At 38.3% G+C, this 54,022-nt stretch overlaps 12 protein-coding genes across 14 annotated transcripts; 6 read left to right on the forward strand and 6 right to left on the reverse strand.

Moving 5' to 3' along the window:
* Nucleotides 1-3,323: 3,323 nt before the first annotated feature.
* Nucleotides 3,324-7,808, reverse strand: LOC101308564 (histone-lysine N-methyltransferase ASHR2-like). Of its 2 annotated transcripts, XM_004296952.1 has the most exons (2): nt 6,598-7,808; nt 3,324-3,374 (listed from the first exon to the last, which is right to left on the reverse strand). In XM_004296952.1, the coding sequence occupies exon 1, from the start codon at nt 7,802-7,804 to the stop codon at nt 6,620-6,622; it is 1,185 nt and encodes a 394-aa protein (XP_004297000.1). In that variant the 5' UTR covers nt 7,805-7,808; the 3' UTR covers nt 3,324-3,374; nt 6,598-6,619. The 2 variants fall into 2 exon arrangements, with proteins under 2 accessions (XP_004297000.1, XP_004296999.1); XM_004296951.1 differs by lacking the exon at nt 3,324-3,374 and having other exon boundaries at nt 6,477-7,808.
* Nucleotides 7,809-8,641: 833 nt separating this feature from the next.
* Nucleotides 8,642-11,120, forward strand: LOC101307979 (eukaryotic peptide chain release factor subunit 1-3-like). The gene is made up of 2 exons (XM_004296949.1): nt 8,642-8,706; nt 9,454-11,120. The coding sequence occupies exon 2, from the start codon at nt 9,494-9,496 to the stop codon at nt 10,805-10,807; it is 1,314 nt and encodes a 437-aa protein (XP_004296997.1). The 5' UTR covers nt 8,642-8,706; nt 9,454-9,493; the 3' UTR covers nt 10,808-11,120.
* Nucleotides 11,121-12,815: 1,695 nt separating this feature from the next.
* Nucleotides 12,816-14,419, reverse strand: LOC101313209 (stAR-related lipid transfer protein 7, mitochondrial-like). The gene is made up of 5 exons (XM_004298193.1): nt 14,003-14,419; nt 13,754-13,930; nt 13,579-13,662; nt 13,240-13,321; nt 12,816-13,141 (listed from the first exon to the last, which is right to left on the reverse strand). The coding sequence occupies exons 1-5, from the start codon at nt 14,417-14,419 to the stop codon at nt 12,816-12,818; spliced, it is 1,086 nt and encodes a 361-aa protein (XP_004298241.1).
* A 466-nt stretch (nt 14,420-14,885) lies between these two features.
* On the reverse strand, nt 14,886-18,524 carry LOC101310792 (U2 small nuclear ribonucleoprotein A'-like). Its single transcript, XM_004296958.1, has 9 exons — nt 18,415-18,524; nt 18,259-18,380; nt 18,129-18,169; nt 17,900-18,029; nt 17,600-17,805; nt 17,135-17,299; nt 17,000-17,050; nt 16,719-16,892; nt 14,886-15,105 (listed from the first exon to the last, which is right to left on the reverse strand). The coding sequence occupies exons 2-9, from the start codon at nt 18,338-18,340 to the stop codon at nt 15,100-15,102; spliced, it is 855 nt and encodes a 284-aa protein (XP_004297006.1). The 5' UTR covers nt 18,341-18,380; nt 18,415-18,524; the 3' UTR covers nt 14,886-15,099.
* Nucleotides 18,525-22,289: 3,765 nt separating this feature from the next.
* LOC101305362 (hsp70 nucleotide exchange factor FES1-like) lies at nt 22,290-24,508 on the forward strand. The gene is made up of 6 exons (XM_004296942.1): nt 22,290-22,845; nt 22,959-23,086; nt 23,168-23,326; nt 23,410-23,595; nt 23,737-23,943; nt 24,043-24,508. Exons 1-6 carry the CDS (start codon nt 22,371-22,373, stop codon nt 24,061-24,063), a joined length of 1,176 nt encoding a protein of 391 aa, XP_004296990.1. The 5' UTR covers nt 22,290-22,370; the 3' UTR covers nt 24,064-24,508.
* Nucleotides 24,509-25,303: 795 nt separating this feature from the next.
* Nucleotides 25,304-28,914, forward strand: LOC101296279. Its single transcript, XM_004296994.1, has 4 exons — nt 25,304-25,897; nt 26,008-26,045; nt 26,684-26,775; nt 28,436-28,914. The coding sequence occupies exons 1-4, from the start codon at nt 25,569-25,571 to the stop codon at nt 28,571-28,573; spliced, it is 597 nt and encodes a 198-aa protein (XP_004297042.1). The 5' UTR covers nt 25,304-25,568; the 3' UTR covers nt 28,574-28,914.
* Nucleotides 28,915-29,093: 179 nt separating this feature from the next.
* Nucleotides 29,094-30,910, forward strand: LOC101308275 (n-(5'-phosphoribosyl)anthranilate isomerase 1, chloroplastic-like). The gene is made up of 5 exons (XM_004296950.1): nt 29,094-29,267; nt 29,559-29,624; nt 29,715-30,082; nt 30,181-30,344; nt 30,457-30,910. Exons 1-5 carry the CDS (start codon nt 29,258-29,260, stop codon nt 30,680-30,682), a joined length of 834 nt encoding a protein of 277 aa, XP_004296998.1. The 5' UTR covers nt 29,094-29,257; the 3' UTR covers nt 30,683-30,910.
* A 467-nt stretch (nt 30,911-31,377) lies between these two features.
* Nucleotides 31,378-33,263, forward strand: LOC101291813. Its single transcript, XM_004296978.1, has 2 exons — nt 31,378-32,555; nt 32,960-33,263. The coding sequence occupies exon 1, from the start codon at nt 31,546-31,548 to the stop codon at nt 32,500-32,502; it is 957 nt and encodes a 318-aa protein (XP_004297026.1). The 5' UTR covers nt 31,378-31,545; the 3' UTR covers nt 32,503-32,555; nt 32,960-33,263.
* Nucleotides 33,264-34,571: 1,308 nt separating this feature from the next.
* On the reverse strand, nt 34,572-36,669 carry LOC101294456. 2 transcript variants are annotated; one of them, XM_004296988.1, is made up of 2 exons: nt 35,931-36,617; nt 34,572-35,867 (listed from the first exon to the last, which is right to left on the reverse strand). In XM_004296988.1, exons 1-2 carry the CDS (start codon nt 36,005-36,007, stop codon nt 35,060-35,062), a joined length of 885 nt encoding a protein of 294 aa, XP_004297036.1. In that variant the 5' UTR covers nt 36,008-36,617; the 3' UTR covers nt 34,572-35,059. The 2 variants fall into 2 exon arrangements, with proteins under 2 accessions (XP_004297036.1, XP_004297035.1); XM_004296987.1 differs by having other exon boundaries at nt 34,572-36,669.
* Nucleotides 36,670-36,847: 178 nt separating this feature from the next.
* LOC101304763 lies at nt 36,848-40,930 on the reverse strand. Its single transcript, XM_004296940.1, has 10 exons — nt 40,615-40,930; nt 40,435-40,504; nt 40,217-40,341; nt 39,741-39,849; nt 39,589-39,652; nt 39,437-39,492; nt 39,161-39,268; nt 38,523-38,672; nt 37,516-37,686; nt 36,848-37,358 (listed from the first exon to the last, which is right to left on the reverse strand). Exons 1-10 carry the CDS (start codon nt 40,842-40,844, stop codon nt 37,122-37,124), a joined length of 1,320 nt encoding a protein of 439 aa, XP_004296988.1. The 5' UTR covers nt 40,845-40,930; the 3' UTR covers nt 36,848-37,121.
* Nucleotides 40,931-41,066: 136 nt separating this feature from the next.
* LOC101309629 (probable glycosyltransferase At5g03795-like) lies at nt 41,067-42,636 on the forward strand. Its single transcript, XM_004296954.1, has 2 exons — nt 41,067-41,855; nt 41,939-42,636. The coding sequence occupies exons 1-2, from the start codon at nt 41,083-41,085 to the stop codon at nt 42,423-42,425; spliced, it is 1,260 nt and encodes a 419-aa protein (XP_004297002.1). The 5' UTR covers nt 41,067-41,082; the 3' UTR covers nt 42,426-42,636.
* Nucleotides 42,637-42,906: 270 nt separating this feature from the next.
* LOC101294164 lies at nt 42,907-47,297 on the reverse strand. The gene is made up of 5 exons (XM_004296986.1): nt 47,041-47,297; nt 46,761-46,872; nt 43,615-43,686; nt 43,315-43,532; nt 42,907-43,212 (listed from the first exon to the last, which is right to left on the reverse strand). The coding sequence occupies exons 1-5, from the start codon at nt 47,148-47,150 to the stop codon at nt 43,110-43,112; spliced, it is 615 nt and encodes a 204-aa protein (XP_004297034.1). The 5' UTR covers nt 47,151-47,297; the 3' UTR covers nt 42,907-43,109.
* Between the last annotated feature and the right edge of the window lie 6,725 nt (nt 47,298-54,022).

Below are 54,022 nucleotides of genomic sequence, written 5' to 3' on the forward strand. Positions count from 1 at the left end.
ATTTTTCCTTAGAAATTAATTTGGGTAAACATAAATATTTTAATTATTAATTTATTTTGTCCACTCACTCTAACGTTATTAAATGTTTTCCCCTGGGCCTTCGTTTTAAATTGCCCAGTCTGCAGAGTTCGGGTTGGATCTAGTAGGAGACGAGGCATAGTCACCCGCTTTTCGGCCAGTTTTCATCAGTAGGTTACCTGTTCAACCTACTCGTATTTTCTTGCTTCCGCTTGTGTTTAGTAGCTCTGAATACTTTAGAATTTTTGTATATTATGTGATGTTCAGAAGTGTAATATGAAATTTTCGAGTTAGGGTTGTCCATCTACAAGGGAGATTTTCTTAATCTTTTCAGTAAATTTTCCTTGGAGGTGGTCCCCGCACGACTTACTCTGGGTTTCAGGGTGAAATTCGGGGTGGGTCGTGTTACCCGACGCCTTTGATCTGGCCATGGAGGCGGAGGTGGAGGCTGCCTATGAACCTACTTGTTGGCCCAGTCTATTGAGGAGAAGATCCAAGACGAGTACAGGCGGGACGTCTTCGATGTAGCCGGAGGGAGCTTCGCTACATCGTCACCGGAGAACACCGGAGAAGGACAACATTAGAGAACCTTGAGTCTTGGATCCGAAACAAACCCCGGATTCTTGAGGACGGTGGTGCTGTCGTCGGTGATGACAAAGTTTTAAGCGAAGGCTGATGCCTACGGCATTGGCGACAGTGCAGACGACGAGAAACGCGGCGCGGCTACTGTGGCTGTCATGGGAACCCTAGCTGACGGTGAGGAAGAGATTACACTTCAAAGTGGTGATGGAGGTCTAGAGAGAGAGAGAGAGAGAGAGAGAGAGAGAGAGAGAGAGAGAGATGATAAGTCTCATATTGATCGGGGTGAGATAGTGGTGAGAGATAAGTTAGTTGAATGACGGTTAGTTGAGTCTTTTTCATAAGAATCATTGGCATGGGCATGAGAATAAGATTATCATTCAAATGAGCTCTTATATCCTTATTTTTGACTAAATGGGCATTTTCCCTTCATGTAATTTGGTTCTCGGTTTTGTAATTGGGTGTTGTTTTTTGTATTGAGAAAATAATTACATTTTTCACAACGCTTTTACAAAGATAAGAACATTTGTTGAAACTTTTGTAATAAATGTCTATGTGTTGTAATTACGACGTCTGAGCCAAATTTAAGTGTTCTGAACGAATTTACTTATATTTGTGTAATTGTGTTGTTAAGTTTGTAAAATAAAAGAAATAAAGATACCACATGTCAGAATCTAAATGGGTAAATAAAAAGAAAAAAATGTATTATGTATTGGTGGTTATGCTAGCATGTCTCAATTTTAATTTAGATGATAATGTAAATTAGATAAACAAAATCTAAAGTTGAATAAAATAATGTTTCGCTTTAGTCTACAAACTTCATAAGCCAAATTTGACTTACCAAATTTGTTATCTTGAAAATTGTAATTTAGCCTATGGTGGGAGTAATTTTTAGCCAAATTTGCCTTTATAGCTTATGGTAGAGTTGAGCCTAATTTGGTATTGAGTTTTAGGGAATAAATTCACTTATAATCACCATTTTGAATATATTTTATATTTGGTAAAATGATTAAAATCTGGTAAGGTGCTTTTCTAAAACTTTTTAGTTCAAATAACCACAATTTTAAATAGTAGGTTGGGGATTGATTATTTAACACTGAGGTTTTTTTTTAATTTCTTTTAATTGAGTATTCTCACAATACCAAACTAAGCCTTGGTCTTACAAACCTAAACCAACAACTTTTGATTCATGCGCTCATGTTGATTTGTTCAACGGCACTCCAACATGAAATAGCCAAAATAGGAGTTTCACATCTTTTCCACGACTCGATTTTGTTCAGAAAAATATGTAGGAGTTTCACCCAATACTTTATCGAATTGGGTGGATGTAGGGTTTGACGGCTGCAAAATTTCTTCTTACAAAATTCTCCGTCATTAACAAGAAATAACCAAGACCATAGAGAGTAGAGACTGATCAAGAAGAAATAATTAAAGGGGTTAAGACCATATCAGACCATGGAGATAGACCTAGGCAATTACAATCACAGACCAGAGCATTTTTTCATGTTATACCAGAAAGAACTTGGGGACGTAATTGATCAATTGATTCAACTCTGTAGTCTTGGGTATCAATTGGGTCAATTTCTAATATTGACTATGTTTTTATTATAGAGGAGTGAGGGACAATGATGGATATAATCCCAAGTATATATTCTGAACCGAGTGTTAAAAATCAATATTTGATTTTGCGTCATACTTACCGACCGCAACTGATTATAAACCCAACATGACAACATCTTTAACATGCTCTCTATCTTTACTCCTTAGCCATTTTAGAGGGCAAGTTTAGTTTTTCATCAATTTTACCAGCTCCAACATACTAGTAAGTGTTTCACACCCCGGTCCCAGCGTCGACGGGTTTTATGCACCGGACGCCGATCCCGAGGCGTGAGCGAGTGTTATAAAGCGGAATAGTAAACAAAATATCTTTTACGCTCTTTTTTCTAGGCTCGTCGTCTACCCTTTTCCAGGTTCGGTACAACCTAAGTACTTTTCTGCAAAAAATATCAGAGATGAGTGGGTGAGCATAACCACGCGCTCAGTGGGTAAACCAATGTAATATGCCCGCAAAACATGTCATTTTACACACGCTACAAAATACGTATATCGTATACACATCACTTCACGCAATTCATCACATCGCATAATTAAGTCTTATTGGATATCCTTCAATTTAGTGATCCTCACGGAAACCTAATGACCTTCAAGTCCTATACCTCTGTGTGTCACATCCTTACTTCGACATAACCAATCAAGAAGTTCATATTTTCCATGACTAGTCAAACAGCAAATTCAACATATAATTATATATAAACACCACACATTTCGCAAATAGATATGCTTCACTTGAAATAGAGAGATATTTTTGTAATAGATCAAAATTATGCTTTTAGACTATTTTAATAGCAAATAAGAATATTTTAAAACATATTACACAAATCCACTCACCTCGATATCATCGAATCCCCACCAAGAACATCGATCGTAAACCGAGCCTCCTAAAACGAGTCATCTAGAAATCACCGTTGGATCCAACCCAAACTTCAAGGATAGAAAGAGGACATCAAGACGAACCCGTTGCCCTTTACGGATTCAAAATCGGAGTTCTCAAAACCATATCATAAACTGAAATTTTCATATAAGCTCGGAAAATAGAACGATAATTTCCAAAAGAATTCATGCAAGCATATTCCTTTAAAAACAAAGTGTCCACTCACAGATTTGGGCCTAAGCCTGACGAAACCCGAATCGCCACTCAAGTGAGGTCTCCTCGTATCCTGGTACAATAATTATGCTTAGAACCAAACTTCAATTCCGGAAAAAAATAAATACTTAAATATAAACACCCAAAACTCTTCCGCTTAACACACTACCCTTACTAGAGTTAAACTTACGGGATTCACACCAAACTCCACCACAACCTTAATTCATCGATTCTAATATTCTAGAATTGATAGAAAGGAAATCCAACAGTTGGATCTTCTTAAATTACATACTGATAAACCAACTTTAAAAATTCTTAAACTTCAACCAACTTCAACCCAAATTCACAAACTTAACATCAATGGACTCCTCCTATCATACTCTACATGATTAGCTTGAAAAACCTCCCAAAAGAGGCGGCTGGCCAACCACTACTCCAGCCACCTTGGCCGGCCACCTCCAATACTTACCAAATTTTTGCACAATCAACCTCTCAACATTTTAAACAACTTTCATAACTACCACATTGATCTATTTCAAGCGGAAACATGCCAATCGAATCAAAACATAAAAATCCCAAATTCAAAACCCTAGAATTTCAAAACTTCAAATCTCCTTACCAAGATCGAAATAGGTCAAATCCTTTAAAGGTTTTGTTGTACAAGATGAGAGCTTCCAAACGAGACAAGAAGCTCCGGCTATGGCGGCCGGAGAAATGAGTTCCTGTGAAACACCACCATGTTGCAGCCACGACTTCACGGCGAGCTTCCTCTCTCTCATGTCGGCACGACACTGTCTGTAACCTACCCAGATCGATAGAGGATGGTTCAAGCTTCGTTTTGATACCCACCTTGCTGCCCAACTCGACCGAATGGCAGCGAACGGAGGTGTGGAAGTTCGGCAGAGGAGAGAGACGCGGGGAGAGGAGAGAGAGAGAAATAAAATAATTTCTGATTTTCTACCTTACCCCATCCGGTAAGTTTCACTTTTTATACTCCCGACTAAAATAGTAACTTTACATTTTACACCATAACTTTTACATACGAACTCCGATTTTAACGAATAGCATTCATATTATCGTCTTCTACGACTTCCTTTAAGAAATTTTCCCAAAATAGTTTTCCTACAAAAAGTCAACTCTATGGTCCTTAAATAGTAAATGGTTACTCAAAACAGTAAAAGGTCAAAGTAACACAAAAGTAAATACCCGCAAATTAACTTAAGAACCAGGATGTGACACTTGCAACGGCTAGTTTTTGGAGGAGTTGATATGAATTTTAACTTTATGATACATCCATCAGGTGTAATGTTCTTGACAGCTTTATATATTATATCTGGGACATCATTCAAATCCTCATTAGTTTTTGTCTAAAGGTTATGAACAAAACCATTTTCCACAAACCACAACTTGTGTTTCTGAGGATGCTCTACTTGAACATCCGCCAAATATCTCTCATAATATGGGCCAAAAACTACTGATAACATCTTTAGAAGGACATCTTTATTTTCAAAACCTTCTAAGAGATCATGGAAGCTATACCATTCGGACTCCTTTAGCGCTAGAATAAGGACTTTAGCACTTTCAGGATTTTCAAGGTATGAAACCTTGGAGTTTTCAATTGGAACACATTTATCCTTTGTATGAAATCCATACAATTCTTTAGTTAATGCCTTAAGGGTTTGAAGCAAGTGAGCTTCATTTTCCTCGTAGAATGCATGTAGAATATTATCCGCAATAATCTTCTACTTAAAGGCCAATAGCCTATCTGTCCTGAATACTGGTTTTTGAAAAATCTTTAACGGTTAATCATGAATAACCTTCTTCCCAGTAACCACATGTAGTTTATTTGCCCTGAAATGGCTATTCTGCTTTTTGACAAAGCAACAGCCATAAACGGACTTGATATGCCTTTACCGTCCACCCTTTGAGAGGGGCTAGCCGATCTTTTACCCTGAGATCGGTCAGTTGAAGCTGTATCTTTAGGATACAACAAGAATTCTTTTGCAAGTTTTTCCTCGTTGGATGAACTAGATCGACCTTCATCTTGCAGTATGTGTTTAGAATTGTCTAAATGTTCATCCCAACCATAATTCGGTTTTGGCTTGACTCTTTCAGAATACTGACTTGACTCTGCAGCTCCATAAGACACAATGTATTGATAACTTGGTCCGTCATGGAGAGGTCCTACGGTTTTGTCACCGCTCTAATATATTTCCCAAAGACTCTTTTCTTCTGACTCTGATTTCCGGTTTCTCGAATTGCGACATTCTCTTTCAAACATCGCCATTTCTCTTGTAAGAGCATCAGGCAGATAATTCTTGTCACTTGCAACCATTTCAACATCATATTCATACTGAGTTAAAAACATCTGCCATCTTGAAACTTTTTCTCTATCAACAGCATCAGTTAATTTGTAGTTTTGAAATTTTTTACTCTTTTATTATCAGTTCTAACTACAAATTTGTTTCCTAAGAATGCCTCTGCACCCTTAATGCTTTTTATTAAGGCAATGACTTCCTTATCTCCAATAGAATAGTTTAACTCTGCTACGTTAAACTTTCTTGATAGAAATTTACAAATCTTTTCATGATTTGTATCTGGAGCAACGGCTAAAACAACTCCTGCCCAGTAATAATCAGTTGCATCAGTTTGCAAGATGATCAAATCTTCTTCTTCAGGTAATTGTAATGGAGGAAGATTTTTTGTTAATTCTTTAATCTTTCTGACAATATTACTGTCATCTTCTGTAAAATACCATTTCTTTTTAAAACTTGTTTTTGGAGAGAGAAGTGTAGTGAGGCCACTAACTTGATGAATAAAGTCTCTCGCAAAATTAACAACTTCTAAAAATCTTTGCAGAGATTTTGCATTTGGGATATAGTCTGAAAACTGACTGATTTTCTTGACAATGTGTTCTTGGAGACGAATCTCTCCATCCTTAACATAAATGCCAACGAAATAAATTTCTCCCTTTATGAGGTGAATCTTCTTCTGTCCAAGGATGATTCTCTTCTGGACAATAAGTTTACACACCTGTTCTAGGTGCTTTAGATATTTATTCATAGTTCTAGAGAAGATCTCGTTGAATTTAAATCTAGGAGCAATGCTTCTCGCACACTAAGTCTAAATCAGTACGTGCTATCCTAAGCCGTCAGAGAGTGCAAAATTCATAATTAAGGTCAAAACCATTCAGTTGAGTTCATAGCAAATGCATTTAAGATAGATCATATAACACATTCAGAGTTACCCTGAAGCAAAAATAGATGCCAATACAGAAATAAGATATGTCCACTCACATAAAGCAGCAAGAAAGAGCAGCTAGCCATCCAAAGAGATCCCATTTTGTCCATGACCACTAATCTCCTCATCTTGCTTAAGGCTTCCACACGCATTGCATTCCATAGCATCCGAAGAAGTTCCATCATCTTTCGGGGGCAAAGGGGCTAGCGTGCCCCAGCAATTGGTTCTACTACACATAAATCTCACAAAGAAATAGGCATGTGGAAAATCAGCCTCTCCTTGCGCTTCAGCTTCAATGTCACTCCCACTCCCACCTTCTGCTTCCAAATCTCCTCCCATTTCCTGGTCTTGGTCCTCATCCATCCCCTCAGCCGAACCACCTTTCTCCTCAGCCACCTCCTCATTGTCAGACCAATTCGCTTCAACCTTGCACCGATCACATTGGCACACAAATCCATAGTCCTCAGCCAAAGTCCTCTGCCGGCTCGAATAAGGCTCATTAACAGGGAAATAGCTCAAGCAAATCTCCCTCCCCTCCGGAACATCATGAATCATCCTCACAGTAATCTCCGTGCTCCCTTCATCGACGTAATCAAATCGGCACGCATTGGGGAGACAATCATGGTTGAAGAACGAGGCCTTGGGATAAATCCCATAAGCTCTGCTCGACCTCAGCCCAGTTTCCGAAGGAGGCTCCATCAATCCAAACGCATTGAGCTTATCCTTAGCCAGCAGCGCCGCCGTGAGCTCCACCGAGAACAGCTGCGGAGGAGGGCAGAGAGTCGAAATCAGCGAATGCAGGAACTGAGCTTCGGCGGAGTCCTGCGGTTCGCCCTGGAGAGTTAGCAGCAGCTGGAAACTCGACGGCGAGACGGCGGCGAGGTTGTAAGCAGCGATCAAGAAGCGAGCTTGGACTTGGCGATCGGCGGGGTGGGCGGAGAGAGGGGAGGGGCAGTTTCGTAATTTGGCGAGGGATTGGCAGACCCATGGAGTGTGGGAGGAGGAGAGGGCGGCGGAGAGGCAGTTGGGGCTGCAGAAGCGGTGGTGGGAGCAGGAGGGGCAGAGGGAGATTGGGGTTTGGGGGTTTAGGGTTTTGAAGCAGTGGTCGCAGTAAGGGGGAGGGGAGGGAGTGAGGAGAGGAAGAGCGGAGTAGAGGAGTATGGGAGAATCGCGGAGAACGATTTGGCCGCTCTTGAGTGGCTGCGCCGCCACTAATGACCTTCCTCTGCCTTGTAACTCCGTTAGCCTCAGCTCCTTTGTCATTGCCATTTTGCTTATTGCAATGTTCTCAGTGTCTCAGATTCGTAGGGTTTTGGTGAGGTTTTTCCCAAAGGTTACTCTTTTTCACCTTCCTGTATCACTCGGAAACTTTTATACTGTCTGTTTGTGGAGTAAATTAGCTATGAATTATTTGTGGTTTTATCATTTTATGCTACAAAATATTGGAATTTTCGAGCGTTACGGAAAACACTCTCAAGTCTAGTTAACTAATATTGTCATTTTTTTTGTACAAACCATTAAATAACCACGAAACCGTCATATTTTAAATGTTATATTTGTTAAATCATTTGTATTTCATATTTTTATATGTTGTTTTGTTGTCTGTGATTATTGCAAAAAACAAGACATTAATTTGCCACCGAATCCAAGATTCTCATATGTAATTTTGTCCATTGATGTCAGATGCATTTACAATCGTGGTGATAATTCTCGACTTCGTCTCTATATTTTAGACCTACAAATTCAACCCCGATTCACAATTATGTCCAATTTCAATATCGGAACAACCAATCCAAACTTGAATCGAATTCGTACTCGAAATGAATATGAGCCGAGCTTGATCATCGTCCCACTACTTTAGTAGAAGAACAAATTTAATTATCATTGGGCTTGGCTAATGACACAAAATGAAGACTAATCCAAAGTCTGACTAGATTCCTAGTCTCGGACTCTCAAATCGTATCGTAGCCGTTGAAGTAGAGTCGGTTTCACGGTAACCCGGGTTAATATCTAACCCGACCACGATTGAGAGGCCAGGTTAGGGTTAGGCTCAGCCCGCCACGCATATAAAAGCCGCGCCTTCCTCGTCTCTCCACCCCTAATACCAAAATATCATCTCTTCTTTCTCTTTCTCGACTCTCGAAGCTGCGTTCGTTCTCCATCAGGTGCCGATTCCCTTCCTCCTTTTTTCTATTTCGATTTCTCTGTTTCTATTCACGATTCTGTTTATTATGATCGAATAATCATTCTGTGTTGTAATCTCCTCTGAATTTTGTTGCGGATCTGTTATCTGATGCTTGGTTTCTGCTTGATTTGTGACCTGGTTTGTGGATTTGTGTTGTTTGATATCACTGCTGTGAATTTTTATAGCTCGATTATCATTTTTCGGCGAATCTGTACTGTTTGTTAGCTTTTCGGATTAGATTCGCTGCGGATTTTGATTTACTGTTTTGTAATTTGGTATCGAAAGAGAAAAATGAATCTTAGTAGTGTTAGATTTTTGTTATGAGGAGCTGAGCCTCGGTTTTTAATCTAAAACTTGTTATATAGGGGGAAAATTTGTGTTCTTGATGTTGATAGTGTGTTGATCGACTCCTGATGAGGAACTTCATCTATTAAAGTTTCAGCCTTGTCTGAATGTTTCATGTTGAAACTAGATTATCGTGTTCTGAAGGAGTTTTTTGTTTTTCTATCTACCTGAGTGTTGCTGTGGTGAATTCTGCTTCCGAGTGTTTGTTAGGGGTGACTTTTAAATTATCGCGAAGCTTTGCTGTAGTCTTATGTGGATACGCACAAGGTTGCTATGGGTTGTTATTTGGCTTGCTTACAGTTTGCTTTGTTATGTTTATTTGTGATCGCTCTCAATGCGGCATGGTGCTGAACTTAGGGCTGATATGTATGTTGTCTTGCAGGCATCTATTGTGGTTTCAGCTGTTGCTGTAATTCTTCAAAATGTCGGATGGTCAGGAGACTGATAAGAACATTGAGATATGGAAGATTAAGAAGCTGATTAAGGCTCTTGAAGCTGCAAGGGGTAATGGCACCAGCATGATTTCTCTCATCATGCCTCCCCGCGATCAGATATCTCGTGTTACTAAGATGCTCGGTGATGAGTTTGGAACTGCTTCAAATATCAAGAGTAGGGTGAATCGTCAGTCAGTTCTGGGGGCGATTACATCTGCTCAGCAGAGACTCAAGCTTTACAACAAGGTTCCTCCAAATGGGCTTGTTCTATATACCGGAACAATTGTTACCGACGATGGTAAGGAAAAGAAGGTGACAATTGATTTTGAGCCTTTCAGGCCTATCAATGCGTCTCTTTACCTCTGTGATAACAAGTTCCATATTGAAGCTCTGAATGAACTCTTGGAATCTGATGACAAATTTGGTTTCATTGTCATGGATGGTAATGGGACTCTTTTTGGGACACTAAGTGGCAACACAAGAGAGGTGCTGCATAAGTTTAGTGTTGACCTGCCAAAGAAACACGGAAGAGGAGGACAATCTGCTCTTCGTTTTGCTCGTCTTCGAATGGAGAAGCGTCACAACTATGTTAGGAAGACTGCAGAGCTTGCCACACAGTTTTATATTAATCCTGCCACCAGCCAGCCCAATGTTTCAGGATTGATACTTGCTGGATCTGCTGACTTCAAAACTGAGCTCAGTCAGTCAGATATGTTTGATCCCCGCCTGCAGGCCAAAATACTCAATGTGGTGGATGTTTCTTATGGAGGAGAGAATGGCTTTAATCAGGCTATCGAGTTGTCTGCAGAAATCCTGTCCAATGTGAAGTTCATACAGGAGAAGAAGTTGATCGGAAAATACTTCGAGGAGATCAGTCAGGATACTGGGAAGTATGTTTTTGGTGTAGATGACACACTTAAAGCTTTGGAGATGGGTGCTGTTGAGATACTAATTGTGTGGGAAAGTCTTGACATCAATAGGTATGTGCTAAAACATAGCAGTACTGGCGAGTTGATTGTGAAGCATTTGAACAAGGAGCAGGAAAACAATCAGAGCAACTTCCGGGATCCTGAGACCAATGCTGAGTTGGAGGTTCAGGAAAAGATCTCATTATTGGAGTGGTTTGCTAATGAGTACCGGCGGTTTGGGTGTTCTCTGGAGTTTGTGACCAACAAATCACAAGAGGGGTCACAGTTCTGCCGAGGTTTTGGAGGGATTGGAGGAATTCTCCGCTACCAGCTTGACATGAGGTCTTTTGATGAGTTTTCTGATGATGGTGAAGTGTATGATGATTCTGAATAGCAATCAATCATCTATTCCCCAGTGCTGGTGCAGGAAGTTGGGGGTAGAAAATCCTGCACCAGTGCGCGCGGAGTTGCTACTGCGGCTCCAGAGTTGGTGCTCAAAAGTTTATCAGGCTTGATCAAGGTATATACTTTCTTGTATCAAAATCTTATACTTCATATAACGATGATCAGTCCATTGACAAGTATTTTATTTCTCTTAGGAGGTTGCATTATCTGATCCTGAAAAGCTTGATGTGGTGATTTCATCTGGATCATCAAAGGGGCTTGACAGATCGGCTGCATGGAACGAGGACATTAAGCCACAAGCTGCTTCCTTTGGATCAAGACCTATCAAATGTACGCACCAATACCCCCAGAAGGATTGTGGATTTGCTGTTGGTTAAAGTATTACTTGGTGTATTTGTTTACTATCTCGGTCTGTTCTATCAAACTGTATGCCGTAGCATTCTACCCTTAGAATTGTGGCTACATCTACATCTTTGAGATGTAGCCGAGCTTAAATAACGGGTAGTGCTTTTGGTGTTCAAATGCTATGTATGGTTGCTTTTTAAGCATCAATTTACTTGTAGCTTAGCTCTTCTTCTTTTGAGGTGGGAGCTGGGCTGAATAATTATTTTCCAACTATGTATTTTTATGTAGTAGCTTTACACCTATTTTTGAATTGGTTTGTGTTTTCTTATGCATGACGGTAAGAGTATATCTAATATTGCACCGGTTAGGGGCTTGGGGTTGATTTTACTTTGTCCTATGATAACTTCTACTACAAATAATTACAGAGTCAGTTATGTATAACTGATATTAGTTTCAGAATCAATGATGAAAAAACTAATGATAATTATGTTTCAGTTGAATGTTTTAGCAATGTTTTATGAGTGCGGTTATTAGAACCTTTAAATTTGCTTATTAGATCTCACACTATTTTGAATTATTAATTAACATATACATTCTTATACACAATATATATTTGCAAGATGTATAAATATTTTAGTAATTTTTTTTTAATATCTATCAATTATAGAAAATATGTATTTATTGAAATTTATTGTAAGGTACAAAATAGAGATCAAATTATTCAAAAGAAAAAAAATGGAGAAAAAATAACACCTACAAGTGAGAAAAACAATTAAAAAGATATATAGAGTAGTTTCTGATAGAACATTTTCTTGCATAGAAAAAATAAATAAAAAATAGAAGGTAGGGATAATAGGTGTTGACAAACAAAAAGGAAAAAAGAAAAGAAAGAATGAGAGGTCTATTGATTAAATAAGAGGTAATTAATTAATTGAAATATATGTCAATAAATAACTAAGGTTATGTTAGGAATTTGAAATGAGGTCTAGTGAGCAAATATTTATATTGAAAAATAAAAAGGAGGTGTAGAGAGAATAAGAGATATAGTGAGTAAATTCAGAGGTCCCAATAGCCACACTCATTTTTTATACTTGGCTAACCAATATAATTAAATCGGAAAGTATCATCTTCTGATTTAGATATATAAAGGCCAGCTGTCACTCCTATAGGTAGATGTTAGGGTTAAAATGACCAGAGGTCCAGAGTTAGAAGGAGGTTTAGGGTTTTAGGTCTATATAAAGGTTGTACTGTTCATTTGGGAACAGGCATCTCTCAGTCGCCCTCATACTGAAAGTCTTAAGTTCTACAAAATTCTTTGCTTTGAAGCTTGATTCCTATATTTGCTTAGCTTCCAATCCATCTTTATTCCGATAGTTGGTTCATCTCTGTGCACAAAGTCTGATGCTTATTCCAACTAGTGTGGTGTAGCCGTGTAGTGTCTTTCGCCGGAAAAATTAATTCGATGTGTTTGTGCTTTCTCATAATGACCGGTCCAAGTCTATAATCATATGAATTTTGATACAAAGCTGCTGGCTCCCAATGATGAACGCTCTACAATATAAGTTTCAGCCTTGTCTGAAAAATATAATGTTGATTATAAGTGTTCTGAGCGAGCTAGCTACTTGTTATTTTCTGTGTTTGCCTACTCTAAACTATGAACTCTCTATTGCTTGTGCTTCTGGGTTTTGGTTCTGGCATGCATTTTCATCCGCTTCAACTTGAGGAATGTGATACATGATTGTCGATGGTGAAGCCGGAAGCTTTGTTGTAATGTGTGCCATAATTGCATAGTATGAAGGGGATTCATCATTTGCCTTTTCCATATTGTAGATCTGAACTCCCAGATGTAGTTTCTTTACCATGTTCCACATTCCTGCCCTGACGCCCATTTTGACAACCTCTTTTGGAAGACCTATGTCTTCATAGTGAAACAGAAGCACTTCTGATCCTGTTTGCTGATCTGCATTCCTGGATTTCACTGATAGATAGGTATTCGGTGAAATGCTAGAGGCATAGAGACTAATACTAGGTAGGGAACATAAATTGTGACAAAACTGAAGTGTAATTCACAAATACCTGGCCTTATACACCAACTTGAATGATACACATCTACTCGTTTCGGTCTTCTTAGCCTTGGTAGAGATGGATATGGTGTTCCCTGATATAATGACATCGAGACCAGATTTTAGCTCTCGACAGTCTTAAAACTATATTGGTGAAGCCACAATTTCGGTATCTCATTTAAACGGAACTGGAAACAAAGCTACTGCAGCATCTAGTGTGTTACAAGTTTACAAGCAACAACTTCTGCAAATAAACCTTCATCAATTGATGTTGGAGATATTGGAGATTGTTTTTTTTTTTATTTTTTTCTTTTGAGAAAGATATTGGACATGTTCATACATAGTTACATACCTTTGTTACACAATAATATCCTGTTGCAGACTCCCAAATGCGACGGATGATGATATATTCTCGAGCACTGCAGAAGAGTGGTAGCTGCGAATTTACAGAACACAATTGCAGTTAAAAGATCCAATCAAAGAGAAGCTCAATTATTCATGCAACTGAATAGACTAGGAATTGTCACCTTCCTAATCCAATGGACAATCATGGTACCAGTTTGGAGGCAAGTGCTTAGAACCTTGGAGTGAATGAGCATCTTATCCCACCTGGGTCTAAATTCATCATCCCAGAAGAAATCCCTCAATATCTCCGGTGATACGTTTTCAAAAACTGTTCTAGTACGGTACTGAGGGGGGCCTGTCTGAAATTTCAGATCAATATTAGAATTGAGTTTGCATTGTTTATGTGTAACTTTCATGCTTGTTAGGCTTACCGGTGGATCACGGTACCAAGCTTTGTATGTCAATGAAGGAATAGACTGCTCCATCATGAGTTTCCAAGGTGGACCGCCATCAGTCTCCTCAATATGAGAAATCAATACTCTCAAATCTTCTTCATTCAACTCACTAGGTTCTTGTTCCTGATCAGAAGAAGGATAAGTGTCGCTGACTAACTCCGATATTATTCTCTTTCTGTGGCTATTGAAGCAAGAGAGCAGTCTTCCCAGAGCAGAATCATGAAGGGAGAGAGTCGGAAACGGTAGGCGCCATGAACTCGACCATGTCCATGAGCATGAGGTCCATGACCATGTCCAAGAACATCCCTTGACAAGGCTTAAGCTCACAAGCGGTATCAGTGCTGTTGCTATAACATAGACTACCGTCAATACTAATTCAGCTATCATATTCATGGGATAGCTCTATACTAACCAGCTTTTCTGCTATATAAAAATCCAGTCTGGTTTGTTCTTCAACAAACCACAATATACACGAAGAGAATTGACCCCCAACTGGAGCAAAGAATTTCTTGCTTTCACTCCTTTGAGGGCAGCTTGTGGAGGAAACAACTTGTATTGTAGGTGAAGAATCAAACATGGGACCGTAGTTTCCGAACATTATGCCTTAGTTTAGCTGCAGAGTTGAGCCATACAAGGTCTTCAAGATGTAAACGCCATAGGTTGCCTCTTAGTTACTTCTGTACCGTTGTTTTCAGGAATAGTTTTACAATTCTGAAATCCTAAATGAATTATAAGAACATTATTTTCCCAAAACATTTGATGATAGAAATCATGTAAGAAAATCAACAGTAGACCTGTGTGATTGTTGATGTATGTTTCTGTTTTTATCTCTTCTTTGTATCAACTGAGCTCAGAGGATCTATAACACTCATAGCTAAAACGGGAAATTACAATCAGTTAATCAGGGCACAAGATTAGTTGTCATGTCTGATAACACGAGTCACAAAATTCCTCATATATTGAACAAAATAGTTCCGCGTACATCACAATATTGTAACAAAAAAATTTCCAGTTGCCACCAAGGTATTCAAATAGGACAAGCTTTAAGATACTGGAATTTGAATAGATCCCTTTTATTCCTGCAAGGAGAAAGGATCACATTACTAACAGTCCATTGGAGCTAAAAAAACCATAACAAAATTGCATAAAACATGCCAATACAATGCTGGCTTACAAGTAAAGATGAACCTCAAAATGCCTTAATAATTAAACAGAGTAGGAACTGACAATATCACAGAATTTGCACAACATTGTCAAATTAAACAATGCAATCCTCCTAACTGGATCAAGGAAAAGAACTACTTTAAAAAAATTGCTTAAAAATTATAAGTATGTCAGTAAGGAGCTACGCCAAAGCATAACTGACAAGTCGGCAGGAAGATACAGGGTGTTTTGGCTGTGGACAATCCAAGAACTAGATTTGTCAAAATTCATTAATAACATTCTAATGCGGAGCTCAATCCATTAAGTTTACGTAATTGCTATGCATTACTCTAATCTCCAGAAATGCTACAGAACTTTAGTATCATCAATGCAAAAGAACAAGGATGATGTACCGACATTTCTTGTTCAGTGGTTGGAGGTGTAGGAAAGAAAGGATACTGAACAAAAGGTAGGCCGGGTGAAATGAACTACAGGATCAGTTATTCTCCATTGTAAGGTGTAAACCGTGTAGTGGTAGTTTACTATACCATCTGTAATCTTACTTGACTTGTATACAAAACAACACCCGCACCCTTGCTGATATTTCTCTAAAAGATTGTGAGCTAATATAAGAGCAATGGAATGATCCTAAGACAACAGATGGATAAGCCTTAAATAAATTGAACTGACATACTATACTTCATACAGCATAGTTATGCTAAGAGCAGATGTACTACAATACTGAGAGAATTAATAATGGAAAATGAAAAAAAGAGGAAGCTCAAATAAAGAGAAATTAAACTTGCCCACATCTATCAAATAAGACGCATAACAGTTATAACAAAACCTTTAGAAATTCAGTTCCTTGAGAGTTGAGACGAACATGAACACTAATAATTAATACACTATGTAACAACTTAACCTGGTTTTACTAATGAATTAATAAGAACCCTAACTCAGTATAATTTGAGAAGCATTCTGTGTTCAGCTGTGCCACATATTGCGATTTGCTGACTGCTCAACAACTACCCCTAGATCTTAATGTTGTTGAAATTTTCAAGATACCACTGTAATGAAGCCAAAAAGTACCACAACCTAAGCTACACTCGAACCTGATGAGTGTAATATTCCTATAATTATACATCTAGGACAAGAGCGTTCTAACCACTACAAAATAGAGAGACAAAAGCTCAAAATTACTTAACCTACCTATGCCCATTCTCAAAGCTCTTGCTTAAATCACCACTTCCTAATCCAAGAACAACCTCCCTGCTATAGGGGTCTCTTTGTACAGGAAAAGTACGTGGCAGCAATACTAGAATTTGAATAAAAAAATGTTCTTTATTGATATTTGATAGAAATGAGTTGTTAAAGCCATCAAAGTGAATGCACTTTTTCTAGAGAAAACAAAACCTCTCTGAATACTCCATAGAGACGAACAATGAAATAAAGCAATAGGAGAAAAAGAAACCTCTCTGAATACTCCAGAGACAAACAATGAAATAAAGCAATAGGTAAAGTTCAGCAATTATAGGTAACGTAATAATACCTGATCCATTGGTTCTGATTCATTGTTCTTCTGTTCCTCCACATCTTTTACTTCAGCATTGGCCTCATTTTCGTTGGTAACAACCATTTCATCATCCTTGTCTTTACCAGTGTCGGTTGGAGTATCATCATCCATAATTTTCAAATCTGCAGGAAGCTGGCCTGACTTCAGTGCCTGTACATGCAAAACAAGTATATGTCAAAATCCAAAAAAAAAAATAACAAAAAAGAAGAGAAGACATCAAAATTTTATGAGGTTCTATCTGCAGCGAGCAAAAGCACCTGTTCAAGTCTTGCAACCTCTTCAAGAGTCTGGGAGTTCACAATAGCAGCCTGCATTGACAACATAATAAATATAAAGACAACATATAATCACCAATGGTTGAGAAAATGTAAAATCTTCGTACCCATGATTACCTTGATAGCATTAATTTGATCCTGAGTGGGCACAACCACTTTCGGAGTCTGTTGTTCCTCAGCCATTTCCGTATCCTCAGCTGGCACAAATTTCTTAGGGGATACCTTCCTAGTCTCCTCCTCAACTTCTTTTGATGAAAACAAAGTTTTTGCTTCCAGTCTCTCCTGCAATCCACGGAGAACAGTTTAATTTCCAGTTCAATTGGAAAAACAGTGTCAGGAAAATGACGGTTTGAACTATTGTAACAGTTTTACCATATTGCTCTGTAAAGCTAGCTGTTTAATCATACAGCTGATAATCAACTATAGCATCATTGAGGCACATGGTTGTGGTGTTTCATAAGTATGTTATACTTACTTTACTAGGCAATCTAAGCCAGTTCATTCTAGTAATTTGTAACTATAGAGAAAGGCAGAAACATGCCAAAAAAGACAAACATGAGGTTGGCACCTTCAAAAACTCACCTTATCTTTCACCTTCTTAAAATCCAGAACCCGAAGCGACTTTAATTTGTGAATCACGTACAGCCTATAATTGGGTTTCTTTGTGATGTTGTTATCCAACAGGCTAAGATACTGCAACTTCGAGAGTGACGCAAGAGGATCAATCTCAACCAAGTTGACTAGCCTGTTGTTAGTAAGCACTAAAGTATGTAACTTCGGCAAGAACTCTGCAACGAAAAAAAAACTACGCATTAAGCACACACAACAACAAACAGAGCACAAAAGATAACACTACATACAAAGTTTAATAATTGAATTTACCTCCAATGTTGGGATTGATGCGGGTAATTCTATTGTTATTGATAATCAAAGTACCCAATCGATTAAGATAGGGCAAATTTTCCAGCTTAACAATCTCATTGTCAGACAAATCAATGGTGTCAAATTGGTCCTGTTCAGATTTTTAAAACCAAAACACACTCAGTAACTTCAATCAGCTCAACATAAAACCCTAATAATCCAAACGCCCATTATTAAGTAATTCCCATACCTCTGTAGCTCCCAAGTTTTCGATTACCGGTATCTTATTACCTAAGAACAAAAACCCCAATTAGATAAATTCACCAAACCCTAAAACACAAATGCGGAATTGGAATTTCAGAATTTCGAATAGTGATTACCTCGAAGATCGAGCTCTCTCTCCTTAAGGGCATTGAAAAAGTGAGGGCTTTTCCATATCAAATCCGCAGTGAGCCTCACCATCTCCTTCTCTTTTCCTCCTCGCAGTTACCACCTTCCTTTACTCTCCCAAAACCCTAACCCTAAAACCCCAAAACCTCTCTACTACTCCACTGCCTCTGTAAGTTTTTAGTCGGAGCTCCAAGTTGAAAACCTAATTCTAATTTGCTACCGCCCTCAAGAGTTTGTTATTTGTGCGCCTATTCCTCCCACGACGTCGTTTCGACTATTCTCGAAACACCGTCATTTTGTATTTCTTTTACCAAGTTTTAAATTTTTACTTTTTATCGCGAACCGATATTCATAAGGGTATTTCTAGTAATTTTCACCGTAAGTGCACAAACACAAATGTTTATTTATGAGATATGAGGTAGTAACTAAAGATTAAAATCTCTGCGATATATCCGATATATCCTCCGATGTCTCCCTTTTTCAAAAGACCGATATATCTATAGAGGTAAATATCTTATATTCCATCGTATCTACGATATTTCCCCGATATTTAGGAAATATCATCAAATATCACCGATATTTATGAAATATCTCCGACATTTATGATATTTTCGATATATCACCGACATATTAAAAAAATATCTGTAAAAAAATTGAAATGATATCCGGAAGAGAAGTAATTCATCACCGATATTTAGGAAGAGAAGTAATTCATCACCGATATTTAGGAAATATCTCCGACATTTATGATATTTTCGATATATCACCGACATATTAAAAAAATATCTGTAAAAAAATTGAAATGATATCCGGAAGAGAAGTAATTCTCTCGAGGTGTATCCCAATGAAGAGTGGTGGTCTCGACTCTCGAGAAGAGCATGATTCCTTTCGAGATATATCTAGATGCAGATCGATCTATTACACAATTATCAAACTTGGAGATGAGTGGACAGTGGAGGAATATTTACACTTGAGAAAGAGAATAAATATATGGACAATCTTCTACAGTTTGTGGATTGAATAATTTTTCATCTGAAGAAAATTACGATCATGCCTCCCATGAACATGGCTATAGAAGTATTAGGTATGCAGCGCAAGAGGATACCATGTATGGAAGGAGGACTAAAGGTCCAAATGATGATCAAGATGTTGATTCAGTTGCGCTAAGTTTTGATTCTATCAGTTTAGGTAGTGGGATTGGAACCTCAAATGAATCCCAAGAAGGCAACAATCAATATGGCTATAATCAATGCGTGAAAGTCAGTGATCAGTCATCCAGTTAGATTCATCCTTACTATCCACTTATAGGGGAAACAGTTGGCAGCTCCAAAGACATATATAATTATCATATTCAACACTACAATTTGTACTTTATATGAGTCATATGTCTTGGTCTGATTATTGTATTTTTGTGGACCAACGTGTGTCTTATGACTCTTATCAACAACCTAGATTCTCATTCTAGATGTAGATGAAGTTGATGTTTGTAATATTTGTATATAAATCTAATAAATTAAATATTTCAGAAAAAAAAAATTCTTCCCAAAATACCGATATTTTTTCCCGAGTTTCCCCGATATATTCGAAATCTCCATTTTTCAAAGAACCGATATATCCACCGATACCGATATTTTAATCTTTGGTAGTAACTAGTAAGTCACTCTTGTTTAATTTAATAGTTAGTAACACAACCGCCCACAGTCGATACTTTAGTTTGTCCACAAGAGCATCTTGACAAAGTCGGTCTAATTTCTGTATTGTAAGTGCACGAATCTGAAAGCCCTTCAAACTAGCTGTCTACAAACTTGTGGGAGTTACAACTCGAACGCTTCTATTATATGCATTGTATGTCACTCAACCAATTTTACCGATCCACATATATTTTCAAATTACAACAACATTCAGAACTTCAAAACAAAAATTCTATTAACTCTCCTTCTTAGCTGATTTAAATGAAAGACATAAGACACACAAAAGATAATACAACGAAACCAAACTAGAGTTGAAGAAGCATAAAGCTCTAAGGTCCTGACGTCTATTTTGGTATAGTCTTATTTTTTTAAAAAAATTAGTTTTTATATAGACTTTCAGATTTAATAGTATTTGGTAAATTAAAAATCAGTTTTTTTTAAAAAATTACATGTTACTCTGTTAGAAGAAGCTGATGTCATTAAAACAATATAAATTAATATGTTGTCTTGACAGCAATTGGATTAGCAACAAAATTAGTATCGAAAACGTTTTTTCTTTAGCAAATCATATATACATCCTCCAAATAAACCCACTTGTGTTGTTGTTAAACAAATAAGGGCCGTTTTTAACAATTAAGGACAATCTTTTATCTACATGTCATGTGTCGTGATTTAATTTATCAAACTAACCCTACACTAATTAAATATACTTTTAGAAGAGAAAAGTCTCTCCTTTTGAAAATTTCAATAAATGAAATATAGTAGCACATTTTTAACAATTTAGTGTAGTAGCAGTTAATTTCAATAAAAGTAGTAGCATGGGTTAACATTCCAGTAGAAGTAGTAACAACAACACGTAGTAGCAACACATAGTAGCAACATGAATCAACAACACAAAGTAGTTGTACACAGTAGCAACATGAATCAATAACACGTAGAAGCAGCACGAAAAGCACGCAGTAGCAGCACACAACAACTCGACACAACAACACCACACAGTAGCAGCACATAGAAACAACATGAATCAACAACACGCAGTAGCAGCACATAGTAGCAACAAGTAGTAGCAGCAGCAGCAGCAGCACATAACAACAACAAGTAGTAGTACCAGCAGCAGCAGCAACACATAGCAGCAACTAGTAGTAGCAGCACATAACAATAACACACAATAGCAACACACAACAACAACACGTAGTAGCAGCACACAATAGCAGCATGAATCAACAACACACAGTAACAACACACAACAACAACACAAATTAGTTGTACATAATAGCAGCATGAATCAACAACACGTAGTAGCAGCACACAACAACAACACACAGTAGCAGCACACAGTAACACGAATTAAACATAATTCCCTCAAGATCACTAGGCAATTCAATCTTGCAGTACTCATCAAAACCACAGTTATCATAATACAGAGAGTAAAGGTCTTCCCTTTCACCTCTAACGAAATCTCTATCGAATAATCTGCAAAATCTTTTACTACAAACACTGTGGACTAGTAGGAGATGAGTTCCACTATGCTTATCACAACTGATTCTATGGCTATGATGCGAATCAATAAAGATAGGGTTTTGAATCAAAGATTACCGATGTGCATTCGATCAAAGATTTGATCTTGATGGGTAATCTAATCAGGATATTCAATATGATTTATTGAGGAAGTATTCAAATCTTGCCTCAGATTTCGATTCAATTGCAGCAATTTCCAGGTCGTTCATGGCGGAAGGAAATTCAGAGGCGGAGGCTGGGATTGAGAAGGGTGTGTACCTTCGTAAGATTCCGGCGACGTCGCGAGCGAGTGATGCAGATCGACGGCGGTGGCGGAGTGAGAAGGAGGCGTCGGAGTGGGAGGAAACCTAGAGAGAAGAAGAGGAAATTAATTTGGGATTTTTGGGGTGAAACTCTCTGAACTGAAGTGATGGAGTTGTTTAAAAAGGAAAAAGCTTCCCCCCAATTTGAGCGGTGAATATTGAGGGGAGAGAGAGAGGGGTCAGATCAAGGGTTTTGGGAGAGTGAAGCATATAATTCTGTTTATAAACTGGACATTTTGGTCATTTCATGATGAAAATTGCAGTCAACATCTGGTATTATTGACTTTGGGTCTATGTCCTTATTTGTTTAAATATTTTGAAATGTGAGTTTTTTATTTTTTGCAACTATTTAGGGCAGTGGAATATCATTTTCTATTTTTTCTTTGGGTATTATCCGAAATCCAACTTTGTTGACGTGTCGTTTCAGCCATAAAACTGAAAGAAAATATTGCCACGCGGTCAAGCTCATATCCGCCGTCGAATATTTGATCTGCGGTGCACAGTCCAGGAGGTGACGTATTATTTCTTTTCAGATTATAAGGGGAAAGAGAAGCAAGGTCTTCCTTCCACAGTCCACTGAAGAAGACGAAGATGGAGCTTCGGAGTTCATGGATGCTCATAGCGTTAACGGCGACGGCGATTATGCTTACGGCCGTTACGGCGGACCGTACTAACAACAAGTCGGGAGGTCTATACTGGTCAACGGCGGAGGAGGAGGCTCAGGCTCAGCTCCAGCCTAGGGTTGACGATTCCGCCGTGGACGCCGACTTCGACGCCGACGGAGGCTTCTCTTCGCTCGATTCGATGTTGCAGTGGGCCTTAGGTCACTCCGATCCCGATCAATTGAAAGAGGCGGCGAAAGAGGTGCAGGGATTGAGCCCTTCCGACCTGAACAAGAAGCGGCTGGAGATTAAGCAGCTCATGGAGGAGCTCAAGACGCCGTCGGATGCTCAGCTGATGAAGGTGGCCATACTCGACCTGAAGAACTCGTCGTTGTCGCTCGAAGATCGGCACCGGGCTCTGGAGGAGCTGCTGGAGCTTGTGGAGCCGATTGACAATGCCAACGGTGAGGTTTGGTTTGCGAGGTTTTGATTTGTGATTGGAATTTTAGGGTTTAGGTGTTTGAGATTTGTGTAGGGATTTGAGTTAGTGACATTGTTAATTTTGTGGTTGTGTTAGATTTGAACAAGCTTGGAGGATTAGCTGTGGTGATTGGAGAGCTTGATCATTCTGATTCCGAGACGAGGAAAATGGCTGCATGGATTATTGGGAAGGCTAGTCAGAACAATCCACTTGTTCAGAAGCAGGTATGGAAGTTTTTACATTTGGAGTATGTTAAGTTAGATGCTTGCGAATGCTAATGATTGACTGAATTGGAATCGTCTTAGGTTTTGGAACTTGGGGCACTGTCTAAGCTAATGGAGATGGTAAAATCGAACTCTGTGGAAGAGGCCATTAAGGCAATTTATGCTGTTTCGGCCTTGCTAAGGAACAATATGGCCGGTCAGGAAATGTTCTATGAGGAAGCTGGGGAAAAGCTGCTTCAGGTAACAGATTAAAATGAGTAAAGAAATGTATTTGAAGTTGATGTTGCTGTTTTTAGTGTGACTGAACTGGAAATTGTTTTTAGGACATTGTGAGTGATTCGAGCATTGGTAACAGACTGCGGATAAGAGCGGTGGTTCTTCTGGGAGATCTTGCAGAGTTTCAGTTAGGAAATACAGAGAAGGATGAGCTGCCCTTTTTCAGTAATCGCATTTTTTTGAAGTCTGTGATTGATCTAACATCAGCTGTTGACCTTCACCTACAGGAAAAGGTGAATCTTTAGCACTACTTGATGGCTAGAATATGCTTATGGTTTAAGAGATGCCTCAAGTATTATTTGGTGGGTGTGCTTATTGTATTGGTTTGGAAGTAGATCTCATTTCACTTCATTTTTGTTTGCAATGGTATGCAGGCCCTCATTGCCATTAAGAATCTACTGCGACTCAAGACAACTGAAGCTCTGGTGTTTAAGGACTTCTGTGGTTTGGATGTTGCATTGGAGAGAATGAGGCAGCAGCTGCAGGACCTAATGGTAGAGGAATACCACAAAGATTATGCAATGGATGTAGAGAGCCTCCGCAATGAAGTGCAGCTGATTTTCCAAAGAAAGCTAGAAAAGGTATTAACTGGACTTACGGGTTTCGGAGTGTAATCTATTCGCTAATTCTGATTTTGCTAGCATCCTGAAATTTTTTTTAATATCATTTGCAAATGACAGGTAACACGGATGACTGCATGATGTGAATGCAATCCACTCGATGAAGGGCACCTTAGTACACAAGTGCAAAGATTCACTACTGCTTAATCACAGCCATTACTCATCGACACACAAAGCTGGACTGCGATAGTTAGCGTGGTTTAGTTATTGTCATAGATAGTTAGATTACTTGGTTGATATGTCATTGATGAAGGTGTGGAAATATCAAATGTGTTAGTCAGCAAAAAATGAGAATACTTTGCATTACACATTTACACAGATCTGGTATTGCTCGACTTTGACGCATCTGGTGCTCTTGTAATTATGTGATGCTCTTGTCCATGTATCTGTACATGGCAAACCATTTGTTATGTTCCTAGTGGGAGTTGTGGACTAGGTTACGCTTTGCTTGTAGTCGTAGTTTGATCCATGAAACATTTCTCACACGCCAACTACTCGGGCGCGTAATACCGTAAATGTCTAAATCAGCTCAGCCTTGGTTTATGAGTTTGCTGAGTGATTGGCTTCGGGGTCAGATACTTTCTAGGTATCAATTTCGTACCTAATATGAAGTAGGTGGCGTCAGTGACTGATACATGTGCATTTAGTTGGAGATTTAGGTCAACAACCACGTTTATATTCTTGTTCCAACTGTTACTAGGCTAGGTAATATACTCGATTCTGTTCTTTGCGAAGGAACTGCAATCTGCTGCGCAAACTGTCCACCATGGAATTTGCAAGAACAAGGCTTCATATGCTTCATTTTTGAGATTTCTAAGAGCGGATTAAACTCTCGATCTTGTTTTCGGCGCATCCACCAATCACAATGTGAACTCTAATTTGATCTTTTCACTTGCAAATGTGAAACTTATGTCACTCATCACTATATTAATAGTTGAATGGTTGAGAATATACAACTAGTCATCCATGAATAAAAAAAATACATTTGAACAAGTCATTCAGATTCCACCATCTTCTACGTTATTAAGGGGGAGAGATAATAGCATTACTAAACAATACCGGACACTGACATCCGATAATGGCAGAGAATACACAACAACCGTCACATCTATATTGGTACATAGTACATAGAATACTAAATGCCACCTATCTATCAGTAACTCTTGCAATGAATACTGTCGTCCTCTTCAATTTTTGAACAGTTTGGAAATAAACACAATTCTAGGGTGAGAAATGGTGTGCACCAGTTAACCGTGGTTGGTGCGCAAAGGACATGGCGGGTAGGTAGGACTCGTTCCCTGAAGTTGACACCAAAAACGATTAATAACAATAAGAAATAAGAAGTAGGTGATCACATTCACATCCATTTCCGGGTCACTGTCACACACTCTGATCACATCTCCGGTCACACAGTACAACTAGTACTAATACTAAAACTTACCCCTTTAACCAAACCCAAAACCTCAAAAAAGCTCTCACCTTTGCCCACACGCCTCTCCCATTTTCGTCAAACCAAACCCTCCAATCAAAACCCACCTGAGTTTTTGATCGGAAAACCCACCAAAGGTCAAACCTTTTAACCCACAATGGCTCTCCACACCACCAATGCCCTGCTCCCAAAACCGCTTCTTTGCGTCAACTCGCCGAGGATCGAGGTAGGGAAAGTCGCCGGAGCCGCAATCTGGGGGAGAAATCGAGGTGGGTTGTGGGTGTGTAAGAGCAGCAGCGATGGTGGGAAGAAGGGAGGAGGGGTGCCCAACTCGAATTACGTGGTGCCCTTAGACAAGTCCTTCTCTTATTCCAACTCGTCGTGTATCACTCGCCCTCTGGCTGAGATTCTCAGGGATTTGAATAAGAGGATTCCTGATAACATTATCAGTATACCTCCAGGGAATCAGTCCACCTTCATTCCTTGGTGATTTTCTTTATCTATGTTTAAAGTTATGGTTTTTTTTTCTTTCGGGTTTTTGACTTTTGAGTTGCGATTTTGGGCTGATTTTGTGTGGATTTTGGGGGTTTTTGTAGGTACCATGCGAACCGGATGCTGAGTTTCTATGCTCCTGGTGTGTTTCTTTACTTCAATTTGCAATTCATAAGCACTGATCATGAGTTTATTGTTAGAGTTTTCGGCTAAGATTGTATTGCTGTCGAAAGGCTAGAGCTTGTTAGATAAATGGTGTCGATGTCTGATTTTAACAAAGCTATAGATACCTGAATTGTGATCATTCCAACAATACAATGCTGGTTGCAGGCTGTGTTTTTTTTTTTTGGCTTAGTATCTTTTTGTTTTTTACTTGTTCTGTTACTCTGGTATGTTGTTATCTTGACATGATGAGTACTCTGTCTGTGGACTGGGGTGTCATCTTAGCATCCACTTGTTTGCTTTCCTTTCACAACACACATGTTAAGTGTCTGCAACCACCAACCAGTTACAATTACATGTATGTCCTAATGCCTGGCCCCCTCTAGCGGCGGGTAGTGAGTCATTATGTAGTTATTGCACTCATTCAAAACTGGTTTTCAGTTTGCGAAACCCTGATCCGGCAATATGAATTGACCAACACTCTATTCAGATTTGTTAGCAGGCAGTTTTCAAACAATCATGTTTTCTACTTTTCTTTCAGCAATGCCATGTATTTACATCACTCTTAGATATTGTAAGCATCCACATTTTATTAGTTATTAACACTCTTCTTGGCAGGATGGTGTGGAGAAATCAGGGATGTAATATTTTCTGACAATGGAAGTGTGACTGTGGTATACCGTGTCACTGTACGAGGATCTGATGGAGAGGTCTGGTCTACTATCCTTTATGTAGTTATTTTTATATCGCAAAATCATGAGTTTCAACTAATAATAATATTCAACAATAGTCATACCTCTAACTGTAAGATCCTTCTTTCCTATCATATTCTAGCGTACATTCCCTTAGAAACATTTACTATTCTAGCTGGAAAGTCAATTTCATTTTATGTTCTGTCATTTGTTAGTTCTCTCTGCCAAACACTATATAGTCAGGGTCCATGTCACCCACTTTAGCTACTGTTCTCAACAGTCATATAGAACAATTAGATATTGAAGTCAGGGTCCTTGTCACCCACCTTAGCTACTGTTCTCAACAATCATATAGAACAATTAGATATTGAAGCACTGGCAAGACTGTAATTTGCTGGCCAGTTAAAAAATTGTGCATCTGGTATAACAGATTGGCGTCTTTACATTGAGAGTTTAGCCGTAATATAGGATGTCATTAAGTTAAAACGAACAGATTCCGACAGAAATTGTCATTTGCATTCTCCATGAGATTTTAGTTTATGCCTCCAACATTAGGTTGAAAGAAGTTGCTGTGTTACCACTGTCAAGTCATGGGGACTTGATCTGGAAAAAAAAAAACCAGAAGATTCAAGTACAAAAAAACTTTTGGAGCTTAAGCTAGTCACTATTAAATAATAGGGATGGCGTACTCGTCTGTGTCTATGTCTATTTGTTCTGTCAAGATGGAAACAGTTTTCAGGTGGTTGTTCAGTACTATGAATGTTTAATTTTATGAAACATCCGGTTGGCATATATTAGTTCTTATACAATACAAGTGGGAAGGATATTTGGTAGTAGACTGGTAGTGCAGGTTAGAGACCTATGAAGTTTAATTTGCTGCATGCCAGGATAGTGAAATCAAGTAGAGCTTGGGCTTGTGGAAGATGCTAAGCATGTTGAAAATGAGATTTTTAGTACATGTAGCCAACTAACTAGAGGGAGGCCTGGATAGTGAAGTCAAGTTGAGCTTGGGCTTGTGGAAGATGCTAAGCGTGTTGAAACTGAGATTTTTAGTTCATGTAGGCAACTAATGAGAGGGAGGACTCACACAAGTTGTGAACTTCCTGGATGTGAATCAAGTTGTGCTTGGGCTTGTGGAAGATGCTAAGTGTGTAACTAATATTTTTGGTTCATGTAGCCTACTGATTTGAGGGAGGCTCTCACACAAGTTGTGAACTTATATTTAATGAAGAGAATCTGTTTGCACTATTTGGTAGCTGAAGTGCTTTTTAGAATTTCATTGAGTCTGTTTAAGTCTTTAAGATGGTGACTTAGTGAATGGAATATGTTTTGCACGTTTGCATTAGCCTACTGATTTTTTGTTTTAGAAAGTTGAGTATTATGTGCTGGAGAGGCACAGGCCTTTTACAACAGACAACACACTATAGAAACAAAGAAACCAAATGAACCTAAATACTTAAAGTAGAAGCATCTCTTTCTCTCCTGTATACAAATAATGGTAGTGTGGAAACTACGTGTAATTATATCTTTGATACTCTATTATCAGTTACTGTACTGACAATATTAAATGTGATTCCTCAGCAATGGAATCTTTTCATATTCTTTAGATGCACAAGCTCATATTGTGTATCCTGTTAACTCAGGTTCTAATCTCTTATATGTTCATCTAACAATACAGGCACACCGTGAGTCAACCGGGACAGTATCACCGCGTGATGGCAACAATGTTGATCCAGTTGCTGCAGCAGAGGAAATAGCTTTCTGCAGGGCATGTGCCCGGTTTGGCCTCGGTCTGTATCTGTATCATGAGGATTAGAGATGCCAGATAGCAGGAGGCTGGACCTTGACCTTCCCTATGTGTCAACTTTTTTGTTAGTTCATTAAGTGGGTTAGATTGTGCTTTCTTCTGCAGTTCTGCCCGTTGATGTATATATCTGACAAAGCAGTTGTCGTATGGTCTCATATTTATATGGTTCGGATTGTGGCAAACAAATAATTGAACCTAATGATCATATACATGCAAAGACAGAATGTTCATGCCTTGTGCTATGAAATATAGATACTACATTGAGAGAATATGATCTTATTTATGTATCAAAGGGAACAGTGAACTAGTATGTACATTTACACTATAAAACATGTTGATTTGTATTGTACAAACCTTTTCTCTGTTTTTTATTTTCTTTCCCAATAAATACAAACTTCACATTCACAAGGATTCCTATACCAATCAACACTTAACTCGTGTTCCTATATGTAGGAAAGAAAGAACAAGAAACAATATTCCAACCCAAATAACAAAAAGCAAGACCAAACGAATGAAGGTCAAAAGTGACATCAAAGCCAAAAGTGCAAGTGAAACAGAGTAAAAGCCAACTGAAGTTAAGGTTGCTGCACAATCATCCTATGCACTCCAAGTTAAAAACACAGCGAACCAATCATTAGTTTGTCCAAATTGAACAGGAACCAATCATTAGTTTGTCCAAATTGAACAGGAACCATGCTTGCAGGTTTGTCCCTCTCTCTCTCTCTCCAAATTACGCGCTCAGCTCTCAGGTGCACTCCAACTGTTCGATGAAATGCTCCAAAGAGACGCTTTTGTAATTTGATTGTTACCTTTTATTCTTTGCTTCTAAGACACATTGTGAATGAGTTTGGTAGCCATGAAACCCAGTGTTTGCATCAAATGGCTGTTTCATTTCACTTCTCTAATTTCATGTGTTATTTGTAACGCACTTGACATATGCAAAGCTCTTGAAAATGGGATTGTTGGGTTTGATTATTGTTCGCTTTGTTGTCAGGATTCGCTACTGGAAGCCACTTTCAGCCTGGAGTTGTCAAAATCAGCGGCAGAAGACAAATTCTTGGTATCTCTACTAATGGCATCGTTGTCGAAACTTATATAAAATCATTAGTACAAGTTTGCAACATTGTCAGTCGTGTTATGTGTTTTTTAGGCTTGAAGCCGGGCTCATTGTACTTGTCAAGTGTCGAGTTTTCTAGAAAGAATAGAATTGCTTGCAAAGTTGTCAAAGAGGAAGATGATGTCTCGTATAAGCTTGAGGAAGTCAGAAAGAATCGGCCTTTGGTTAAGATGTGTGGCATTACTTCTGCAAGAGATGCGGCGATGGCTGCAGAAGCTGGTGCCGATTTTATTGGGATGATCATTTGGTCAAACTCTAAACGGTCCGTTTCACTTTCAGTTGCAAAAGAGATTTCGAGAGCTGCAAGGGAGTATGGGGCACAGCCTGTTGGGGTGTTTGTGGATGACGATGTGGACACAATACTAAGAGCCTCTGATGCAGCAGACCTTGAGTTTGTTCAGGTATACATCTTTTGGCCAAGAATTTGATTAACTTGCACATAGTTGGTAAAAAAAAAAAAAAAAAATACTTTGGAAGGTAATGTTTTGAGGTTCTGCAGCTTCTTGGAGATGGTTCTCGTGCTGCTTTTCCAGCATTAGTCCAAGAGAACCGTATAATATATGTCCTTCATGCTAATGAAGATGGAACTCTCTTGAACCAAATTTCTGCCGAAGAGTGTTCTCTAGTTGATTGGGTTCTTGTGGATAGTGCAAAGGGTGGCAGGTAATGAAACCTTTTCTACTTAATCTAGTCACAAAAATAAACTTCATCTTTTCATGGTTTACTTAATATGATCTTCTTTTGATTTATTCCACCATTGAATTGCCTGATGCAGTGGCAAGGGATTCAATTGGACTCGGTTTAAGCTACCAAGTATTAGAAGCAAGCACGGATGGCTTTTGGCGGGAGGAATAAAACCAGAGAATGCTTCTGAGGCTCTTTCTACTCTCAAACCCCAAGGAATTGATGTTAGTAGTGGCATTTGTGGCCAAGACGGCATCCAGAAAGACCCATTGCGAATATCTTCATTCATGAGTGCAGTTCATTCAGTAACATATTGATCCGTCAAGGTTAGACGGTGAGGAAACGATTTAAGATATCAAGTTATATCAACAATGTAGAACTTTTATGTTGTGACAACCATCGGACTAGGTATCTGGAGATCTGTCAAACGGACTTGGTACCTAGATTATGTTCAGGGGAGGGTCGATTTCTCGGCCACTGAAGAACCTGTTATGGTATACTTGTATTTGGTGATATCATAATAATGCTATTGTAAAATCAGTATCAAAAAAATTTGTGCCCCCATTTATATGCTTTCCTGCCTCCGCCACTGTAGAATTTAACAGACTGCAAATCATATACAGACTCCAAGCACTTGTCCTCTTGATATGATAAGGGCATGCAAACTTGACGACTTGATAGGCTTAGCCAGGCCAAATGGGGATAACGGATGCAGGGACAAACATAATCCTTTTGTTTTGCGACGTGGCAGATAGAGTTCTAGTTCACCATCACTAAACAGAGACATTATTGAGATGATATGAGAACAAACAGGTCATATATCCGCACTAGACAGCTATACATTGATTATGACTCTCGACCAATAATTGAATCAAATTCCGACCCACCAAGAAAAGATAATACATCTCATCCTGTTCTAGGTGATCATGATAATTATAGAAATATTAAGGCAGAAATATTATAGAAATATTAAGGTGGAGGTTTTATGTCCTCCTCGCGTCAACACAATTTTATAAATAATAACGGACGTGGGGCTGAGCCTCTCAGAGGGTTCCAAATCCCTTTTAAAAAAAAAAAAAAAGAAAAGAAAAAAAAAAAACAGTAATCAGTTAACTTTTAAGTTGCAACCTTTTCTGCTCTACTACCTGCTCCTCCATTCAAAGCCAGAAATCAAAGGAGAATGGGCACACACGTCTCCAAACAGGTCGAAAGGCGCAAGGCGATTTCGACTGAGAAGAAAACTCTGTGTGGTCTGCATGAAAAATGTGGCGTGGACTTTCCAGAATGTTCATACAAGCCTGCAGACAGGAAAAACTGGATGGCTGGGATCAACCCTGACAAGGTTCACATAAACCAGATTGTCTGGCCCGGAACTCATGACTCTGCAACTAACAGGATTGGAGTCCCTTGCATCACTAGGCCTTTTGCTCAGTGCCAGAACCTCTCCATCTACAAACAGCTAGTCAAAGGCACCAGAGTTCTTGACATTCGAGTTCAGGAGGATCGCCGAGTCTGTCATGGAATTCTCAAAGCTTACAACGTTGATGTTGTGATCAATGACGTCAAGAAGTTTTTATCCGAAACGGAGAAGGAGATCATCATCCTTGAAATTCGAACTGAGTTTGGACATGAAGACCCTGCTGAGTTTGACAAGTATCTGGTGGAGCAGTTTGGAGAGCTTTTGATCCACCAGGATGACAATGTGTTTCACAAGACCATTTCAGAACTGCTGCCGAAAAGGATCATATGTGTGTGGAAGCCAAGGAAGTCTCCTCAGGCCAAGGCAGGGAGTCCATTATGGAACTCCGGGCATTTGAAGGATAATTGGATTGATACGGATTTGCCATCCACAAAATTCGAGAGCAATATGAAACATTTGAGTGAGCAGCCACCGGTGACATCAAGGAAATACTTTTACAGGGTGGAGAACACTGTGACACCCCAGGCTGATAACCCTATCTTGTGTGTCAAGCCTGTGACAGGGCGGATTCATGGATATGCAAGGCTGTTTATAACTCAGTGCTTCTCTAGAGGATGTGCAGATAGGTTGCAGATCTTCTCCACAGATTTTATTGATGAGGATTTCGTTGATGCGTGCGTTGCAGTTACATATTCTAGAATTGAAGGGAAGGCATGACTTTTATTAATGGAATCAAGCTTGGAGTGCCATACTTTGTCCCCAGTTTGAAGGTAATTTGTTTAAAGGGATGAACTCTCTGTTTCCATCTAGTAAATAAATCTCTGTGTAGTGTGCCTTTACCTAGATTTTCCATAAAGGCTGATTGTTCTTAATATAGTTAATTTTAATCTTTTTAATAAGTTAACAGGCTGTGTCTGTAAGGAATTTTAAATGAAGAACAACTCCTTCTGGCTGCTATACTATGTGCCATAGTCATATAAACTGTCATCTGTGATCATATACTTGTCACAAGAAGTGATGCTAAGGAATAATATACAAAGGATACTCTAACTTACAAAATGCCTGCTCATCATAAGTCTGTCATTATTGTTTGTAGGTGCATGAGATACTAGTCTATTATAATTTCCTTTTCTTTTATAACAGATATGAATTCTAATAAGCTATTTGCTGGCAGATAGGCTCTATTGATTACAAGAACTGTAAATATTGTACCCAAGTGTGAAGATCTTCTGAAAGTTGCAGCAGCAGGACCTTTGGTTGGATTTATATTTATTCCTCAAGTTGATTGGGTTTAGACTTAAAGGAAAGACTTGTGTATTTGTGCAAGTCTTTCTGCAGATATGGATTGTATATTGATTTATTTTATGAATTTGAGTTTCTTGGAATACTGTTTTGGATGTTGTGTAATATGTTTTTCATGTTTTGAGTAGTCTATGAAGGGATCGAGTTCAAAATGCATGAGCCACTGTTATTGAGTAAAGAATATGGTTCAATTTGTGTTTTGTTTATACAAGTTTCTTTCCGGTCATTGTATTAGTTACTTTGGTTATTTTTCTTGGACATCATGCCTGAGAAAGATTTCCAAAAAATTTGAGCACAAACATGCTGTTTGTTCTCAGTATTTATATTGCTGCGCTCTTCTTGGCTCAACCAATGTTGTACATATAGATGGTTGTAATACTCCAAGGCCTTCTGGTAGGCTAGCTACTTAGGCTTATTACTGCTCCAAGTTTAATGCGAATTATCTCTTAAGGGTTTAAGGGATCACCACACTGATAGTTATACAACTTGGAGTCTGAGGAGGAATTAGATGACCTATAGCTAAACTGTGGAAAAAAAATGTTCTGGAATACTTATAATTCGGTACTGTTTTAGTGAGATTCAAGTTCTTATGTTGGTCGGTCTGAAGTTATAAATATCCATATCAAGGCAGTAGTTATATACATTGATTCCAAACATTCTGGCAATGGACTTGAACGACTATATATTGCGTTTTATGTACTGTAAATCACTTGTAGATTTGTATACCTCATGAAAGAAGTTGATTTAGACAGGTATGGTTCCTTAATTTATAGCCATGTAGAACTGGTTTATAGCAAAAGTTTATTTCTGGTCATTGTGTTTGTAACTTTGGTTACGGTTATGTTAAATCCTATTTGCACCTTTGACCTTGTCTGTTTATATTGTATGGAACTCAACTCCATTGTTCTCAGTTCCTGTGAAGTTTCGATTGATGCTTTATTTCTAATCTACTGCAATATAATAGTTGCTTTATTTCTAATCTACATGCTTTATTCCTAATCATACTGCAGAATGCAAATAGTGGAAGTCTTAGTAGTTGGAAGTTGGAACAAGTTGCAATGGGATGAGTTGGTCTCCCATAATTGCTGCTACTGCTCTTTCTGATTAGAGGATCATGTTTGTTTTTTCTTTCTTTCTGTAGTTGAGAAAATAATCAAAAATCTTCAATTGTATTCACCGGGTAAAGATTTACTTCAAATTGTATCAGTGCTTTTTTGTTTTGTTTTGTGCAGACTTTTGATATTATAATCTTAATGGAAGCTTTTAAGTGACGTCCAAAAATATGTATTCACAAGACTGCCAAACACAAACAAGTAGGGAGCTGACGCAGAATTGAACATGAAGAACTATGAACATGAAATCTGAGTTGCCGATGACTTCTCTTTTTTATCTTTTTAGGTGTTTGAGAGATTAAGCTGCTGTGCACTTGCAATTTACAAACACAATACCTACATGACAAGGCTATTGAGGAAACAAACTAAAATAACCATGTATTAATTCAGAACAAGTAATAGAGAAACTCCAAGTAGAGAAACTCCAAGCACAAGCAAAACAGTAGTTACTATTACAAGAACTCTTTCTAAAGAGTCTACATATGTAGTTTAAGTGTCCTACCTCCTTTCATGTTACAGCTCTGGGTTTCTGACTTTCATGTTACACTTTTGCTCCTGTCCAGTCTTCCAATTGCCTTGTTGATGATCTTCACTATATTCCTAAATTGAACTTGTTGAAAAATTTAAAAATAAAAAAAAGCAGCTGTTACAGGATTTAGGATAAAGCTGCAGAATGAGTGTCAAAGGATGAACAAAGTAAAAACAAATAAACACTAGAAGCGGCCGAAAGGACCTCTTACACTACCAGCATACACTACACTTTTCACAACAGAAGCTCTTACAAGAAGTAGATGAATCTACATAAAAAAACGAGCTCAGCAACAAGCATGGAAGCAAAATGCAAAACATTGTTGAGACTGCTATTGACCCCTCCATCGCGGACTTGAAATGGGAAAGAATCCGGAAGGAGATAAAGGATACAAAAATCCTGGAGAAGGTGGGCCTTGAGGCCCTGGACCTAAAATCCCTGATTGTGAAAACTGAAAATTGGGGGTCAGTGGAGGAAACTGTGTCCCAGGTGAAAGCAATGGATAAGGTGACCGTGGAGATAACATGTAGTTGTAACTGGTAGGGGATGGCAATAGGAACTGGGAAGTAGGAGAGGGTAAAAGTGGAGGACCATTCATTTGCGGGGATGGGAGATTAGGAGCAGGTGGTATAGGGCCATTCATTCTTGGAGGCGGCTGCGCAGGCATGGATGGGTGGGGAAGTAGACCAGTTGATGGTGGCTGCCCTTGAATTTGACCTGGACCTTGTGGTTGATGCTGAGGCTGGTTTCCCCTTGGAGTTGGATCTAGCATTGAAGTTTGAAGGTACCGCATATATGCTGAGATTGGAGACTCAGCGGTATTTGGCCACATTTCTCCAGGAGGAAATGGTGGCATCAGTGTTGGAGATGGTTGTCCGAAATGGGGAGGCCTAACAAAGCCATTGTTGTAAGGAACTGGTGGTGGGGCTGCCTGTACAGGGGCAGGAGATGGGACTACAGGTCTGTTGATAGGTGTCAATGGAGGAGGCCGAATCTTCTGCAGCCGCATACTTTGGGGTTTGGGCGGACCCTGCGGAGGCCTTGGCAAAGGATCTTGTGATGGGGAACCAGTAAGCTGCTGAACAATGTTCCTAAAGTCATTCTTGCTTATGTTGTACACCTGAGGCTGAGGCTGCTGCCTAGCAGCAGCATTCACAGCATTAGCAGCGCCAGCAGTACCATTACCGAAATTGGGTTGATGCAAAGGACTCTTCCTTATATTTTTCCCCATCTTATTCACCCCCAAATGATCAGTATGCCTATTTGTGGAATTATCCATCTTGTACAACAACACAAACAAACTTACACGCCAACCAATCTACCTTCTGTAAATGCCTCCACAAAGTCACAAACAAACTTACACGGCCAACCAATCTCCCTTCTGTGAATGCCTCCACAAAGTCAAACCACTCCTAAGCAGCTTCAACAACAATAGCACACAACTTGAAAGATTCAAACTTGAAGCCCAAAACTAGACAACTTCACCAAGCAAACCTTCAAGGAGCACAAAACCAAGCTCAAAAACCAAGCACAAGAGCTACCCTCTTCTCAGCTCAGTTCAACACACAAATCCCAGACACAATTAAAGCTTCAACAACCACCAAACAACAAATCTGACTTTCTTCCTTCCCTGTAGCTCTAACCCTCAAAACAGAAAAGACCTAAAACCCAAATCAGGCAGCAGAGAACAACCCAACCAAGATTCGAAACACAAAACACGAAACCCAATTGGGAAAACTCCCCAACACAACCAACCCTCTTAGGTTTGAAAACAAGAGAAAGCCAAGTTAAGTAAGAGACGGAATTGACAGAGAAAGAGAGGTAATAGAAAATTACGCTTGACTTGAGAGCAAGTGATACGGCAAAACATGAGACGGTCAACCCTCGATCTCAATCTCCGGGAGAAGAAGCAAAGGGGGTTTTGCTTGGTCTGGTTTGGTTTTGCAAAGACTTTTCAATATCTTCGTTTTGCGGACTTGTCTACTAGAAGAGAGTTTTTGCACGTGCTTTGCACGGGGCCTTGCAATGGACTATTTGAGGTTGCGTTTTATGTACTGTAAATCATGAAACAAGTTGATTTAGAGTTTTCATACAAATGCAAAGACAGCATGCTCATGCCTTGTGCTATGAAAAACAGATATTACATTACACTGAAGAGAGTACGATCTTATTCATGTATCAAAAGGAATAGTGAACTAGTATATACATTTACGCTACAACAAATGTGTATAAACACGTTTGATTTGTACATCCCTGAAACGACATCAAAGCGAAAAGTACAGCTGAGAGACAAAGTAAAAGCGATTCTTTTAGTCACGAAAAATACCATATTCCTGTAAACCTTGTATAAGGGAGTACTTTCTATCGTTTTTATGGTATTCTTTTTGGCTTTATCATGGCTTCAGAAGCCTTGGACCTGTATTGGAAGCCATCCAAGATGCAACAACATCCACAAGAAGGTCTAGGTCTTTGGCCACTTCTGCACGAAGGATCTTCGTTGAATCTACACCTAATGAGTTGCCTACTTCTTTAGCAACAGACTCCCATGGCGTTCCTACAGTAAGATTGGCCAACATCTCACTCCCGCGATTTACTGCATCTGCCATTGCTGGAGGCACATCTGGTATAGCCTGCAAGATATAAATGTCATCTACTGACTCTTATGGATCCAACTGGAAGTCTGGAACTTGCAAAGTTGCAATCACACAGTACAAACATGTATTTGAACTGTGAATAGTTTTAAGTCATAGATATCTATTTCAACCAAACAGTTAGTACAAGGATCACCTGTTGCAAAGGAAGCGCATGATCTCCAGGCAATAGGCGAGTTGACATGTCTAGCATAGAACTGATGGCTGAATCTGAACTCAGCACCTGTGCTAATATTGAAGTCTCGTCAATTGTATCATCCTTGAACCTCACTAGAAGATTCCTGGAAATACCGTAGTATGATTTTATCTGGAGAAAGCATCAATAGGTGGATATTATAAGTGAGAAACCTAAAGAAGTTGCAGTTGAAAAAGTCACTGTTTTCCACACACCAAAAAAAAAAGAAGGAAAACAGCTTTGTAAATTAAAGTCAAAAAGTACAAGAATGGTGAACGAACAGCCACTTATGTGATTTAAATGTCAAATACCAGTTAGCTACTAGACTAAAACAGCAATGTCAGCAGATAGACCATACATAAGCACAAAAAAATTAAGACACTGTTGCTCTCTTCCACATGAATGGAAAAAAAAAAAAAAGACATATCTGTAACCAACTGCCTGGAGTTAAAAACCGTATCTCTCCCAGAAGGTTGCTGCATGATCATCCTATGCACGTTGTCATCAATCAACGGAAAAATTCTTCACATTAAGCAGTTATAGTAACATGTATTCAACTCATAACAAAGGTCACCATGATGTAGCCTTACTAGCATCTCCTAATGGTCATTTCCCTCATTGGTGGCATAAAATCTGTTAAGTTGTGCGTAAATGGCCTCTCTTTTGATTACCATGAACATTTCCTGATGGAGTAAAACCTCATTTACAGACTTTGGTAAACAGGCTAACTTTTCGGCTTTCAGAGAGAATATGTATTTTCTAACAAGCTATATTCAAATTCTTACAGAAGCAGAATAGCTTTAGGTATGGATCATAAATGCAAACAAGTAAATAAAATGGCTAATTAAATACAATCATAAAATCTAAGCAAGTGGTTAAACGTCACCAATTGGTTAATCACTGTACAATATCATAAAGAGAAGCTATCCATGAATGTTTATACTGCTAACAGATAAAAGTTTGCTTACAAGTCGGCGAGTCTCTTCAGGTTTTGGGACAAAATCTTCTCTTCCATTGACTAGCTCCATATACAAGGGTGGAAGCTGCTCCACTAAAGGCAGAACTTGCTTCATGATCGGAGGGCTAAGGTTTTCAAAATTCCGCATAGTCATTTCAGCCTGCAGGCATTTCCATGAGAATTCATGAGACACTTGTTTAGGAGTCTTCAATGTGACTCAACAATTACTATCAATAGAGAAGAAAAAGACAAATATGAAAACACAGACCAGTGTCCACCTCTATGGAAGGGATGCTTTAGTAAAGTATTTAAATTCAGGGGCCAGAACAGAAATAAACGACTTACAGATTCACAGTATATGCTTCTGTAGTGCAATTGGTGGATTGGATTACAAGTATAGTGATATATCTTATTTATATTGAGTGTTTGACTCATCTATCACTATCTTTAAACTCATTTTGAAAAAGTTTGACATATATGTAGGGGTCTTGGAATACATATTATATGAACAGATTCATATGTTGGAGCTTCATGTTTACTAACAACGAATACATGCAATCACTTCATGAGAGGATAAGATGAAATCAATCTTTACGTAGTATACTTCAAAACCTTGTGTATATACCTATTAATAAATAATCATCTTACCCCAAGGCGAAATGTTGGTGATGATGCAATCTGTGATAAAATTGGTCCAAGGCGTTGGGCGACTGGAACAAGAACAGGTGAGAACAGAGGAACAGCATAGCTCGCCTCCTGTTAAATTGCAGAAGAACAATATTTGTGGATTAAAACTGTGTTATAGAAATAGTTTTACAAAACATATGTCTTGTTGTGATCTGTTTGTCTCTGTGTCCTTTCTGTTAGTTAGGTTCTTGTTGAGGAGTTCTGACATGTCCGCTAATGATTTCAGAAGGTAAATACCCTATTGTTGAATGCCATCAATACATTCCCGTTTCTTTGAACAGCATATCTTGAACCTGGCCAACCATTTGTGCAATGTAAGGAACTTCTAAATTACCAATCACATGCAACCTCAAAAGTAATTTGTCAGGAGAAAAAAAAAATGGCTGTACCAATCAAGAGGTGGATGACAGATCCCAAAGAATGCCCAAGGCCAAAGATAGGCAGATCTTCAATCTGCACAATCAAGCATCTTAGGTATTGTTCACCTCCGGAAGAAAATAAAGCTGGTAGAGATGAAGATCTTATTAACATAACAACTCACTGTGTCTTTAAAAAACCTATAACATCGATCAAATTTGAATTGAACTTGATCTGCAATGAAGAAGTGATCAAACCCACTAGGATATGGTGTTGCAATCACCAAAATTCCCCTACAGCAAACAAAAAAGAAACGCATTTCATATATCTGTACTCTTCTAAGAAGCAAAAAATTCAGCTTAGCAATAGCAGATTGACGAGCATCAATTAAAACAGGAGTATATTAGACAGCGGCATAGCCACATTGAACTTTCTAATCCCCACAATGACCACCACTACTCTCTGAACTAAAAAAAATGAAAAATCAGTCCACAATGACCACCACTACTCTCTGAACTAAAAAAAAAATGAAAAATCAGTTTACGTAATGCAACTGGGGATGTAAATCACTGACAAACACAAGAGTATAAGATCACACAAGTCATTAACAAATCAATCTATATATTAACAGTCAGCGCATCTACAAGCACTAAATCTCACTTCTCGGCCAGACGCTCAAGAAAGAACCGGTAGGTGAGCTGAGGGGCAGCTCCAACAAATATACCACCGATAAAATGTACAACTGCCGTCGGTTTCAAGGTTTTCGGTTTCAGAACCCATGCCCCCTGAAATACACAATGACACTATCCTTTACTAGAAGGAACAAACAAAAGTTCCATGTGAAGATCCATACAAGCTGAATGAAAGTGAAATGCTACCTCTACTTGACTCCAGTCACTGGAATCATTCCAACCACCCTGTGATTGCCTCACAGTCTCAGTAAGCAACCTGAAACAAAGCAACACGACAAGGATTGAATTAGAAAACACAACGCTATGGACCCACAATCAAACAAGACTTCAACACGAAACTAATCAGCCCAAAACAGAAACAAAAACCTCTCAATCTCAGAGTAGAGCTGAACCCCAGTTGGTTGTGGCTGCGATTCTTTCTTGGCAAGTTCATCATCAAAGTTACAGAAGACTCTCCCCCGGAGATGACCCCTATGAGAATTGGGTAACCTCAGAAACTGACCCTGCTGCTGAATCTCAATCCTCTTCTTCAAAGATTGATGATGATGAACACCAGGATAAGAATGAAGCTGTGCACTCCTAACCCAGCTAGCCATTCTTGAACAAAAGCTTCAATCTTTCTCTCCAAATTCAAATGGGGAATGTCATCATCAAGAGAATGAAGTTCCTTCTACGTATAGCTCAACCCCAAAACGCCGTCGTTTTGTTTCTTACCAAAAAGTCATACAAGCCAAAACAAGTAATAAACGCAAAACGAAGACGGCAGCTTTGTAACTTCGGTTCGTTTACATTAACTCCACTTCCTTTTTTCTCTCCACTATTCACTCTTCTCTTATGCATAGCTTGGATCTAAGAACAAGAAGAAGAAACCCCAAGATGAATGCTTTGTTCTTGTACCTGAAGAAAAGACCCAAATTGAAGCAATGGGTCTTCATCACAATCGTGTTCTTGGCTGCCTCATCTTTCTTATGGGTCGCAACCTCTCTCCTCCAAAACAGCCATTACACCTCAAACTTGGGTCTCTCAGCTCCATCCTCACTCTCTGATTCAACCCCTTATCACAACTTCAAGCTCTTCTCTGCCGACTTCAAAGACATGATCCAAACCTTCAAGATCTATGTCTACCCAACTAACTCATCTGACTTTGCTCAGATTTTCGATCCCCACCCAAACCCATTTGACCCCAAATTGGGTAACTACTTCAGTGAACACATGTTCAAGCTCTCTCTACTCCAAAGCTCATTCATTACCTCCAACCCTGAAGAAGCCCATCTCTATTTCTTGCCATTTTCGGTTAATCTTCTCCGAAACGACCCCAGGGTCCATTCAGAGGAAGCCATTTCCGACTTTGTGGCGCATTATACTGATGGGATTAGCCAGGAGTTTCCTTTCTGGAATGCCTCAATGGGTTTGGATCATTTCTATGCCTGCTGCCACTCTGTTTGCAGAGAAGCTATGTCGAAACACAATGACTTGCATAACAATGCCATTCAGCTCACTTGCTCGTCTAGCTACTTCCAGAGGTTTTATATTGCCCACAAAGATGTCTCCATGCCTCAAGTCTGGCCTCGGCCGCCTCAGCTGACACTGAATCCCCCGAAATCCAGGTACATTTGGTTTGTGCAATTGCGCTGTTGGGGTTTTGATATTGACAATGAGTGCATGATAATGTGACAATGTATGTGTGCAGGGATAAGCTTGTGTTCTTTGCCGGACGGGTTCAAAACTCGAATGTGAGGCAGCAGCTGGTGGATTTATGGGGCAATGATACTCGAATGGACATCTACTCTGAGAATCCGGGGTATCCTTATGAAGAAGGGTTTAAGAGGAGCAAGTATTGCCTCCATGTTAAGGGCTATGAGGTGAACACTGCCAGGGTCAGTGATGCCATACACTATGGGTGTGTGCCTGTTATAATGTCGAATTACTATGAGCTTCCTTTCGCTAATGTGTTGAACTGGACTACATTTTCGGTTATTATTAACCACAATGAGCCTGCTTCGTTGAAGAAGACGCTGCTGTCGATAACAAAGAAGAGTTACCTGAAGATGTACCGGAATTTGTTGGCAGTTAGGAGGCACTTCATTTGGCACAAGACTCCTAAGGGATATGACTCCTTCCATATGACTGCTTATCAGTTGTGGCTCAAAAGAGGGTCGCAGCGTCCATCTTTCTAGTTCGTGCTTTGTGATTCTGGGTTTTGGATGTGTGCAAATTGCCACTGTGTAAGAAAATGAAGAAGGTTTTTTATGGAGTTTACAATTCTGAAGCAGAAACTCACCCTTGTATTGTGTGCCATGTAAGGTTTGCAACCATATTTCGTTATACCTGGTGTGTATGTAACATGGATTTGAAAACACGTTCTATGTCCACAACACAAACTTGATCACTGCAGTCTTTAGAGGAGGATTACATGACATTGTGCACTGGAAAGAATAATTTACATTGTGCAATGCCCTGAACTGTTTGTCTCTTTCTGGAATTAGAAACCCATTTCTATATTTCACAAAAGCAATGGGAATCTTGACACCTTTGCTTTGGATCTGTGGAGAAAGCTACTCTCAACCCTTTGGCCTTACCCGTTATTGAATAGAAGCCAGTGAATAGAAGCTCAGAGTTGATAGCAAGGAGATGATAAATAGGCAACGGGATACAAACTTGAGCAGAAACAACCACGATGCAAATCCATCATAATAAACATTCAACACTTTTATCCAGAATATATCCGACTGTTAATACTTAATATACAAGTACAAACCTTCTTAGCATTATCAAGTATCTATCATATATAAATCCAAATACACAGCACACTTGTATGTGTTTCTCAAAACATGTACTTTTATTCACTATTCAATTCACATCTAGTGATTGGCAGCTTGTGGCTGATACGTACGCCGCCTCAGCTGAGACTCTGGAGTAGGCTGCTGCAAGAAGATCCTCGTTGGATCATTAGGATCAACATACCTGCAAAATTAGTAAAACATAAGTTAACCAACTATTCCTCTCTTCATCCACTTGCCTTCAAGCATACATAGCAAAGACGTTTAGGGCAAATATGTCACTTACGCATGTCTCATCATCTCATCAACTGGAGTTTGTGCTGCCTGTAAAGGATCCACATGAGCCTGTGGGGTATTGGCTTGTTGAAATTGCTGATTATATTGCCTCACTGAGGATATCAAGTTGAAAAACAGTGGAACAAAAGTCCCACAACCCCCATCTTTGAACAAAATCTTAAATGAGTGGACAGAATAAAGAGCCGCAGGCTGGTTTTCAGGAACCACCTGAGATTGTTCATAGAAACAATTAGGATCCCAAAAATCAGAAGGGGTTTACTGCTAATCATTGGATAACCGGTATACTTACAGGCTCCACCTGGCCAGCTATGTTGTTGCAGAAAAAGACCGGTTGATTAAATTTTTCTCCATGGACAAAAAGCTGCAAATGAAAAGATCAGTGACATGCAAGCACGTGAATACTTATAAGAACCACAATAGGTCAAAAATAAGTCTTAAACTGCCCTAGTACTCTGTGACCAAGCATACCATTCATAACACACCACAGCACCATTTAGCCTTACTATCTCAAAACAATTTAACAACATAAGAACCTTTAAGGAGAAATATTCTAGGAGTAAAACATTAGCAAAACAGGATTTACAACATAATGAAAAGGATTGGCACGTCTCCAAGAACTTAAACCTTCCCATAGATTCAATAATATATCATACTTAAGTGAACAATGTGTGGTGGCTTACCTTGGAACCAGGGCAGACAAATTAGCCGCCCTATATAAAATGCAAGAAAATGAAGATCAAAGCTTACCCCTAATATTTCTTATCTACATACAACATACATATGTGTGTGCACGGTGCACATGCATGTAAACAAGGAGGAGAGTAATATATGGGGTACTGGTATGGAGGAGACATTTAGATGTAAAATCAGCTAGTCCAAGATCTTCACCAGTGTCTGGTGATCGAAAATTTAGCTAAAAATCATATCCAGACATGGTCGCATGTAAAATGCCAGCAATGTGGAAGCAACTACACTACTCACAAGCGTATATTGCATCGAAATCAACAGTAAGTAATTCCTAGATATGTTAAATTTTTCCTGATAATAGGTTATGTATTTATGGCTGGCTCTAGTTGATCTATAACTCGCTTATGGGAAAAACCCGTATTTAATATGATTACTTCACCTGGGGATCCATACCCATATGGGTGCTATGGAGTTTTCTCCAAGAGTTATGCTCAAAGATGGAATATTCCAAATCATGAATGGTGTGACTCCGATGATGACCGGGACTTCCAATATGAACAAGACCGATGGTTCTCATACTTCTTCAGTCTCATGGAATGTGACGAGTGCAGGACCTGACACCTAGACCTCTGAAGTTGATGAACTTTTTGAAGGTAGAGTTCAGATTTCTGAAGGAATAGCTCAAGTCAAATAGATGGAGTTACGATCTGGCAGGCAATTACCTCCTGTTCCTAATGGTAATAGACAGATGTGTCGGGGGCACCCTCTCGAGCCAAAACACAGTTACCCAACAATGGAGACAACGAGAGATTGCAAGTCAAACATTAGCGCTATGACATATTAGCTCATCTCAAAAAGATTCCTGCACTCCTTAGCGTATAGGATGCATTGAAGATGTCTGCAGAACTAAGGATGTCCGTAGTATATGCATTAACGAACCCATAGGACTTATCTAATGATGTTAACCAAGTTGAGATGAGGATTAGCAAATCAACTTATGCTGAGTGTTTGGCTTTGATCACGTTTACAAACGATTATTTGCAACCATGACTCACTAAACATAACAGGCCTCTGTTCATTTCAGGATACCTTTATGGACTGGTGATAACAAGAATCACCATAGACGAGGGGTCGGCTGGCTGTTGATTCCACCTTTGAGGATGCTATAACGTCTCAGGGGCTCGCTATTCATCAATTGGCCCCAAGCAATGTACTTATCTAGAGTTACACATTACAGAAACTAATGGGAGGTAATTGCCATAAGCCAGAGGAAACTTTTTTCTTTTGGGACAGGGGCAATGAAGGTATGATTATACTACTCCTTTATGTTTTAGTAGGAAAAGAAGTCCTGTCTAACATCTACGGTATCAGCTAGACCTGTAACCCTAATCTACGATCGTCCCCCTTGTAAGATTATTCAGATAGGCAACTCTTTCATCCTAAATGTTTTTTTTTTTTTTTTTGTTCCAAAATACAAATATCATTGTGAGAAAAAAAAGGACTTTAAGATCTCTGAACCCGACTACTGGTGGGCTTATACCTGCCTGGACAGAACTTTCTAAATGAGTCGATTCCCAAAAATCCAGCCGAAGTGCTTTCTTCAGATTGATGTGGAAGCTACAGGGAAAAGATTGACTCAAATTATAGCTGCGCCTTGATTCCTAGTTTAAATTTGTCCTGAAAATAGATTATGTACTTACGGCTGGCTCTAGGTTGATCTATTGTGCAGCAGAAATTTGTGGCAAAGAAATTGATTAACTGGAACATAATATCAAATTCATTGCTGCTACTGTTTGTTAGATAAAGCAACCGTAGACGTAGGGTTGTCAAACAGAGGGCCCTTGAAATAAAGTCAAAAGAGCATATCAGGAATATAACAAAGAATGTTAATAGTCCAAAATAGCACACTCACCATAGGGACAGATGAAAGGGGGGAAAGTTCTTAAGAGTGAAATACATAAAAGAAAGTCTTAATGTTGTTGAATATTCTCATCCCGAACCTAAATAACCTTTCTTTCTGTTCCCATAATCAAAAGTACAACACAGGAAATGCACAACTGTCACAAATAGTTAACTCAGCAATGAAAGCATTCAGAGTTCAGTATGTGCATCAGACATTATACTTCTCAAACAGAAAAAGTCCAGCAAAAGGATGCAGGGAAGGGTAAACCCCATCGCCTAACGAAGGTTAAGTCTTTGGAACAGTCCTCCACAAGTACATGGATAATACAAGCACCAATTGAGAGGACTGGAAGGATACCTAATCTTTGAACCACCTTTATCTGAGTTTCTCTAAATTCTATATTTTCAAGTTAGTATTAGTCTCGTAATCCTCTTAACAGACTTTTGGTCAAAAATTTGAGTCTTGTAAACCTAATAATTTTATACAACGAATTTCTGCATAGATTCCTAGTTTCTCTGTCGTGTAAGGTTCTGTGTTTCAACATTATTTATCCAGGGAAAATGTATCTTAGTCTTGACTTGCTAACTAAAACTAAATGCAAGTCTGCAGAGTCACACCATAGAACAAAGAATGTAAAAGACTCCTTCTCAAAACGTTTATTTTTCCATCAAACAAAAGCTCAGAAGCTCCGGTCTACAATCTAAATACATTCCCAATACCGTGGCAACAAACATCAACCAATACCTAAACCGTTAACTACAAACATATCTCATAGACATTGCATAATCATCATATGTAGTTAAAAGCAAAGAACAATCGACATATCGAAAGCAGTAAAACCATACCAGGGGCATATCAAAAGCAACGAAATCACCAACAGGCTTCTTGGAAACAAATACCATGCGGATATTTGACAGGTAAATTGTCCCCTTTGCTTTGAGCCGACCTCCATCGGATCTGAAATTCGAAAACCAAGTCTCAGTTCAACACCAAATTCACAGAAAACCACTCAAGAATTGGATAACAACATCTTCACTTAGAAGTTGCAAAACACTTGAAATTATTAAACAATTTACTCATATTGCAATTCCAGCAAAAACCCTGGAAAAACAAACAAGGCAATACCCGGGAATCTTATCGACTTCGAACTCGACGCCGTCTCTGATCAAGACGAACATCTCGTTGACGAAAGGAACCGGCATGCCGTTTGGTAAGAGCTGAGGATTCAACGCCATTGCTCTCAGGGTTTCTCTTCGTTTCTTTGTGATGAGACCGACTGTGATCAAAAATCTCACCGCGTCGGGAACGAATCGGACACGTCGTTAAAATTTGTTGCCACGCTCTACCGGTTTCCAAAGCCTTCCAGAATATTACTATATTGATTTTTTTTTAAAATAATAATTAAAGAAATTTTATTAACACATTTAGGTACACATTTCTTTTTTTATACAAATTATATAAGAGTTTGTGGGTACGTAAAATTACCAAAAAAGACATTCATATTAAAAGTAAAGGAACTTGTTCAAATAAAATATTCGCTTAAAAATTTTATTCTTCTATACAAGAACAACGTATGTGAAGATATTAAGCCTTATAATTTAAACCTCTATAAATTAATAATGTCGGGACAGGAAAAAAATATTATTTAATCAAGATTTAATTTATCGACATCAATTTTGCTAATTCTTTATTTCGGAGATGGCAAAAAAATATTATTTAATCGAGGTTATTAATTTATCAAATATTAAATTATCAAGGTTTTACTATCGATAATACAAATTGAAGTTTGAAATTTAGATTAAACGGTTCACGCATGCTAGGTCGTTCAAACTGAACACCAAACTAGAACTTGAGATGATGCTATATATATACTCATCAATTTTTCTTTTTTTTTTCTTTTTTGAATAAATTGAGTAGCAGATCTAGAAAAGTACGTGTATTTAGTGAATGAATTATGTATTTAATGAATAAGTGATGTATTTTAAATGAGAGTATTGTAGGGAGGTTGGGTATGTGTATCTAGTAAAATCTTAAAATAATAAAGTCAATAGGTAGTGTATTAAGAATGAGATGTGTATCTAGTAATTAAGGATGTGTTAATAAAATATATCTAATGATTATTATCTTGTAATAAACTAGTGTACCCAACAACCAAAAAAAACTAGTGTACTCGTCTTGATATATATACATACATGCAGGTGTTGGAAATATTGTGTCACAAAACATACATTAAAATATAATCAAATAATCAAATCATATAAGCATGTCATATAATTATAAATAATATAAAAAAAGGGATTTGAGAGTTTCTCATAGGATCTACAAAGGAGGAACATGAATGTTGTCCTTAAGCCGTAGACACCTCCCCACGTGCGGGTTATATGATGGTCGTCTACAAACTCAAAGATACAACCCTTATAGTCACACATGATGTCTAATCCGCTTTGTATGACTAACAATAGACGGGCTGTCAAGTGTTTATCGAATTGCCTAAAAGATAGGAAATAGGAATAGAATGAGGAAGATGAAGATTAGAAGTATAAGAGCAATATAGAGTACTTTTTCTCTTGAACTAATTTCAGTTTACTCCTATCAACTTTAGGTCGATCATCATGTTAGTCATTCTTCTTTCAATTTCATCAAAAACACCCATCAACTCCCAATTTTCATCAGCTGCGCATGTCCAAACCTCAAATCTCTATCAAATTCCTTTGTCAAGTGATGACTTGATATCAAGAAGAAAATCAAATTCTGAAAGTTACCTTTTGGACCATTTTTCCCCCATATCAATACACACCTTCGTTCCCATCACAACCCCCTAACCTTAGTGATTTTGGTGGGATTGAATACATTTTGTCTATTTTTCTTTTTTTCTTTTTTTCTTTCTTCTTGATATCAAGTCATCACTTGACAGAGGAATTGGATGAAGATTGGAGGTTTGGATATGCGCGGCTGATGAAAATTGGGAGTTGAGGGGTGTTTTTGATGAAATTGAAAGAAGAATGACTAACATGATGATCGACCTAAAGTTGATAGGGATAAACTGAAATTAATCTTTTTCTCTTTATTTCAAGAGCTAAGTATTTATATAACTTATCATAACCTTTAGAAAAGACATGACTCTTCAAATAAAATTATGAGTTTTGAATCTTATTTTGAATTAAAAAAACCAACAATCCCCCACAAGATTCAAAACTTCATAAACTCAAAAATTTGGAAAAATTTTAGAGAAGAAAATTTGGGCAACTTTTATACCATGTAATAGATGTAGTTGTCTTCCAGACTTCAACCTACACTTAATGTAAACAACTTTCATTCGAAGGAATCATACTGAACTATGTCTTGAACTATAGACGTCTTTTAGCCGAATTACTCATTGTCACACGCACGATACTGATATGTAAACTTTGACGTGAATAACGCTATTTATAGCCTTGCGCTTGATCTTGATAATCATGAGAGTTACTAGAGAGAAACCCATATCTCATAGTTGTGGCCTCACAACGACTCTCACTTAGGTGAATTTCTTAAAGAATACATGTGACAACACCCTGCGGGAGATTGCCCGCCTCGAAACTCATTCAAGGTATTTCCTTTCCTTAATCTCACATTAATATAGCACATTTCCTTAATCTCACATTAATATAGCACTATGCCTTAGGAATGTGTGGGAGGATCTCTTGTGGATATCTCCCTAAAATATGTGCTATGTAATAGTCACGCAATATAGATTGTTTGTACCACATTGAACTTTCTTCATGGGATCTCCAATCACAAAAATTAGGTTGCCTCCCTAGTTGACTCCCTTATGGGCTTAAACACATTCCCCTCGATAAAGTAAATATAATATAGTCTCCTCTTCGAGGCTATAATGTTCTTGAGACATGAATGACTTTTGTCATTATATTGCCATATCATTTTGATGCGCACAATCTACACATACTTTAATTAGCTGCATACTCAAAGTAGATAATCAAACACAATTTGTCAGGATTCACCCCGAATTTCACCCTGAAACCCGAAGGAAATCCTGTGGGAACCATTTCCAAGAAAAGTTTACCGAAAAATCGGCATAACCTCTTTTGAAAATAGACAACCCTTCCTAATAAAAATGCCTGCATACACTTCAAAAGAATCCATCTATAACCCTCTCCTTTTGGAGCCTTCATGCTCCCCAACTCACAACATCTCCCAATTTATTTACTCACTTTAATAAGAAAAACTCACAATCAACAATCACAGGTTCAAAGCAATTCTATTTGAGAGGAAATGAACTAGAAATATAAAAATGAGCGGAAGCTATACTAATAACTATGTCTCTTCTCCATGTACGCCCGACCTCAACAAAGCTAACCTGCATACTGGGCATTTTTAAAACGAAGGACCCAGGGGAAAACATTTGCAAACGTTAGAGTGAGCGGACAAAATGAATTTAATGAAAATATTTATGCTTTCCCAATTTAAATTTTCATAGAAATTATGCTGCATGCGACAGCTCAAAAGCTCAACTCATAAACTGGCAGTTTCATGACTAGCTCTGGCTAGTCACCAAATTTAATAAAATGAAGCCTCTTAGGCTAAAGTAATATGTATAAATATGTATGTATTTACACTCGTCATATTCCTTGTATTAATTTTCTTGAAACAACAAATAGAGATAGAAATTCACACAAGGCTACGACGCTTGCGTCTAACGCTCACGTCGTGCCATAAATGAATTTTACCTTATTATGGTGAAAAGACGGTGTTTATATACGCGCATATCCCCTATATAAATTCTTATATTTATATAGGGCTACAACGATTGCGTCTAACGCTCACGTCGAGCCATAATGGAATTTTACCTCATTATGATGGAAAAACACGTATAGCTAGCTAGCATTTATTTATATACATACTATCCTCATAATATCCACATACATATCCACCGAAAATCTCATTTTCGGTAACTTCCAAAATAATGAAAATTGCCAATTATAAAAGAAGCAATAAATATATGACTTCACCGAAAATCTCATTTTCGGTAACTTTCCAAATAGCGAAGTTAATAAATAAAATAAGAGCATTTACTTCCAAAAAATAACTTCGCGAAAATAAACAATTCCATAAATTGATATTCATCAATAAAACATTTGCATGCACATCATTTAAAACAAAAGTCCACTCACAACTTTAGGCATAAGCCCGACGAAATCTAATTCGCCACTCGAGTGAGGTCTCCTCAAATCCTAGTACAAAAACCATGCTTAGGACCACACTTCAATTTCAGAATAAATAATACTTAAATATATAACCTAAAACTCTTCCGCCTAACCCACTACCCTTTCTAGGGTTAGGCTTAAAATCCAACCACAACCTTATTTCCTTTATATCAACATTTTAAAACAATAATAAAGAAAATCCATTGGTCGATTCTACCTCATTAACCGTCAAATTCACCAATCTATCAAAAATCCCAAACCTATCCAAAACTCCTCCAAAAATTCCACACTTCACATCATTAAACTCCCCTTAATATTATACATTAAAACCATGAAAATTCCTCTAACAGCGGCGGCCGGCGGCCGACTCCGGCGACCCCAATGCCTACCAAAATTTAACAGCATCTTCCTCTCAACCCCCTCTACAACTTTCCTAACTATCACAAACACAAATTCCAAGCCTAGATAGGGTAATCGAACAAAAACATCAAATGAGCCCTAGAATTTCCAACACTAAAATCTCCTTACCTAGATCAAGGGGGAGGGAAGCCTTTGGAGGGATTGATGCACGGCAGGAGAGCTTCCAAACGAGCCAAGAATCGTCGGCTATGGCGGCCGGAGGAGGGAGTTCCGACGAATGGAGCAACCGGCTGCTAGGGGACTTTCCTCCCTGTTCGGCGGCGTAACCGGCCCGATCACCAGCCCAGGTGAGGAGAGGAGGCAGCGGAGGTCCAAATGGGACCGGTGCGGCGGCCTGGCTTGGTCGGACGGCGTCGGTCAGAGCCGGAGCAAATCCGGCAGAGAAGAGAGAAGGGAGAGAGAGAAATGGTTTTGGGCTTCTAATCCCAACCGGTTCAACACCACCAAATAAAACCCAATTCTAAAAAATTAACACCCTAAAAATAATACCCTAATAAAAATTACCTTTTACTAGCTAAATTTACCATTTTTACCGTCGTCACATTTTTTTCTCCAACGAATAATTCCTCTGAAATAATCGTCTCTCAATACTCCTCTAGGGACTAATTAAACCATAACTCATTGACGGAGACGGTAACATTCTTATTAATACCAAGCTAGCTAGTAAATAAGGTAAAAATTTAAGGATCGGGATGTAACACAATTTCTCACATGAGCATATATTACTCCAAATGAGAATTAAAATGTATTAGAGTGTGGCTATTAGAACCTCCAAATTTGCTCACTTTACCTCATTATATTTTGAATTATTAAATAACATATATATTCTCTTACGTACATTATGACTATTAAGGACAATAATTACACAAAAATAAATATAATATTTATTTGCTTTAAACTTTCCAATTCAATAACAATGAATTGCCTTTTATTATTTTTCTTATTGATTGTCATTTTCTAATTTTACTCCATAATTATTATAGCATTTATATATATTATAACAACTAAAAACTATGAGTAATATCCATCATGCATGTGGACAGAAAAGTTTATGTAATTATGGTCAAGAAAGAATTGTTGAAAGAACAATAGATCGTAAAGACAATGAAGAACTGTATCTTATTCATTGATATAAGAGCCCTTATATAAGGATTACATAACTATATGGTGTTCTACAAGAAAATATATCTTTGATATCATATCTCTATACAGAATCAAGATTCCTTATATGACTAGCGTAGACCAAGGCACACACATGTAGAATATTCCTACAACATGTTATCTTATATATTGCAATGTTGCACGCATATACGTGAAAACATTTTTTTTTAAAATGATCTATAAATTATCAAGTTCATGTAAAAACATTCTTTTGATGATCAATAGAGATTAATTTTGAGACACAATACCTTGTTTTTATTAAGATAAAAGTACTCTTCATGATTCGAATTAACTTTTCTCTGAAATTATGTCATTGAAATTCTTTCTTACAATTTGATAAAAAACTGAAGGTTTAGTGACATTTTATGCAAAAATATAAAATCAAGAAATAGAGGTCGGAAATGGATGTTTGCGTAACGTGAAAAAGAAAAACAAAATTAAAGAATGGATGTCAAGAATGGATGTTCGCATGTGAAAAAAATAAAAAGGAATGGGAGATCTAGTGAATGAATAAGTGGTGCAATAAGTAATATACTGAAATATATGTGAATTACATAAACAAGGTTATTTTGGGAATTTGAATGGAGGTCTAGTGAGAAAATGTTTGTATTTAAAAGTAAAATGGAGGTCTAGAGAGAATGAGATATATACTGAGCAAATTTAAACGTTCTAATAGCCACACGCAATGTATTATACATTTAGTGAAAATAGATAAAAATGAGTCTTGTAAAATATAACCCCCACATAACCAAGCAAGATATAGAATAATTTCACATGCACTACTATTGATGGTAATGGATCTTACCCCCACATTACTATCAAATATCAAATGCTCAAAAAACACATCATAAGGGAGTATATAGAAGAGTATGATATGAGTCCACCATATTTCGATCAGCATGATATATATAGAAGAGTCTATATTTGTGTACCTCTTACTTAAGCAAGGTTAAACGATTTCCCCTTGTGCAACGTTTCATATGAGAAGATGGTATCATCATCACCTGCAAATTTACTATATACTAAAGTTGAGTTACTGTAGCTAAGGACCGCATACTTTTACAGTTTTGCCCCTATTTTGCGTTTATTTACATTATTGCCACCACTTACCTGATGTTCTTGGCTGTTGTTGTGTGGCCACGTCATTACTGCGTCTTTCTCTTCCTTTTATTTCTTCTATTGAACTCAGCCACCGACTCTCTCTATCTCCTTAATCAGTCCTTATTCCTTCTTCGTCTCTCGCTCTCCTCGCTTCCCTCAGATTGGAATAGGTAAGGTTTGCTATTCGATCTGGGTTTAAATCTTTTCTGGGTGTTGCTCTGTAT

The sequence above is a fragment of the Fragaria vesca genome, linkage group LG4 (assembly GCF_000184155.1).
Source record: "Fragaria vesca subsp. vesca linkage group LG4, FraVesHawaii_1.0, whole genome shotgun sequence".
NCBI classification, from domain to species: Eukaryota; Viridiplantae; Streptophyta; class Magnoliopsida; order Rosales; family Rosaceae; genus Fragaria; species Fragaria vesca.

Bases quoted from the DNA above. Each gene is read 5' to 3' on its own strand.
- LOC101308564 (XM_004296952.1), bottom strand. From the start codon at position 7,804: ATGACAAAGGAGCTGAGGCTAACGGAGTTACAAGGCAGAGGAAGGTCA.
- LOC101307979 (XM_004296949.1), top strand. From the start codon at position 9,494: ATGTCGGATGGTCAGGAGACTGATAAGAACATTGAGATATGGAAGATT.
- LOC101313209 (XM_004298193.1), bottom strand. From the start codon at position 14,419: ATGAATATGATAGCTGAATTAGTATTGACGGTAGTCTATGTTATAGCA. The intron at 13,931-14,002 runs GTAAGCCTAACA...CTGAAATTTCAG, and splicing joins CTTGGTACCGTGATCCACCG to ACAGGCCCCCCTCAGTACCG. The intron at 13,142-13,239 runs GTATTTGTGAAT...CCTATCTATCAG, and splicing joins AAGTTGGTGTATAAGGCCAG to TGAAATCCAGGAATGCAGAT.
- LOC101310792 (XM_004296958.1), bottom strand. From the start codon at position 18,340: ATGGTGAGGCTCACTGCGGATTTGATATGGAAAAGCCCTCACTTTTTC. The intron at 18,170-18,258 runs GTAATCACTATT...TTTTGTTCTTAG, and splicing joins GAGAGAGCTCGATCTTCGAG to GTAATAAGATACCGGTAATC. The intron at 17,806-17,899 runs GTAAATTCAATT...TTTTCGTTGCAG, and splicing joins CATCAATCCCAACATTGGAG to AGTTCTTGCCGAAGTTACAT.
- LOC101305362 (XM_004296942.1), top strand. From the start codon at position 22,371: ATGGAGCTTCGGAGTTCATGGATGCTCATAGCGTTAACGGCGACGGCG. The intron at 23,327-23,409 runs GTAACAGATTAA...AATTGTTTTTAG, and splicing joins CTGGGGAAAAGCTGCTTCAG to GACATTGTGAGTGATTCGAG. The intron at 23,944-24,042 runs GTATTAACTGGA...TGCAAATGACAG, and splicing joins TCCAAAGAAAGCTAGAAAAG to GTAACACGGATGACTGCATG.
- LOC101296279 (XM_004296994.1), top strand. From the start codon at position 25,569: ATGGCTCTCCACACCACCAATGCCCTGCTCCCAAAACCGCTTCTTTGC. The intron at 26,046-26,683 runs GTGTGTTTCTTT...TCTTCTTGGCAG, and splicing joins GCTGAGTTTCTATGCTCCTG to GATGGTGTGGAGAAATCAGG. The intron at 26,776-28,435 runs GTCTGGTCTACT...CTAACAATACAG, and splicing joins TACGAGGATCTGATGGAGAG to GCACACCGTGAGTCAACCGG.
- LOC101308275 (XM_004296950.1), top strand. The intron at 30,083-30,180 runs GTATACATCTTT...GAGGTTCTGCAG, and splicing joins CAGACCTTGAGTTTGTTCAG to CTTCTTGGAGATGGTTCTCG. The intron at 30,345-30,456 runs GTAATGAAACCT...TGCCTGATGCAG, and splicing joins GATAGTGCAAAGGGTGGCAG to TGGCAAGGGATTCAATTGGA.
- LOC101291813 (XM_004296978.1), top strand. From the start codon at position 31,546: ATGGGCACACACGTCTCCAAACAGGTCGAAAGGCGCAAGGCGATTTCG.
- LOC101294456 (XM_004296987.1), bottom strand. From the start codon at position 36,007: ATGGATAATTCCACAAATAGGCATACTGATCATTTGGGGGTGAATAAG.
- LOC101304763 (XM_004296940.1), bottom strand. From the start codon at position 40,844: ATGGCTAGCTGGGTTAGGAGTGCACAGCTTCATTCTTATCCTGGTGTT. The intron at 40,505-40,614 runs GTTTTTGTTTCT...GCTTTGTTTCAG, and splicing joins CTCTACTCTGAGATTGAGAG to GTTGCTTACTGAGACTGTGA. The intron at 37,687-38,522 runs GTAAGCAAACTT...TGCTTTCTCCAG, and splicing joins CTGAAGAGACTCGCCGACTT to ATAAAATCATACTACGGTAT.
- LOC101309629 (XM_004296954.1), top strand. From the start codon at position 41,083: ATGCATAGCTTGGATCTAAGAACAAGAAGAAGAAACCCCAAGATGAAT. The intron at 41,856-41,938 runs GTACATTTGGTT...GTATGTGTGCAG, and splicing joins CTGAATCCCCCGAAATCCAG to GGATAAGCTTGTGTTCTTTG.
- LOC101294164 (XM_004296986.1), bottom strand. From the start codon at position 47,150: ATGGCGTTGAATCCTCAGCTCTTACCAAACGGCATGCCGGTTCCTTTC. The intron at 46,873-47,040 runs GTATTGCCTTGT...TTCGAATTTCAG, and splicing joins GAAGTCGATAAGATTCCCGG to ATCCGATGGAGGTCGGCTCA. The intron at 43,533-43,614 runs GTAAGTATACCG...GAACAATCTCAG, and splicing joins TAGCTGGCCAGGTGGAGCCT to GTGGTTCCTGAAAACCAGCC.